The 72,089-nt window shown below is 46.7% G+C and overlaps 2 protein-coding genes and 1 pseudogene across 3 annotated transcripts; 2 read left to right on the top strand and 1 right to left on the bottom strand.

The window, feature by feature from the left end:
- The first annotated feature begins 4,881 nt into the window (after positions 1 to 4,881).
- LOC127344810 (WUSCHEL-related homeobox 8) lies at positions 4,882 to 8,901 on the top strand. 2 transcript variants are annotated; one of them, XM_051371144.2, is made up of 3 exons: positions 4,882 to 5,876; positions 7,896 to 8,482; positions 8,588 to 8,901. In XM_051371144.2, the coding sequence occupies exons 1-2, from the start codon at positions 5,663 to 5,665 to the stop codon at positions 8,447 to 8,449; spliced, it is 768 nt and encodes a 255-aa protein (XP_051227104.1). In that variant the 5' UTR covers positions 4,882 to 5,662; the 3' UTR covers positions 8,450 to 8,482; positions 8,588 to 8,901. The 2 variants fall into 2 exon arrangements, with proteins under 2 accessions (XP_051227104.1, XP_051227103.1); XM_051371143.2 differs by having other exon boundaries at positions 4,885 to 5,876; positions 7,896 to 8,414.
- Positions 8,902 to 15,713: 6,812 nt separating this feature from the next.
- Positions 15,714 to 49,021, bottom strand: LOC127344808 (probable LRR receptor-like serine/threonine-protein kinase At1g06840; annotated as a pseudogene).
- Positions 49,022 to 57,779: 8,758 nt separating this feature from the next.
- LOC139838147 (uncharacterized) lies at positions 57,780 to 58,250 on the top strand. The gene has a single exon (XM_071827509.1). The coding sequence runs from the start codon at positions 57,780 to 57,782 to the stop codon at positions 58,248 to 58,250; it is 471 nt and encodes a 156-aa protein (XP_071683610.1).
- Positions 58,251 to 72,089: the final 13,839 nt, after the last annotated feature.

Genomic DNA, 72,089 nt, shown 5'->3' with positions numbered 1-72,089 from the left:
GGGAGTCCACTTGGGACTCCTCCCCCACTAGGGTTGGCCGGCCATGGAGGTGGAGTCCCATGTGGACTCCACCTTCCTTGGTGGTTTCTTCCGGACTTTTCTAGAACCTTCTAGAACCTTCCATAGAACCTTCCGCGACATTTTAATTCACATAAAATGACATCCTATATATGAATCTTATTCTCCGGACCATTCCGGAACTCCTCGTGATGTCCGGGATCTTATCCGGGACTCCGAACAAATATTCGAACTCCATTCCATATTCAAGTTCTACCAGTTCAACATCCAACTTTAAGTGTGTCACCCTACGGTTCGTGAACTATGCGGACATGGTTGAGTACTCACTCCGACCAATAACCAATAGCGGGATCTGGATATCCATAATGGCTCCCACATATTCAACGATGACTTTTAGTGATCGAATGAACCATTCACATACAATACCAATTCCCTTTGTCACGCGATATTTTACTTGTCCGAGGTTTGATCTTCGGTATCACTCTATACCTTGTTCAACCTCGTCTCCTGACAAGTACTCTTTACTTGTACCGTGGTATGTGGTCTCTTATGAACTCATTCATATGCTTGCAAGACATTAGACGACATTCCACCGAGAGGGCCCAGAGTATATCTATCCGTCATCGGGATGGACAAATCCCACTGTTAATCCATATGCCTCAACTCATACTTTCCGGATACTTAATCCCACCTTTATAGCCACCCATTTACGCAGTGATGTTTGGTGTAATCAAAGTACCTTTCCGGTATAAGTGATTTACATGATCTCATGGTCATAAGGACTAGGTAACTATGTATCGAAAGCTTATAGCAAATAACTTAATGACGAGATCTTATGCTACGCTTAATTGGGTGTGTCCATTACATCATTCATATAATGATATAACCTTGTTATTAATAACATCCAATGTTCATGATTATGAAACTAATCATCCATTAATCAACAAGCTAGTTTAAGAGGCATACTAGGGACTTCTTGTTGTCTACATATCACACATGTACTAATGTTTCGGTTAATACAATTATAGCATGATATATAAACATTTATCATAAACATAAAGATATAAATAATAACCACTTTATTATTGCCTCTAGGGCATATCTCCTTCAGATTCATCATCTTTCTTGGTTGTTATTTGGATCTTATCCATGTGATGATTTAGAGCTTGTGCTTATTCTCATGACAAGCTCTAGTTCATCAAGAATGGTTTTTGCACGGGCAACTTGTTGCATTTTCGAGATTGGAGGTTTTACCGGTATGTCTTTTTTAGATAGGTCAAACCTTTCATCATTTGTTTCTATCCTCCCTTGTTGGACTATGATGGTTTCCTGCATGATCTTGTAGAGCTTGTTCCTAGCTTCAAAACAAGCCCAAGATCATCAAAATTGGAGTCCGGATGCTAAAGTTATGCCCGTTTTAGTTTTGGTGTTTCTGCAGTTTTGCCAGGCCGGATTTTTCAGAAATATCCGGGGCGGATTATCCGGGCCAGATATTTAGGAAATATCCGGCCCCCCCGAAATCGGCTAAGGACCAGAAGAAAAGCAGCTCTGGAAAGAGGCCGGATTTTTGGCCGGATTTTGTCCAGGTTTTGTCCCTGAGGCAGGATAATCCGGCCCCCGGATAATCCGGTCCTTACTTAGGCCGGATTATCCGGTCCTGGTTTTGCCCAACGGCTCGATTTTTTTGGGGGGTATAAATACCCCCCTTCTTCCTCCTTGGGCTGAGCTTCTCTCACTCTCTCTCTCTCTCCTCCATTGTTGAACTAGAGAAGCTTGCTCTATCTCTCAATCCCTCCATGATTCTTGCCCCCATTTGAGGGAAAAGAGAGAGGAGATCTAGATCTACATTTTTACCAATCAAATCCATCTCTTTGTGAGTGGAACTCTCTAGATCTTGATCTTGGTGTTCTTTGTGAATTCCTTTGTTCTTCCTCTATTATTCCCCCAATAGCTTTTGTAGCTTTGTTGGAATTTGAGAGAGAAGGACTTGAGCATCTTTGCGGTGTTCTTGCCATTGCATTTGGTGCATCGGTTTGAGTTCTCCACGGTGATTCGTGGTGGTGAAAGCAAGAAGGTTGTTACTCTTGGGTTCTTGGAACCCTAGATGGATTCTAGGCCTTTGTGGCGGTTTGTTGGGAGCCTCCAATTAAGTTGTGGATGTGTGCCCCAATCTTTGTGTAAGGCCCGGTTTCCGCCTCGAAGGAAATCCCTTAGTGGAACCGTGACCTAGGCCTTTGTGGCGAGGGTCACCGGAGATTTAGGTGAGGCGCCTTCGTGGCGTTCGGTGTGTGGTGTGAGTACCGCATCTTGGGGTGAGGCCTTTGTGGCGTTGGTGTGCATCGAGCAACCACACCTCAAGGTGAGCCTCTTGTGGCGTTCGGGAGCACTAAGCCACCGCACCTCTCCAACGGAGATTAACACTCGCAAGAGTGTGAACTTCGGGATAAATCTTCGTCTTCCGCGTGCCTCGGTTATCTCTATACCCGAGCTCTTTACTTATGCACTTTACCTTGTGATAGCCATCGTGCTTGAAGTTATATATATCTTGCTATCACATACTTGCTTGTATTGTTTAGCATAAGTTGTTGGTGCACTTAGGTGAACATTTGCTTAGAATAAGTTGATGGTGCACATAGGTGAACCATAGTATATAGGCTTTGAGCTTGACAAAGTAAACGCTAGTTTTATTCCGCATTTGTTAAGCCCATCTCGTAAAAGTTTAAACCGCCTATTCACCCCCCCCCTCTAGGCGACATCCGTATCCTTTCATTTGTAACTTTGTCAGATTTTGTCAACTTTGTGTAGCCTAGAATATGTACTAGTTTTTTATTGAGATTTTAGACTATTGTAGTAAATATTATTGGCTATCTCTAGAATTTTAATTTAAAATGTTTGAAACTTTAAAATATGAATTCTAAGTGTTTGCAAATAAAGAGCTACGTGTTGTCCGGCTTCTGGTTTAAGTTTTCCTGTCGACGAGTCATTTTTAGAAAACTTTTTTTACACATGCCCATGAAAAATGATAGTTCTTTACACACGTAGATCTAAAAATATGGCCAATTCTTTTTCCAAACCCGTTTTTGAGTGAATTGAGTATATGCACCTAGAATCAAAAGTGCATTTCCATCCCCAAAGCATATGTGCAAGTATGGCATCTGCAAGTTTTTTTTTTGTCAGGCAAGATTATTTTGTTTTCAGTTTTTTTTATAAAGATTATACCTCAAATCACAACCTTGATGGATGATCCGCTTTCACCATTTAGTTAGTTACAAATGAGATCGTCAAAACTATATCACTGTTTAAATTGTTTTTCCCTTTTCACTTATAATTGCCAGATTTTTTACCTTCACTTACCATATTATATGATATCCAACTACCGTATTGATATAGTTGTCATGCTCCTAAATACCATTCACCAATGCAAGACTTGCACGCATAGTAATTTACTAATTTCGTGGCATGCTACCATATCTTTGTTGTTGTAACGTTGAGTACCCACTCTTTAGCTGCTCATAACATTGAAATGTTGAATATATATATTAGTAGATCTATATTTACTATGCAATATTAACTTTGTTATTAATTTTCATAACGATTGTGTTGTCATCCAAAAACTAGTACGACAAGAAGAACGTTCATAGCAACTTGGGTCTAGTTTCAAAACCTAAATTAATAGTGTACACAGATCAAAATCAGATTAATGGTATGACGATTAATATAATGCTATTGCGGACATATCCTATTGAGGTGAGCATGTGGGTGGCGAGTATACATCGTCCCTGCTTGCTGGCACGGTGTGGCATTTCCCGTCTTCTAGCATGTCTTGCAAAATCCTTGTGAGAAGCAAAGAGACTACCTATCGGTCATCGTCGTCATGGTAGATGGAGATGATGGTGATGAAGGCCCTACAAGAAAATTCATCAATGGAGTTTGAACACGACTTTGACCATCTGGCTTCGCTCCACAAGGCGCACTGGTGTAGGTGGAGATGTGTGTCAGTTGCACCGGTGGCTGATGTGCGAGGAGGCGTGCAATGTGGCCGACACAACTCGAAGTGCCATGGTTCAAGTCTTGAGGGACACATATTTGGGTTCTTATTATTAAAAAAACACTATATGAACTTCTTCTACCGTATTCATTTACAAAAAGTGTCATTGATCCAATATTTCATGGTGTGCCCTGCATCAGGGTTCAACACCCATCATAAAAGTGTCTATGATGGTGGATTTGGCGATTTCAAGCCACCCGATGTGAAGGATTTAGCTCCTGACCCTTGCGTTGTTTACCTCGGGTTCGGTAGTGCGCGATGGGGGTGTATCTACATATGTGCATACAATGATGTTTTTTTTTTCTTCGTGAGTCGCTGGTCACTTTGTCGGGATATCTTTCCACTATTTAATAGTAATATGGTTGTGTGCAATAGGAATGTTTTAACTAGCTCTTGACATTGTATTGTTGCATAGGCCAGATATATGCTGGACTCACCTTAATATTAGTACATATTGGAAAATCCCAACTAAATAGACCCCTGGAAATCTGAGTTACCTTTTTCTTAAGACAAGAGAAATATCCACACCACTTTCCAGGTACGTACGAGGGTGGTCAATGCGTTCGGTGCCGGTGCACACGACTATATTCCTCCAGAGCGTTGACGAATACAGTGCGGTGGGCTCTGCATTTTAACTCGACACGTAGAGTTCTGCAGGCAATTCGGCCTAACCTACGCCCCTGCAGGCCGGCGCTATCAAATCAACAAATACCACTCGTATACTAATACCAGTATAGTATACATCTACGCATAGTATACTCGGTAGTGTTGATTTAATCCTGGCGATCGAAGTCGAGGCGAGCGAGACAAGCAACAGTACTCCTCACATCAGTGGAGTCGTCTTCAGCTTTCGTCCCCTCACATGCCCACGCCATCATCATTCTTCCCCTCCCTTTACGCACTCCACACTTCCCTTCTACTCCTCCCCTAGCTCCCTCCTTGTCGCAGATCAACACGCTCGATTCCGGCCATCATAGTTCATTTGAAATCAGTCGTCCTTCCCTCCCCCTGCATATTGCCTCGAGCCCTTGACCAAGAAACTGTCCAGAAGAAATTTGAGCCGCGCATGGCATTCTCCCAGTCAGAAGCAGCACGGCGAGCTCTCCGGGAGCTGAGTGAGTGAGCAGTGAGCACTTCCCAGACAGGCAACTAGCCAGGGAGAGAGCCAGGCGTTCGTTCCGAGCTTTCCGACCCAAAGCTGCTGCGTTCTTGGGCAGTGGCACGAGCTGTCAGCTTTTTGTTTTGTTTTGTTTCTTCTTTCACTTCCAGTCCCAGAGAAAAAGCACATCTTCTTTCTGCTCCCGCAGTCTCGCTTCTCTTCCACTCGTAGTTCTCGCGCGGCAATCTCGATCCTACTTACGCGCCGAAACGAGGGGAAAGAAATGAAATTTGGCAGCTGCCGTGATTTTCTCCTACTACTTCCCATCCAGGCCGCGTCCAGCCGATAATCCCCACTACCCCGCCTCCGCCGGGAATCACGATCCGCTCAACGGATTCCCTTCCGTCTTCACAGCGGCCCATCCAAATTCCATAAATTGGGGGCGCCTCCTTTCCAAGATTTCTGTGCGCTCCTGCAGTGGTGGTCAGCGGGGAGCCATGGAGTGGGACAAGGCCAGCTCCGCCGCGGCCGCTGGCGCCGCTGCGCCGGCGGACGAGACGGGCGGAGCGGGGGAGGCGCTGGGGTACGTCAAGGTGATGACGGACGAGCAGATGGAAGTCCTCCGGAAGCAGATCTCCATCTACGCCACCATCTGCGAGCAGCTCGTCGAGATGCACCGCGCACTCACCGCGCACCAGGACTCCATTGCAGGTCCGTCTGTACACATGCTTGCCGTTGTTGGGTTCGGTTTGCTCTTTCTTTCTGCATAAAGGGTGGAAAAGTCTCTCTTTCTTTAATCAAGGACGCGGCCTTGTTTCTTTGTGAACAATAAGTTCAGATGTTACGGGTTACTGTCGGATCTGTAAAAGCACTAGTAGCGCTATCTGTAGAGTTAGAGTTAATATAATTTTAACTATACTTTACGATTTCTCACAGATTTTAGTTTTTGTCACTTAATGCATGACCAAACCCCCACACATTTCATTACCGTTCTTGTCCACATTTCTATTGCTGTTCTTGTCCATGCTAATACAACGTTCAGTCTTTTGTTTTTGACTGGTGATGAACGGGTGAAAATACCATTTGACTAATTGCTCTGTTCATGCCAGTAGATGGTAGTATGCATCATCCTTTGGGATTAGCTTTTAAAGGTTGATGATTGCAATGATAATGCAGGGGACGGGCAGTAAGATTTTGCTTTATGGCATGTCATTTTCTGTCATTAATTATGCAGGGTCCTATTAATGTTTCTTCTTTGTTTAGCATGCTCATAACTCTTCGTAATAGTAACTGACAACCTCCTGATTAGTGTAACGGGACATTTCAGAGATTGTGTTGTTAGGCCAATGAAAGCACTGCATCACTAACCTGAGTTATAACTTGCAAGCAAACACTCAATTGGTTGGAGTTTGTGGCTACAGCCCTTTTTTTTCTCTCTCTCAAACAAGCGTCAGAACAAGCATTGTTGAATTGGGAGAAAAAACTGAAATGGCATTAACAAGAGCAAAAGCCTAACCATAAAACCCTGCAAACAAACAAAAAACTACCAATAAAGAAGACTAAAAACGGCTAAGAACAAAACTTCCAAATTTAGACTAGCAGTGGAAACTGGAGAGGGTAGGCATGGATATCAGGTTTCTCAGTTCCCTTGCTCCTCTTGCAGCTAACACATCACACAGTATTCTAGAAAAAATAGAATTAAATTCTCTTACTGTAATCACTGCAGGATTTACCACACAGATCGCCGCAAAACCTTACTACCTGCAACCATGTATTTGTTATTACCATGTTCCTTGTGAGGTGAACTGAATACTACCATAGAAAATACAGAAAGGGCCAGATCATCAATTTGATGACTTGTTAGGAAGTTGCCAATAGGTTGGCCCACACTATGCTTTGGAAGTATCTCACTTAATGTAGTCCATATTTTGGAATCTTCTAATTTGTTTGGTCCAGGTCATATTCATGGGTATGACCTTGTTATTTATCTTACGCTGTACAAACACTGTATGATCAATCACCATGGGGCGTGGGCAGTCTATGTGTTAAGTTTTAATAGTGGGGGCTCGAGATTGGTGCTTGAACGTTGCAAATAAATGAAATAGAGCCAATGATGCATATGTAGTGACACAAGATTGCCACGTGGGACCGATTGCTATGCTGTTGCCATGTTCCCATGTGCTCCCCTATTGCTCCACAATTTTCTGCTATTCTGTGGAATGTAAGCTTGACATGCAGGAACCTCATAGCATGGTACTTGTCTGATTATATTTCTACTGGGTCAAAACTCTTTCTTATTCTCCCATTCTAATAATTTTTTTTATCAATCACGTATAATTTGCACCCCTTGTCCATTTCGTAGCGGAACATTAGTTAATACTACTTCATATCAACTAACTTTCCTCTTCAAAACTTGAGCATGTTCTTTCAATTAGCAATTTGTGTGAACTTATTGATATAGAACAACATTGATTTCTCCTAATAACCTAATGGCCTTACCGATTTTTTTCATCTTCCTAGGATTTTCTTAAAAAAATATTCATCTAATACCGCTAAAAAAATTGTGCTTTTATGGTATGCTCCCAAAACACAGAGCTGCTAGTGTGGATAGGTTCTTAAAACATAGTTTGCTGAGCCTTCTCAAATTTTCTCTTGGTCTATTCTACTGTATCTTTTGTTGACAGAACAGTCAGCTCCTTTTGTAGTCAGCTGATATTTCTTTTTTGACAGGTATGAGGCTTGGTAATCTGTATTGTGATCCTCTAATGGTTCATGGAGGCCACAAGATCACAGCGAGGCAGCGATGGACACCAACCCAGATGCAGCTGCAGATCCTTGAGAGCATTTTTGACCAAGGAAATGGAACACCAAGCAAGCAAAAGATCAAAGATATTACAGCGGAGCTCTCACAGCACGGCCAGATCTCAGAGACTAATGTCTACAACTGGTTCCAGAACAGACGTGCAAGGTCGAAGCGGAAGCAGGCAGCTTCTCTACCAAATAACGGTGAATCTGAAGCGGAGGCAGACGAGGATTCCCCAACTGAGAAGAAGCCTAAATCAGATGAGCCACCTCAGCAGACCATGGCTGCGAGGTCTCACAATCCTGAAAGATTCTCAGAGATGCATCATCACTTCGACACAGGTCATGAGCATGGCACGATGTATGGATCTACCAATGACAATAGCTCGAGGTCGTCAGGCAGTTTGGGCCAGATGTCCTTCTACCAGACCATCATGTCGAACCCAAGTATGTTCAACAAATACCATCTCTTCACTGTATAGTACTACCTCCGTCCCAAAATATAAAATGTTTTGGTAAGCTATTTTACCCTACCAAAACGTCTTATATTTTAGAACAGAAGAAATACAACATAAAATTTCATAGAAGCCAGTGAATCTGATATTGGTTGATATGTGTAGGAATGGACCAGCTCTTGGGGAAGGCGGAGACCTCCGGGAGCTTCTCCCAGCTCCGGCAGGGTGGAAGCTTTGACATGTACGGATGACATGGCAAATCTGAATGACACGGCGTCCCTGTAAAAAAAAGTGAAAGTTTTCAACATGCGCTTGTTTTGCTCACATGAAGTGAGAAATTTGCGTCGGTAGTAGCATCTATGTGTTGGTTATCACGGTCTTGTTGACCTCCTCAGTTGAGTAATTAGCTTGAGTGAAATGTGTTTTCTCGTGGAAATAGTTTTGAGAAGCTAATATATAGTGTTTGTCCTTAGGCTACATATTCTTCAAGCGTTGGTGATCAGTCTCACGGTTTGAATTTGTACCCTAAAATGGTAGGCTGGTTTTATATTCGTTTCCATGTCACTTTAACCATCAGAAGTAACGCTGTTTTATTTACCCACAACCGTTAGAGCTAACGCTGTTTTATTCTTGAAGGCGTCGCTTTTGAAGAGTCTGATTTTCAGGTGTTGTTTTGGTGGTGGTTGTATTACTGTTGCTAAGGTTGTGATACTGTAGCGGGATTTTTATTTCTTAGTTTTTTTTGGCTGTGTGCATCCGTAATGTTTTAGGGCATTGCGTTGTTGCAGAGGCTGGGTGTAATTGGTATCCTTCGATATTAATATATTTCTTCGAAAAAAAGTGACACTCACTTGAGTTGAAACCAGAGATGAATCCACAGGGTTTCCAGCCAATCATGCTTATAAAGATTTAGTTAGCGTTCATCAATTTCACTTGTCAACAGTGTCTATTAAATTATTTTGAAGGGGCCATGGCATTACAACTTTGCTGCTTTTTCGGCAAGGTACCAGCATATAAAAGGAGATCATTGTGCATTGCCAATCAGCTTCACAGGAGCCCAGCCATGTGTTCTTCCAAACATTTCTTTTGCCACACAGTTCAACCTCTTAGACACCACTTGAAGAAGCTTTTGCACCACATCGTTCTGAAGAATTGAGAAATTTCTTCGTTTTTGAAGAAAGAATCAACACATTGAGAAAGCAACATTAGTAGTATCATTAGGAATATAGATGCAAGTGGTCCTTCGTTAGACCTCTACCCTCTTTAGTCCAAAAAATGAACTAACTTGATGATGTCATGGACAAAAGTTAATTCATTTTTTAGACACTAGTTAAATGCCCGTGCATTGCCACGGAGAATAATATATGACGTATAAAACAATTAGTTTTTTTGAAATGGAGGGTGAGACCCCCAGCCTCTACATCAAAAAGTTGCATACGGCCGTCTTTATTAAGTTTATTCAACAAAGCACGGACAAAGAGCATACATTAAAAACCCGAAGCATCCACACAACAGCTACAAACCCGACAATGAGTGAAGATCATGTCAACTGGGCCTATGCCCAAGAAAACAAAGAAAACCCCCATCAGCTAGGAGCGGGAACATCGCATACCCCGACACGCACTCTGGGCGGAACGAGAGCGTTCATCCGGTTTAGCAGACTTTTAACGAGTACCTGATGTACATGCTACTGTCATCTAACCACCAAGCAATCTTCATGGTTATCACCCGCATAAACTTTGTCGATCCTGCCGATGGCGCCACCATGGTGCCAGACAATGCCTCCTCCATGCGCGCACCTCTGCACGCGTCCTACGTCGAGACTCCGCGGCACCATGCCACCGAGACCCACCATCGTCGACACAGTAATAACCACACCACTCAACCTCAAAGCCCCTTCAGCCAGCATATGCGCAAAAAAAAACGATGCCTACATGAGGGTAAACGACGCAAATCGTCGCCATCGTCCGATCCGGGAGGCCCTGATCTAAGGTTCCCCCCGAAGCAGTCCAAGCGAGAAGACGATGGATCATGGCTGCGACGCCGATGCCTTCAACAAGTTAACGGCGTATGCCGCCATCGCCTACCATGACCGGAGTCGTAGCTCAGATTTCACCAGCAGCCACGCCTTCCCAACTCGGTGCCATCTTGATCCGTGCAGTGCCGCGCCACAAAGGCACACACAACCCCCGGATCTCCGATGAGGCTCCAACAACCCCTCATCGGCGCCTCCTCGCATAGTCGACCACCAAGGACAGGTCAACAACGGATCTGAGCGGGAGTCAGATCCGCGGCTGCCAGCACCAGCATCGCCGGACAACAGAACCGCCAGGCATGGGGAGGACCGCCACCGCACAGACGAGGTGTTCCGCCTCGACCGCTGCACACCACACCTCCACGTGATCTGCCCCAGCAGCCCCCGAGAGCCGCGGCCACACGCCTCCAGCCCAGGCATCTTTGAGGCCAGGCCACCGCCGTGGGGATTGAAGTTTGGTGGCGGCTAGGGTTTCTCCCCTAGCGCCGCCCTGGGGAGCAACGTGGGGAGCGTTTCCTTCCTGATATTTTGAGGACATCCGACCAAGCTTTTTTGGATGGTGATAAAACAATTAGTTATGTTGCTATTTTTTAATTCTCCCATGTAGATATCCTCTGTCCTTTTAGGTTATCTATCAACTTCTTTCTAGTTGCTTCAATGATGCTCAACTGCTTGCATTATCTCAATCAACCTAGCAAGATAATATATACATCACACATGTGAAACATGAGGTACATGCAGTTTGTGATTAGATTACACATGTTGGCATATTTTTCTTTATTTACGAACTTGCATCACGTCTCGTCCTCCACCCTTATCTGGCTAGGATACAAATTGTTTCTCATCCTTCCATCATTTTCATGAAACCTCCTCCAATCTTTACATTTGTTGCGCTCCATGATCATTCTGACTTCACTTGCAGTCGATTCATCAATATGTCACCGTTCATTCTCTCTCCCTACCACACAACCACACATAGTGGAAACCTCTCTAGCCTTAATCCATTCAATAAAATATCCTGTTTTTACAAACCAATCAAGCAACTATTACCTATTTCTCTAACTCAACCCACACGCTTCCTTCACCGGCCGACATCTATCCTTACATAAGCGCTACACCTTCTTGAATTTGGTTCCCCTCTTCAATAAGTGTTGTTCCATTATTCCATCTGGTTGACCCTAATTTATCCTGATATAAATATTTATTTTCAAAATACCAATCCTTCATAAAGCTTATAAGCTTGCTTGTTCAGTTTCAGAAGCCCTAGTATGCATAGAAAACAATGTATTTTGGTTTATATAATCTGGATAGTCAAAAGTCAATATCTCACGGAAGTTTCTGCACAGAAAGACACACTATCAATAACATAAGAACTAAGTATATCCTACAAGTTGTTCTCAAACCAAAATATTATGAACTAAGGGAAAATGCATCTTAAGAGACAACGAGAAGGAGGGCGACATATTTCATGAACATATTGTAATACTATATGTTAGCGAGAAATCAGAGAGCATAAATTGTCTCAAGTAGAATATCCACATACCTCTATGCTTCTGCAGTAATTAACGAATTTGTGTACCTAATTTTGAGTAAACCCTAATCTTAGGTACATTAGACCCTTGTGTGTGTGTGTGTGTGTGTCAATTCCCTTAAATGCCATCTAACAATATATTTTATTGTGAATCTATTGATATTGATTTGATATCATAAATGATCATATTTTGTCTGAAACAATGGTCAAACTTAGATGTCACTGAGTTTTACCTAAATTTGTAGGCCTTATTTATTAGAACAAAGTGAGTAATTAATTACCATCTCACTTGCAGATCCAGGTACCATCAGGAACAAGATGTGTGCACGTGTACCTAGAGGATCCAATATGATACTACTGTAAGAGATAAACTGATCTTATAAGAAAACTCAAACAAATACAATACAACGATGCAATGTAAACCTAGTTGCACAAATTTTATATGAGCATGACATAATAATACTCTTTGCATGCCTTATGAAGGTGTGACTATGGAGGGGCCTTATGTATCTTTACTACTATAGACGAGTCTAAATTAAATATAGTTTGTATAGATATAGCACATTACATGTTGTAAACATAATTGTGTTCATAGTGTATATTTTCTTCAGGATGATAAACTTTAATAGATGCATTTTCTATAAACAGAAAGCATTGCATTCTAAGAACATCTCTAACCACAAAACTGGAATAAAGTTAGCTGGCATGAAATTTAAGACGGGCAGATATAGAAAGACACTAAGAAGGATGCAATGTACCTTTGATACGTGTGTTGAGTTTCAGTGGAATTGGAATACTGTCAAGGAGTATTATCTATGTGAAATGAAACTAAAATCATTTGTGACAAAGATTTTTGTATTTGCATCGCTTACCAAATAATACACAAAACTTGCATTGCCGATTAATATTCATAGCTACTTGCATGTGTCAACGAAGACCATGGCGGTGGCGAGCTTGAGTAGAATCGGGATCCTTGTTTCTGCACTTGTTTAAAAAAAAACTTTCATTACACATTTTAACATCACGTTGATGGATAAACAGTTAATCACCCACCGCCTTGCATATATCAAAGAACTTGCTGAAGTTGGTAAGCACTTGGAACAAATAGCAGGCTTGCATACCTTACTACTTGGAGAAGCATATCCTTAACTGCGGGAAATGTCACTCGTGTTTGGAACACTCCAGGTTGTTAGTGCTGTGCGGAATTGAGGACCCAGACATCATGAAGCCAAAATTCTGAACAAGCACAACGCATACATATGATCAGATAACTAACCATCAGGAAGCGAGAACAAATTCTGAACAAGGAACAGGTCCTGCTGCACCTCGAGTGGCAGTACTCATCGTCCATCTTCTCCAGCACCGCCTGGATTGTTATAGCGTCATCCGCCAAAGCCAACGAGCCGTTCACCTTCCCTGCCTCGGCAAGCTGCATGGCCATGAAGATGAGGTATCCCTCTGGGAGTCCGGCTGCAGCCACTACCGCCTGTCCGTGGCGCAATACAACTTGGTAGGCCATGTTAAGATGAAAGCATAAAAATAATTAGCTGCCATGGTTCATTTCTACCGTTTCATTAAATAAAGTCTTGATGTCATAAAACTGCACTTATATAAGTCCGTCACAACATAAGGGAAGGGAAATTGTCCTGAAATAACTGTAAAAAAAAGTAACTGTAAGGCAGGCAAACATGTAACTTTTAGTCAGATCACGTCTAATTATCTACTTTTTAGCAAGAAAAGGAAATGAACACAATATACATGGAGAGAAAACAACACAAATTATGGAGTACCAAACTATTTCTTTAAAAAACAAAGCTTCTACAACTCAGAGGTAGTAGAGGCATCATCTCATCAGATATTGGGTCGTCAGGGTTTTTCTGAGGTTATGTGCTACGATGATCACTGAATCCTTCCATGAGGCTCCAATGACCTGACTTGCATCCATGGATGTGGATGGCTGAGCAGCGACCAGATCGAAGGGAACCTTGGTGTAGGAAAAGAGAAAAATACAGTGGCCAGTGTCGATGGTAGTGGTACCATGTCATATTAGTGGCGCTGGCGAATGTAACCGTAGTGCTAGAGCATAAAGCAGAGCTGGGCAGCAGCATAGGTAATTAGAATGGCGGCAACATCGCATACCTGTCCATCGCTGACAACGCATACAGTGCAGCCTCACGTCCATAGTCATCCCATAAAAGCTCCTTATTCCCTAAGAAGGAACAACTTTTGCAGCACTTCATCATGAGTAATCTTCATATGGTATGTGGAACATGAACTCAAGAATTAAAAGAGATCGGACATAGACATCTAAGAAGAGTTTTGACTCCAGCATTTCATCAAACATATGACTGACCAAATCTAGGAGCGTTTAGCAGCAATACACATGCACAGGTTCCCATAATGTCAACTTGTCAAGGAGCCGCCTGAGATCGTTGCTGGACGCGCTGGCATCGTCCAACACTCCAACTTGGCACCCACTGGAGACGATGTTCGCGTGAATTTCCCGTAGCCTGCACCGTCCGCCTCAAGGTATACTCCCCAGCCGCTCCCTCGGCCGGTGGCGTCGACGGCCCTCAGCTCGTCGGCATCAACAACGAAGCACTGGAATTTCCGGAGCTCCGATGGGGAGGCGACCTGCTCGACTCGGAGAATGAGAGAAGATCAGGAAAGGGCCGAATCAGGAGGCGTTGGGGGCTCGGCCGCAGGAAGAAAAATCGCTCGCCGGACATTGTTGGGTGGCGGCGTGATGGAAACGAAGCTCTGTTTCTCTTCGTTCGGTCGGGGATGCGGGCGAAATCCAGGGCGTGGACCGTGGAGGCACGCAAGGAGTTACCTGTTGAATATGCGATTTGCGGAGAGTCTAACAAACGGCAAAAAGAAAAACTACGGGCGAGCGACGAAGCGAAAGAACGGACCGCGACGAAGCGAAAGGACGGACCGTGGTATCGATTGACGACGGAACACTCTCCTCTTTTTTAAGTAGTAGAGAAAAGGGTAAAGGGTATCCTAATGATGGACCACTTGCATCACTAATTAGGAACAACTCCTTGAAAACATGCATTGCTCCTTGTTTTCCAACCAGACCACAGTTAGCCAGCTAAACCTAACATTATAACCACCTTATCTCTGCCAGAGTATTTGGGGATCCAGTTTTTGCATAAATTAAGCATCGATCCAGGCATTACATCCAGCTACATCCCACATATATTTGGCAAAAGAGCAGGAAAATAATAAATGATATAGATTCTCTTTGTCACCAGAAAACTCACAAAGCTCAGAACACTTCCACCCTTTCTTAAATCAGGTTCTCAATAGTAAGAACTCTGATTCTTCACTAGTAACCAAATAAAATCCTTGATTTTAAGAGGTAGGCACTACTCTCCAAATCATTTTATACGGGAGAGAAATCACCAGACTTAACCAGAATCCATCTAACCTTGTCAGCCTCTTCAGTCAAGATAATCTGACTACACATATCTAGGAGCTTATCTCACATTAATGAAGCTTCAGTCCTAAGACATCTACTACTGCAATTAAAATCTTGAGCAAAAACTCTAACCACCATAACATTTTGGCAGAATATCAAATCCTACAGAAGTGGGAATCTTTGACACATGGGCTTGTCACCTAGCGAAGTGTCCTCCCAAAATCTTGTTTTTGTTAGTGTCCCCAACTATACATTGGCAGAAGCATTTCCAAAACAGCAAACCTCACATTTCGAGAAATTAATTTTCAGCCCAGGTAGATGTTCAAAGATATAAAACAGTGTATATCAATGGTCTACTACACCCACCAGTAGTAGTTAACACCCGGATCTTCAACATAAAACATCAACACCCATTCCATGTTAAGAACTGCTGGCATGCCTACTATCTACACCCATTTACAACTCGAAAAACACTAGCCGTGATGCTAACGAGGAGACACTGTCCCAGAAAGGATGCCGCTATAGGCTTGCCCGCTACTGGAGGCCTGTAATGAGTTGAAGAGTTCCCTGGTGGTCGCTGCCTGGGAGTCCGGTGCAGAATTAGCCAATGTGACCGAGGAGCCTGTAATTGTGGAGTTCACGGAGAAAAGATCCTCTTCCGGCAACACACTCCGGATGCCATCGAGCTCCCTAACGATCTCGGCCATATAAGGCCTCGCATGGGTCTCGTCCTGGCAGCACTTCAAGGCCAGCAAGAGGAACCTCGTGGCGCATTCTGGAGGGCACGAGGACATTCGGCTGTCGAGGATTCCAGCAATGTCTCCGGAACTGTAAGCTGACTTTACCTACAGCAAGAAACACATTATGTAGGTCACTGGTAAAATCCTACTGAATTACTGATACTCTTACTGAATGGTCAAAGAAGTTTCAAAAGCTCAAAAATAATACTGCGTACGCTACTTGTTATCTGAAAACACTTAAGTAAACCGTACATTAGGTACAGTACAGGGATGGTAATCTCTGTACCTCTCTAACGATGTTTTTTCCGAACTGGATTGGTTTCATCCCGGTCAACAGTTCAAGAAGCACAACACCAAGGCTATAAACATCACTTTTTTGGGTTAATTTATGAGTTAGGATGTACTCTGGATCGAGATACCCCTGCCAAAAGGAAACAGGATAGATATTGTCAACAAAGCTTCCATGCAAGTTAAATATAAGTAAGGCTCAACTATTTTCTGCAAAAAGTGTTCGATTACTAGGTGTGATGAGACATACTGGAGTGCCCCTAACAATGGTAGAGATATGGGCTGACAATGTTCCTTCAACATCTGGGACCGGAGCAAGCTTTGAAAGACCAAAGTCAGCCACCTTCGCTACAAACTTGGAGTCCAGTAGAATGTTGGTGGTCTTAACATCACGGTGGAATATAGGAGGATCTGCCTCAGTGTGTAGATAGAGGATTCCCTTCGCAGCGCCCAGTGCAATATGTAGCCTCTGACCAAAGTTTAGAGGTCTTTTAGAAATTACTGAAAAAGGTGTTACATTAGATTAGGTGCTTGACATCCAACACAAGTTTAAGAATTGTCCATTAAGAATTTTCAGTTATCAAATAAAAGCACATAATATGCCAACATGCAATACTTCTAAACAGACTAAATAATTCTAGAAAAAAAAATACTAATGTGAAAGACATGGCTATATCAGGTGATAAGAAACTAGAAAAACTTAAACGTGTGAAGAACTTGCCGCTTACTCACCAGAAAGATGATCACGTAGGGTGCCATTTGGCATGAATTCATACACCAACATCTGCACAACACAATTCTGTATGAGCAGCAAATCCTGCAGTCTGCACATATTTTTCTGAGGTGACTGGAGAACTAACATAATTAAGCATCTTTAGTACGAAATTCCCAATATATTTTTCTGATTCTTACATAATGTGTAAAGGGTTGTGGAGTAATTTCAGCAATATATATGTATTTGATTCGAAAACTGAGATACACACCTGTTCACACTGTTCATCACAATAGCCAATCAAGGATACCAAATTACGATGATGCAATCTTGATAGCAGTTCTATTTCTGTGCAAAATTCCTTTGAACCTTGCAGAGAATCTTCATGTGCTCGTTTGATTGCAACGACTGTTCCATCAGCTAGTTTTCCTTTATATACTTTTCCATAACCTCCCTGACCAACTTCAGCTGAATCATCAAAAGCATTGCTTGCTCTAGCCATTTCTTCAAATGTGAAGCATCTCACACCATCAACCTTGACAGAAAACCTCGATAGTACTGCAAAATAATCTACTTCTTCAGACATTGTGGTTTGAATTTAATGTCTACTGCAATACTTTAAGTTTCTTCGCTATATTGTTGAAATATATTAGATGTTGTAGCTTCTATTAAAAGAAAGATGTTCCTAAATAACACTAGTTGCCAGATAACACAGCAAGGGATTTTTAATTAGTCAGACAGCAAGTTTTTGCATGTAGCACATGAAAAGCTATGTTAGTTTAACAAATATAATGACTTACATGACCGCCTCGAAACTGTTCGATGTATCGAGCGTTTTCTCATTATAAAAACTGTAGAAGCTACAGACACTGCAATAGCAGCAGTAACTGTTCCTACCAAAATCCCTGCTAGTGCACCCTTACTTAAACCTGATGATATCACAGTTGGAAATTCTGCAAAAGGAAAAGAGGCAAACCAGTAAGCTAGTGAATTATAAAATTATATGGAGTATTTTGTACAGCAGCATTTTCTATGGAGCACGTAGTGGTAAATTTTAAACAAAGATTTTTTTTATGAATTACTTGTTAAATTGGTATGCCTTTTGAAAAATTCTCGGTGTTTTTTTCATTCAGTGGATCCACATGAACCCTAAGAAATGGATCCCAAATTTAACGATCTCCCTTTCTTGCCATCCTGAGCCCATCATGAGGGAGCCCTCTTTGAGGTATTCTAGGGTTTGAATAAGAGACAATACTACCTCAGGGATGTCTAATTCTAATAGCACATGAAACCATTAAAAAAACTGTTAATATCTTATCGCTTGCTTTGGCAAAATAAATTTTATAATAGGTTCATTTGTGAATAGTATCCTTTGCTGCAAAGTAAATTTAACATACCGTCTGCATAGGTGAAATTGAGAAGCTCGTACGGACCAAAAACATCTGGTAGAGTTATCTCCCATCCAGCAAGTAATTGCCTGAGCCGCATAACCTCTGACATAGTGAATAAATTAGTATTATTTGGGAATAACTTCAGATTCATATTCAGCCTTGGACCAGCCTCCCATATGTAATCCTCAATGTATAGCTGGTAAATACTCAGGCCTAATTGAGAGGTTGAGTTGAACTCAAAACATTCTTTGTGGGGGCGGAATTCTGAGAACCCCGGACTCTTCAGTCGAAATCCAACTCCGACAGGCACAGCACAGATGCAAGGTATTGGGGACGATGGATTGTATTCATAATTTTTATCCGTCGAGCAAGCAACACAGTCTATACTAACTTGTGGCCCAGAAGGTACTTTGTTTACAGATGTGGGTTGACAAAGTCTGGCTGCTCGAGCTGCATTGGAAGCATCACATACAGGGTTTCCAAAAAGCCTGCAGAGTAATGATGGCAATGATTATCTGTCACACCAGAAAAAGAAATAATTTGCTTTGAAAGCTCCTGTGGTCATAATCATATGTGTGCGCATAGATCTGTATTGACCTTAACTTATATAGGTCTACAGTACAAGCTGTAACTTGACAACGGATGCTACTAATCACCAAACTATGCAGCTGAACCTGGGCTATGTATATGTGTGTGCAGAAAGTAGAAACTGATAATGAAGTACATACAGAAGAACAACAGCTTTTGGAGGCTCAAATTCATCTGGAATAGTGTCAAGGGAGTTGTTTTGAAAGTCACTGCATTATCAAGGAAAAATACATTACACATGCATATCTCAAACAGATTTTTTTTTTTCGAGAAAACGCAAAGGACTCTTTGCGTTTCATTTCATTGAAAAGGTAGGGGGAAACAAGTTTACAAGCCTCCTAGGAGGTGGGTTACAGATGATAGCCAAAAGAAAGCCTAGTGTACATCCCAGGTTGTTGGCAGAACGGCGCCAAGCCCGGTGGCGCCCGCCTGTGCCCAGAGTTTAGCCTCGCACTGGATGTCACGCACAAGGTCAGCGACCGAAGGCCGCCCTCGCTCGAACACGCAGTTGTTCCTGTGCTTCCAAACCATCCAAGGCACCAGCAGCGCAACAGATCCCAGGCCCTTACGCATCGGCTTCGGAGTTAAACGCTTAGTAGTGTCCAGCCACGCGAAGATTGATGTGTCCGCGTCCTCCGGAGGCCGGCATGGGATACGCAGCCAGGCCAAGGCCTCATGCCATATCTGCTTGGTGAATGAACACTCGATGAGCAGGTGGCGCATGGTCTCCGGTTCCTGGTCACATAGCAGGCATCTGGCATGGTGTTGCAGGCCTCTGTTCGCCAAACGATCCGCTGTCCAGCAGCGGTTTTGGTAGGCAAGCCAATGGAAAAATTTGACCCGGGGAGGCGCCCATGCTTTCCAAGTGTGTTTCCAGGCAGGGCATGGTATGGATCCCTGGAACGTGGCGAGGTAGGCGGAGCGGGCCGTGTAGGTGCCGCTAGGCGTCCACTTCCAGACGAGCTGGTCTTGGGCCTCTGAGAGCACAACGGCGTCAACCATGCGCCAGAGCGTGAGGTACTGGCCGATCTCATGGAGGCCGACGACTCCGTGTATGTCGCGTGCCCAGTTGTGTTCGAGCATGCCGTTTGCCACCGTCCTTCCTTTTCTTCTTCGCTTAGGGACACACGCATAGAGCTGTGGCGCGATCTCGCTAATGGAGTGACCGTCAAGCCATCTGTCCTCCCAGAACAGGGCATTGAGCCCGTTCCCCACAGTCATGGTGGTGGAGGCGAAGAACAGGGAGCGCTCGGCTGAAGTGAACTGCAGGTCGAGACCGTGCCATGCGCGCCGGTTGTCCGTGCGGCTGAGCCATAGCCAGCGCAAGCGTAGCGCCAGGCTCGTGCGTTCCAGGTCGTGCACGCCGAGGCCGCCAAGGCTGAGCGGCCGCGCCACGCGCTGCCAGTTTACATGGCAGTGTCCGCCGTTGGCCGCCGCACGTCCTGCCCATAAGAAGCCCCTCTGGATCTTCGTGATCAGCTTGATGGTTCGCTTGTCAGGCGCAATGACCAGAAGCTGGTGGATGGGGATCGCTCCAAGCACCGATTTGACCATGACGAGGCGTCCCGCTCGATCCATGAGCCCTGCTTTCCATGTTGGCAGCTTGGCCGCGACCCTGTCGACGACTGGCTGCAGCTGGGCTGCGGTGGGCTTTCTTACGGTAAGCGGTATTCCCAGGTAGGTGATGGGCAAGTCGACAAGCGGGCAGCCTAAGCCGGCAGTGGCGGCGATCACCTCCTCCGGCGCACATCGAATGAGGGTGGCCGTGCTCTTGGCGTAGTTAACGCAGAGGCCGGAAGCCCTCCCAAACAATTCGAGCATCTCTTTGACGGCCCTAACTTCCTCTGCATTGGCGTGGCAGAATAGGATGACATCGTCGGCGTAGAGAGAGATCGTCGGTATCACGCGGCAGGGGTGGAGTTCCCGCAGCACCCCGACCTGAATCGCGTGCCGGAATAGGCGTCCAAGCGTGTCAACGGCGAGGACGAACAGCTACGGCGAGAGGGGGTCGCCTTGGCGCAGTCCACGCCGGTGCCATATGGGTGGGCCAGGGTCGCCATTGATCAGCACACGCGTGCTTGCCGTGGATAGCAGGATGGAGAGCCAGTCGAGGAAACGGCTCCCAAAGCCATAGCGCCGTAGGGCTTCGAACAGGAACGGCCAGGCAATGGAATCGAACGCACGTGCGAGGTCGAGCTTGACGAGGATGCGTGGCGCGCCCAGCTGGTGTAGCAGTCTCGCGGATTGTCGGACCAGCACGAAATTGTCGTGTAGGCTCCGTCCGCCGATGAACGCATTCTGCGTCGGGCTGACCATGGCGTCAAGCTTCGGTGCGAGCCTCAAAGATAAGACCTTGGCGAAGAGTTTGGCCATGAGGTGGATCAGGCTGATTGGCCGGAACTCGCGTAGGCTGGCCGCCTCGGCATGTTTGGGTAACAGCGTGAGGAACGCCTGGTTGAGCTTGGCGAATCCGCGCCCCCGAAGCTGATGCAACTGCCGGAACATGTCGCCCACGTCGCCCTTGATTAGCGGCCAGCACGCGCGCAAGAACTCAGCAGTAAAGCCGTCGGGGCCGGGCGCTTTTCTCGCCGGAAGGCGTCGCACAGCCTGCCAGATCTCGTCATCGCTGAAGGGGGCGTCCAGGTCGTGCAGATCATGGTCCTGCCCCATCAGGTGCTCGAAATTGAGTGTGCGATCCCTGGGCACCTCCGTTCCGAGCAAGGCGTCGTAGTGGTGGAACGCGGCTTGAGCGATGTCTGCATGCTCGGTGAGGACGCGTCCATCGTCGGTGAGGCTCCTGATTCTATTCTTTTGGCGGCGGTAGGAGCATTGGCGGTGGAAGAAGGAGGTATTGGCATCGCCGTCTTTGAGGGATGCAATGCGTGCCCTTTGCCGTGCCATGGTTCGTTCAAGCGAGGCCAAACCAAGGTAGGTCCGTTTGATCTCTTTGCGCAGCCAATCCTCGTGTGTGGTCAAGAGCCTCCCTTCTTGCGCTTTATCGAAACGCAGCAGCAGCTCGCGAGAGATGGCGAGCTTATGTCGAATGTTGCCCACCGAGAGCGCGCTCCAGCTTGTCAACTTCCGCGCCGTTGCCTGCAACTTCAGAAATAGGCGCCGGAAGGGATCGGCCTGCTCAATGGAGTGCCAGGCTTCAGCGACCGTGTCCTGGAACCCCGGCATCCGCACCCAGAAGTCTTCGAAGTGGAAGCGCCTGTGGGCTAGGGGCAGGGGGGAGCAATCCAGAAGCAGCGGGCTATGATCCGAGACAACCGAAGCAATGCAGCGGAGGTGGCAGTGGCAGTGGTGCTCTTCCCAGTCAGCAGTGCAAAGGACGCGGTCGAGGAGGACGAGGGTGGGAGGGGACTGCTCGTTGGACCACGTATAGCGGCGTCCATTGAGGTACACCTCCTTAAGCGCGAGGTCGTTGATGACTCGTCGAAAGCGGCCCATCATGCGGCGGTCCAGGTTGGAATTGTTCTTATCTTCGTCCCGATAAATCAGGTTGAAGTCGCCACAGATCATCCATGGGCCGTCGCAGTTGGCGCGAATGTCGCGCAGCTGTTGCAAGAAGGCGATCTTGTCAGCGTCCTCTTGCGGGCCGTAAACGACCGTGATCCACCATGGGTTGGTACTCGCCGGGGTGGACACTTTGGCGGTGATCGTATTGACCGTAAATTCTGGCTCGGTGATGGTGACCTCCCTGCTCCGCCAAGCTAGGAGGATGCCACCTCGTGTGCCATCGGCCGGCAAGTACACATAGTCGTCAAAGTCAGAACCAAGGGTTTCGAGGACAATGGACGAGTAAACCAACTCAAGCTTTGTTTCCTGGAAGCAAACGATCGAAGCATCGGTGGTGGCAATGAGCGAGCGATTATTAGAAAGTACATTTGCAACGAGTATCGTACAGAACAAGGCTTCCGTTTCCCAAATAAGTGAGGTTACTCCAGATTGCCAATGGAACAGCGCCATCGATGTTGTTCGCTTCAATTGACCTCTAAAACGACATCTTCATATGCAAAAGGCTAGAGATGAAAGCCAACAAAAAACTATGGCAAGAAGAAAAGCAAATTAAGGTTCGGGCACAAGGATAGCTGATTTCCATATAGTCCTCTGACATGCCAATTCTATGTCGTAAAACAACATCTTCATATATAGTTCGAACAAAATAAATAGTGAAATACTGCTGGCCGACATAGTTGTATTTGTAAAGTAAGATCAGTTTTTTTTAGAGAATGTTCAACAGCTTTGCTCATCTTTTCACTTTTCATTAAGCAGAAAAGAAGTTAATTTACAAGAAAATCACGAACGGTTTTGTTCGCACGAAAAGGAAAGAAGACCGCACAAACCTAACAAAAAGCACACACTAGGATGAATTTTCACGAACCTCCATCTTCACCCACTAGTTGTTTTGCTTAATGAACTTCATAAGTTAGAGTTCAGCAGGGAAAGCATTGATTATGGAAACTGCCAGTAGTACCCAAGGTGCGTGTTTTTTGGTGGCGAGTTCTTCGAGGAATTCTTCCTGACTATAGGACTCTGTCACGGCGACATACAATGGATAACAGCACTTGTGCTCTGTGTAAGGCAGAATCTGAAAGTGTGATGCATGCCTTGATTGAATGCAGTCATGCAAAGTTGTTTTGGGAAGCAGCAAAGGAAATTCTGTTAGTTAAACTGCCGAAGCTACACCCATTGACATGGGCAAGAGATATCCTCTGTGAGTATTTTTTCAACCAACATGAGAGAGCTATTATAACTTCAGTCATGTACATCAAGAAATAATCTGACTCATGGTGAATCTGGTTTTAATCCAGCAAGAACTATGGAGATGGTGAAAGAGACCTTGCAGACCCTTGAGTTACCAAGGGAGAAGGGTACTCCTAAACCTGCTAGGCCGGACTGTAAGTGGCAGAGACCACCTGATGGAGTTGTTAAAATTAATTCTGATGGTGCAATTAATGTCAACGATGTTCTGGCAGCTACTGGTGCTGTTGCACGAGAAGGGGTGGTTTTCCGTGGTGCTACGGGTAAAACTTACCGAGGTTTGTCTGATCCATGTGGAGTCCCTGGCACTTAGAGATGCTGTTTTGTATGCTCGAGGAAGAGGGTCCAGCAGTGTCGTTTTTGAAGTTGACTCTGAAGATTTGGTTCGACTTTGGCAAAATAGAGCTAATGATCGTTCAGTGATCAAGCAGGTTTTAGATGAGATTAGTGAGCTGAGTTTGTTGTTTACAAATTTTAGCTTAAGTCATGCTCGTCGCGAGGCTAACCAGACGGCTCATTCTTGTGCGAAATATACAAGTTTACAAGATGGGTCGTTTTCCTGGGATGCTGAGCCACCTGCTTTTCTAGTTCACAGCCTTCAGGCTGATTGTAACTTGGTGTGACTCTGGTAGCTGCAAGTTTCTGACACACTCTTTTCCTTACCAGGGTACCTAAGGGGGCTGGAAGGTTTTTAATGAGGCGGCTTGCTAGCTTTTAATATATATTATCTTTCAAAAAAAAGGGAAAGCATTGATTTGATAATTTTCCACACTTTACTTTTCAATTTGATCATTTGTCACACTATATGTCACTCACATGTGGTCGGCAATGTGGCAAATGATCAAAAATCCCAAATCTTGAATGGCGTGATAGGTTAGCTAGCACTACAGAAAATCAGTTATCAGAGATTGGAGAAGTGCTTTGTAAGGTAACATTACTTACAAGAACTGAATATTAGGCAGCCCAGAGAAGTTTGCGGGAATGGTTCCATTAAGAAAGTTATGCGATAAATCACTGCAAGAATTTAGAAGTTAGTTCTCTTATTTATAGAAGTATATAAGGTTATCTAGAGCAACATACATTGTAGTGATATTTGATGCGAGCCTATTAGTTGGTATAGATCCTGTCAGTTGGTTCCAGCTAAGATCCCTGAAATTTCATGCCATAATTAGCAAAGAGATGCCCAATATTCTCCTGGGCATCGTTAACTGAATGGACGATCTTACTGAAAGAAAAGTATTTACAAAACATATTTGGGACAAAAAAATCGTTCCAAAAGTGCTGCTATGAACTAACAAAAAAGGAAAATATCTGAAGGATGCAAAAAATGTAAGAATGAAAAAAAAATTGCAGAATTTAATTTGATCTGGACTTACAAATATCCAAGTCCAGGTAAGCCACTTAGATCAGGAATACCTCCTTGCAAACTGCAATTCCTAAGACTCCTGGCAACATAAAAAACGATTATGAACTTGTACACATCTTGATTTTGAGTTTCTATTTTAAAACACATCTTGATTTGAGTTTGCGTATGATGGGGAGTGGACATTGAATGAACTGTCTCCACTGAGGGCCTTATTAATTAAGACAAATTGTATTGAGCTAATGTGAGAATTTTAGTCCCGCGGGGCGAACATATCAGGAGCCGTCGGATTTTATAACGTACAGTGGATGGAAATTGTCAAAACAAAAACTGTCAGGTGGCGAAGTTGATGGGCGGAAATGGCCTGAAAGTGCTATTCTGTGAAGATAGATGTGTCAATGGCCGGTCCGTCGGAGAAATTGCGCCACTCTAAATTGCATACCCAAGAGGCGTCGCAAGATCAGGACGATGGCTGACTGTCTGCAGGGCACCAGCTGGGCAAAAGACATTCAGGGAGTTCTAGGCATTCATGAAACTAGCCAATATTTGCAGCTATGGCACACAATCCAGGGCGCTACCCTCATCGACTCACCAGACAATATCCAATGGAAAGGCAGGCATCTACTCTGCAAGCTTATGCTTCCTAGAATCCTAGCCACCTTCCACGGATCGACGAGATTCGACACCTGGAAGCTGATCTGAAAGATATGGGCCCCGGCCAAGGGTCAAGTTCTTCCATTGGCTGGCCACCAAGACAGATGATGGACTACCGAGCGCCTGGCACGCCAAGTTCTCCCACATCACGCTCGATGCCTTCTCTGCAACCAAGAACCCGAGACAATGCGGTGCTACTGGAATGCCCCTTTGCCCAACAAACATGACATGAAATCCTGGCTTGGCTAAGGATGACAACTAGATCACCAAATCAGGAAAATTCGCTTATGGACTAGTGGCATAGGACAAAGCAGGACACGCCCAAGCAGCTATGCAAAGAGCTAGCCTCCTCCACCCTCCTCACCCCATGGATGATCTAGAAGCACCGAAATGAGTGCATTTTTAAGGCGCCCAACCATCGGTTCCTTCCCTGGTTGCAAAGATCAAGGAAGAGGTCGGACTACGGGCTAGAGCTGGCGCCCAGGGGTTTCGAGTAATGATACCATCCACTTGGGAGTTGGGGTGTGCACTGATTTGTATTCTCTCATTATGTAATCTGCCTCTTAGGAGGATGTAAACAGAACCCTATCTTTTCAATGAAATGAAACTCGAAAAAAAGATATTACAGTGTATGACACTATGATATGAGTATCTGCATCTTACTAAAATCCGAAATGAAGGAAAGGACAACAAGGAGGAAATGGGTTGTACTCACATCTTTATAAGCGTTTTTATGTTGTTGTATGCAGAAGGGATGGAACTTCCACTGAAGTTATTATTATCAGCCTGACTAGAGGTAAAAAGAAACAGATATAAGAAATGAATGTTGTTAGCTAAAGTCGTATCGAATTTATCAGAAATAAGAAAGAAACATTGTGTGAGAGAAAAATATTTTCTATCTATTAACAATAGAAAGGTGAAACCAATTCGGAAATACATTTGTACACCCAAGCATGGGTGTGGGTGTTGTCCCAGCCATCCGATTGTTGGAGATTCGGATAAGATGACAGGTGAGAGAAATCCTTTTAAACCTTTTCCTCCATTTTTACAAGTCGGGTGGGCCCAACAGTACAGGCGGAAAGCCACCCGACACGGAGCGATAGAGCCTACAGCCTAGCTCTTCCTCTCTCTCACCCGATACACACCCCGTCCCTCACCTCTGTTCATGTCCTGCATCCTCTCCTCCCCTCCCCTCCTTTTCCCCGGCGGTTGCGGTGGCGGATGCAGCGACGACTGCGGCGTGGGCGGATGCGGCGACGGCTGCGGCGGGATTCCCGGGGTACTGTCCTTCCTCCTGAAAATCACGTTTCGCCTCCGTCCCTCCCTAGCCTATCATCCCAATTCAGAGAGCTCCAAGGCTAAATCGAGAAAGCTCTGGCGTTCACTAAACGGCCAAGGCAGCAGCGGTCAAGTTGTGCATATGGAGGAAGCTCCCGTTCATGTCCATCGCTGCCCGCCCGCGACTCCCCAACACGCCAGCCTCGTGGCGACTTCTCCCACCGCCGGTACGAATCGGGCTCCTCCCACCGCCGCATGCTGCCCAAATAGCGGCGAGCTATAATCAATTTCTAACGGTGTTTCACTGTCGTCCTGCTCGAGGCCGGCGTCCAAGAAGTTAATCTACATTGACCTGGGCCTGATGCGCGCGTCGGCGGAGGCGCTGGGCAAGTGCTTGTTTAGGCTGTTGTACATGTCAAGATGTGGAGCAGCGTCCGAGTGCCAGAGAGCCGGAGTTCCGCCGCAATCGTCGCCTTGCAGCATGAGCTGGTGTCGCTCCCCCGTGTCTCCTACTACTACTCCGGCAAGGACCAGAAGCTCCTCGCTGCACGGCGGTTGTTGCAGTTGGCATCATTAATTCTAGCACTGCATATCATGTAGTAGTAGTTGTTCCGAACTTATCTTTGACCGTCGCTGCGTCGGCATCAGGATGAATACTGGGTGGTGCCTGCATCTGTTTTGTTCTTGTTTTTTACTACTCTGTTTGCCTTGCCACTAAAATGTGTTCATGTTTCGTCTCAACTAGTTGATGATTTCCTAGATAATATTTAGGTTCTTGGTTGCATACTTGTGTTATCGAATCTGTCGATACAGTTCTTGGAGGATAATTCAACCAAATTCAACTGAAAATAGCCAGGCCAGACCACACACACACACTCTTTCTCAACATGAACGGACTGAATTTTGTTTCGCCATTACAAATTATGGTTCTTTGGTTCATCACCACTTTATCCACAAATAACAAAAGATGATATTCTAAATGTTTCGAATATCCACGGTTTGCTGATATGTTATGTGCTTCTCTTTATGCATTGCAACTGTAAATAAAACAAAACAACAAGAATCTGGAACATATCAAAATAACCTTTGAGAGAACCATTGAGAGAGAGAGAGGATGGCGCTGCCTCCCTTGCCTACCTCCTTCTACTCCATCGCGAACCGCCGCCACCTACAGGAGTTCTCGCAGGTGTGTGTTGGGCCTGATGGTGTTTCTCCACAGCTGTAAGACGGCATCGTAGAGAGAGCTCTCAAGCGAGGCACCCAAGGCGGAGCAGCGGTGGCGACCTAAGGCGGAGCTTGGAGAAGAGGCAACGAACAGCCATCCGTGTCTGCAAAAGCAACAACGTCTGCCGATGGGAACTTGGTCGAGCTCGCCTGTCCGGAGCTGAGTTGCTTAGAGCTCCTCGCCCTTGACGTCATGTCATCGATAGACAGCAAAAACACCGCAACAACAAGAAGTTGGGCTGCACAGCCATGTCACGCATGTGCACGGTGCTGGCCGCAGCGACCTCCGGCCGCGACAAGCTGGACCATCACGCCGAGGGACACCATGTGACGTCCATGCGACGTCCACCTCGCCGTAGGTGTAGGACAGCTGCACAGGCCACCGGGCGTAGCCGCAAGGGCCACTTTGTCGGCGTAGGCCTAGGCTCCCGCCAGCACGAACTCCGGCAACCAGGGCAGCACTCTGTTTTGGATAGGGGCAAGCAACACTAGCTCCGGCAGGTCGAGCAGCATGAGCGCGTCGCCTGTGTCCACCGCCAATGCGGGCAGCCCGTGCTCCCTCGCCGCCTTCGCCTTGGACGGCGGCATTTTTCTAACGCCCTGCTCCTTCCTGCCTGCCGCGCCAGAGGCGGAGTGCTTGAGAAACTCCCGCGGCAGCAGCAGCGCGATGAGGCCGAGCTCCTGCACGAGCTGCCAGGGCTTGTAGGAGGCGGACGCGACAAGGAGCAGCGTGAAGGCCACGGGCCACTTCGAGCTGGAGCACGCAGTCAGGTCTTGTTCGCCGTCGCTTTCATCGGCCGCGACAAGATGGAACGCACAGCGGGAGACAGAGCAGCCGCGTCGGCCAGAAGTAGGCGGCGCGAAGCACAGAGTGCGCGAGACGGAGCAGGCGAGCCGGCGGAGCAGGCCGTCAGCAAGAAGTAGGTGGAATCGCGTCGGAAGAAGTCAAGCCAGCCATTGCCTGCACGCAGCACAGATCACAGGCAGTACATAAACAAACACAAGGTCGGGCAGAGACAACATATTTGGATTCCAGCGACGGCGTATTCTACCTTCAAGTCAGCGGCACGGTGTAGATGACTCTAGCAAGGCCTCCCGGCGGCGCGTTGGAGATGACTGGTGGTACTTCGGCAAAGCAGCACGATGGAGCAATCACCATGCCCGTGAAAGATGGCCGGCGGGGGGAATCTAGAATCTCTGCCGGCGGAGAGAGGCAGAAATGGGGAGCCAGAGGACCCATACTTGTTTTTCTGGATAGAGTCAGCGTCATAGAACAGGGCCTAGGCTAGCTCATGCCCCGCGTCGGGCGGACAAAAGCCACACCAAAAGGAGCAGTGATGTGACGGCAAAAATGTGGGAGGTGGAGAGAAAATGTCACAGTGACTTGTTAATGCACGAATCTCCATGTTGCAATGAGTGGTACATGATACACCCACACCCATGCGTGGGTGTACAAAATCCACACTCGAAACCAATTAGATTAAAGTGACATTTAATACATCAGTAAAGTTATATCATGGAGTATACTTCTGAAATCTGCAGGTGCAGCATTACTTAATCCTCTTAGATCAAAACCAAAGTAATCATCACACAAGCAGCATCAGATAACCCATTCTGATATAAAGTAGCTTTTATGTCAAATAACTAATTGCGTGCACAAAATGTACTTACAGTATTTTCAAACTACGCGTCTCCGCTAATTTTGGAGGAAGAGGCCCAGATAAATCATTGTTATCCAAAAGACTGCAAAATTTACGGTATGCGATGATTTTAATCACAATCCATGATGCAGAATGCATAACAGGAAAAAAAACTCGTAACTCAGAATAAAAGCAAAGGTTCACTTACAGATGAAGGAGCCCAGGCATTTTGGACAACTCAGATGGAATTTTCCCACTTAATGAATTGTTGTTCATGTGACTGAAGATAAACACAGAGTCAAGAACATGACGAAGCTTAAATAAGAAGAAGCATAGGATGGAATCGAGAAGATGATGATCTTGATACTTACAGATGTTCCATGCTCATTAAGTTAGTAAACGATTTGGGTATGGGTCCAGATAATTTTGTTTTGGTCGATTTGTAATCTCTTTAAGTTTTCGAGGTAGCCAATCTCATCTGGTATGGAACCAGATAAATGATTACCATTCAAATTTCTGCAAAATATGAGGTGTTAACGGTGAATATTATTATGAATGTTTACTTGTATTCAGAGAAACTGTACTCATGTTCTATGAAAAGTTGAAGAAAAATACTACACAGTAACACGTAAAAATGTTTGCACAAAAAAATGACAATCAAGGTGAAGCTAGTTCATGAAAAATTTAGGTGAAGCTCACAGGAATGCAATGAAATGGATTTTCATGTATCTTAAAAACTTTTTGACCATGTTTATTCTTTGGAAGCAGTGATCTTGTACTCTAGTCTCTAGGGCTATACAGATGTATACTATTCTGGTGATGTTGATTCCATGAAATACACTTCTGGATACCTTGTTACTTAAGCAGGGGGAAGAAGGGGGGGGGGGGGGGGGGTATCATGACAATCAACCTTGCACAAATATGTTTCGCTGCCAGCACATAATTTGAGTACATAGCTGCAGTTGATGCTTGCAAGTGTTGTGGATGAAGAACTGCTTCCAAGAGCTAGGCGTGAAGCAATAAAAAAAACTTTTTTTTTGTGATAGTGAAAGTGCTATTCACCTTTCCAAGAATCTAAGAGTTCACTCTCGAACCAAGCACATTGATGCGTGGTAGCATGGATTCAGAAAGTTGTGAATTCCAGGTTGCTATAACTTGAGAAGATTCATAACGACAGAACTATTCATATAAGATGACCAAGATATTATCAAGTGAGAAGCTACAAACATGTTGCAAGGTAGTGGGGCATGGTGGTGCCCCCCTCATGAGTCGGATCAGGATGTTTGTTAGGATATCCTCCTCATGTGGTATGTCAGGAGATGACCAAATGAAGCCTTTTTGGCAGCCCAAGTAGCTGCAAGATCCCACCGTTCACTATGGTTATTGTTAGAAATAAGCAACTTGTATTCCATGGGTGCCAAAGGCCACAATATATAGTACATGCACACGTGTGAAATATGCATGAGACCCCCTAACTACTAAGAAAAATACAATATACAAATATCTCTCCAACACCCTCCAATCCGCCAACTGCAACTCTGAAGGCACATACTGGAGCGAGAAGCACTCGCACGAACAAAAGAAGCATCAACACCAATATGCTTGGTAAAATCATGCTTCATAGTGTCATGTGAGTGAGTGTCGTAACGGGGACACCAAAATTTGCAAGTAACCACCGTAAATAAGTCACCTCAGCAGTTAAAAGAGCCATAGCCATGAACTCAGCTTTTGCACTCAAACGAGAAACCGAGTTTGCTTCATCATCTCCCAGGCAATAAGAGAACCACCAAGAAAAACACAATAGGTAGAAAGGGACCGGCGATCCGAAGGATCACTCGCCCACATAGCATCGGAGTAGAACTGGAGTTGTAACGAGATGGAACGAGGAAAGAAGAGACTAAGAGAGATTGTTCCACGAAAATAGCGTAGAACACGAAGGTGACTATAGTGGACTGAAGTGGGAGCAGAAACAATCTGACTCAGAATATGGACAAGATAAGAAATATATGGGCGAGTAACAGCTAGATAGATGAGACTCTCGACAAGATGTCAGTAACGAATCGAATCAGAAGGAGGATCACCATTCGAGGAACGTAGTGAAATATTGAGCTCCATGGGAGTCTCAATGGTACGTTCATCAGTAAGAGCGGCACGATCAAGAAGATCCTGAATATACCATTCTTGGGATATAAAGAAACCATCAGAGGTCGACGAAACCTCAATCTTAAGAAGTAGCGAAGCAGACCAAGATCCGACATAAAAAACTGCTCACTGAGGCGTGTCTTGACAAAGGCAATATACTCAGGGTCGTCACTAGTGATGATCATGCCATCAACATAAAGAAAAAGAAGAGTGCGACCACGAGGAGAACAATGAACAAACAACACAGGATCATGTGCACTGGTAGAGAAACCAGCAGCCGTGACCACAAAAGCAAAGTGCTCAAACCATCCACGCGCGCTTGCTTAAGGCCATAGAGAGAGCGATGAAGACGACAAACCATGCCATCGGTGATAGAATATCCAGGTGGTGGTTTCATATATACATCCTCACGCAACTCACCATTAAGAAAGGCATTCTTAACATCAAGCTGAGATACAGACCAATGGCGAACAGATGCCACCGCAAGAAGAGTCCGAACAGTGGTCATGTGAGCTACAGGAGCAAAATTCTCATCATAGTCACGACCATGCTCCTGCTAAAAACCTCGAGCAACGAGTCGAGCTTTATAACACTCAAGAGTACCATCAGAGCGGGTCTTAATCTTATAGACCGACTTACAGGTGATAGGACGAACACAGGGAGGAGGAGAAACAAGCTCCCACGTACCAATGCGCTCAAGCGCAACAATCTCCTTGGCCTTAGCAAACTGTCATTTAGGATGAGCAACAGCCTCACAATAAGTAGTCGGCTCCGGGACAGCCGATACACCATGGCTAGCAGGATTATAGAAATCAGGAGAAGGACGGGGTCGAGTACGACGAGAATAAGTCGGTGGAGATGGTGCATCAGAAGTAGAGGGTGCGTTAGATGAATCGGTCACAACACATGGACGATGAGTATAGTGAAAAGGAAAAGTAGGATGAGAAGGAGCAACAGGAGGAGATCCTAGTGAGGAGGGTGAAGACGAAGGAGGTGTCGGAGGAGACAGGGGAGAAGAAGGCATCGAAGACACCGCAGGTGACGACACAAGGGAATGAGAAGATACATGAGGGACCAGGGGAGGAGAACCAGGTAAAACAAGAAAAGAGAGATCCTCCACAATAGAGGACGAGGAGGTCGAACGCGGATAGAAAGGAAGAGACTCATCAATAGCCACATCCCGAGAAATGCGCATCCAGCAAGCCACCGGGTCCCAACAGCGATAGCCCTTATGCTCATCACTATATCCAAGAAAACACACTCAACAAACTGAGCTGATAGTTTGGTGCGTTCACGAGGAGCAAGGAGAACGTAGCAAACGCAACCAAACAAACGAAGCACTGAATAGTCAGGAGAGCGATCATAGAGTCGCTCGAGAGGAATGCCACCCTGAAGGGGGCGGCAGAAGGCTAGATGTTAATGAGATAGGCCGAGGTAGAGATAGCCTAAGCCCAGAAATGAGGCGAAGAGAGGAAGCGATCATCGTCGCACGAGCAGCCTCAAGAAGATGATGTCATTGCTGAAAAGAGCTAGTGGATGCGGCAACAGGGGCCGAGAGACTGGAGGTGGTGGCAGTGGAAGGAAGACGAAGTCAGTCAAGCTCCCAGAGGCCATCATGGCGTCGGGGGCTAGCACCTAGTAGAGTGCTCGTGGAACGATCCTGCACAGAACAGGAATCAAAGCCGAGAGTGACCCTACAACGAGAATCGACAATTTGACTACTATTGAAGAGCAAGGAATATGGGCAACAAAAGGAACATGAATCACGGAACTGCTAATAGTGCCTCGACTAGTAACGGGGATGGTAGAACCATCAAAAGTAACAACGAAGATAGGAGACTCGATATGTCGAACAAAGCTCAAAATGGAAGAATCATAAGTCATATGAAAAGATGCTCCAGTATCAAGAATCCAAGAGGATGTACCTGAATGAGAAGAAGGTGTTCTATCAGTGCCAGTCAGTCGCAAAACCTACAGAACATGTCGGTGAATAATCTCAAGCATCAAGTACACATTGGAGTTGCGCCATCTCATGCACAGTCAGAGATGCAACTGAAGAGGTCATAGCAGAAGCATCGGCCAATGAAGACGGATCGCCAACACTCGAGGAAGCCAGATGGAGAGTCGACGTAGAGCGGTCACAAGCGCGGGCCCAAGCCACACGAGGAGTCGATGAAGAACGACTACAACAACGTGCAAAAGCCGCGAGAGTCGACGTAGAGCGGCGAGTCGATAGAGACATGGCCAACGTAGAGCGGCCAAAACAACATGCAAAAGTCGCGAGAGTCTACGTAGAGCAGCGAATCGACATAGACGAAGTCGTCATACAATGGTCACAGCCACGCAAGGGAACTGTGAGAGATGTCGATGTAGAGCAGTCACCTCCGTGCGCGAAAACCGACAAAGAAACCGGACGAGCACCAAGTACCGGATGGGAAACTGGACTGGTCAACAGCGACCAGATCGGAGAACAAGAAGAGATGTGCATCGTCGGCTTTCAGGGATTGCAACCAGGAGACGGTGGACAGGGACGGGAGCAAGGGACCCGGGCGTACGACCGGGACATCGGCGGCCGAGATGGGCGGCCGGGAAGGTTGGACGGGACGGTGGTGGCGAACGGTCGGAACGACGACGGACGGCCGGGACGGGAAGCGGCCGAAGTTGGTGTAGCAAGACCCCGGTGATGGGAGAGAGAGACAACGTCCAACAGATGGTCAGCGTGAGTTGCGCACGCGGATTTTTTTTGGACCTATACTAATCGACCCTGATACCATGTTAGAAATAGAAAACTTGTATTCCACGGAGGCCAAATGACACAATATATAGTACATGCACATGTGTGAAATATCCAGGAAAACCCCCTAACTACTAGGAAAAATACAATATACAAATATCTCTCTAATAGTTATCAGCCAAGGGAATTTTGGACTTTGCACAGGAGGGGAGGGGGGTTAGCCATCCAGTTACCACTAGATGGAGTGACAATAATCACAAGTTAGAGCATCTCCAGTCGGAAGCCCCAAAGCATCCCCCAAAGGGCTTTGGGACGCTTGGCCCAATACAATGTCCAGCGCCCGAGCCCATCCCCACTACACAAGGGTCGTTGCGGGGGTGCCAGACACAACGCGCAGAGGCATGGTGAGTGGTGGGCATGTCGCATCAATGAAGCAGAGGTACGGACACGTGGGTTTAAATTTGGCACCTACCTCTGGTCAAGCATCGTTAATGGACGCACAACTTTCATAGTTTCCGCGGGCGGCGCAAGGATGCGTCTCATCGCGCATGGCCGCATGGCCATGCGCTCCCCCAAATGCATGTTCGCCTGCCTCCTCCTTATAAATGGCATCCTCATCCTCTCGCGGCTCTCTCCCTTGTTGTGCCCTCAAATCCCTCGCCCACCTCCAGATCCAGCATGTCTAGAAGTTGCCGCAACGTCCTCACCATGAATGACTTCGGCGTGGTAGCCTCACCGTCGCTGAGGCGAGGGCGCTATACAAGGCCGTCAACGGAGTCGGTATCCCTCTGGTGTCCACGCCTGGGACCGAGCGGTGGTTCCACAAAATCCGGTACCAACGTCGCCGCCTTCAGCCAGAGGAGCGGGATGATCCCACCTGGGCAGCAACCGATAACGACGCCTCGTGGGTTGATTTCTTCAAGGCACGCCGGAACAAAGATTTGCACTAGCTCGATGGCCTCATCGGGCCGCATACGCTATGGAACAAGGATGGCTGCCATCTTTTCTGGGGCGTGCCAGGCCGCACTCTCCCCGCCGTCATCGATGGGATCAATCGCGGTGCGCCCAAACTAGATATGTCTCCATCACGCCATCGTCGCCACGACATCCAACGTGGTGGCTTTCAGGGGGGATTATGTGGTGACCCTGCATACCACTGCATGTTGTAGTATGCCAGTCGTTGATATAACATTCGCGAAGTACCATTCCGCAAATATTACATCCCTCAGAGTAGTACAACAGAACATAGCAAGGTCCATAACTCATTCACATATTATTACAATCATCATACACAAGTCGTCTCGGAGCTCCTCTTGGGTCCTAAGAGGATAACTCCTGGGTTCGAGGCGAACCCAACTTAACTTACAATACCATTGTCTCATTAAACTAAACATTTATTTAATCGAGCAGCTCTGTAGTAAGAGTTTGTGCTGCTCGGCTACTACTACTCCTCAGAGATCTCTAGGCTTGTTCTCCTCCGGAAGCCTCCCCGGATCCGTAGACGATGATGTAGTCTACGCCTTCCACTCCTCCTGAGAGGTCTGGTTCCTCGTAGCCGATGATCTCGGCTCCATCATTGCTGTCGTAGTCTTCCTCCAGACGGTTCAGACAATCTAAGCATGGGGTTTAAGAGTGGTATGAGTACGGGCGTACTCAACAAGTTCATTATAGATAAGAGGTGTTTTATGCACTAGCTACGATACTAGACCAGAAAGTCTAATACCAATGCAAGTTTTGATAAACATTTCTTCAAGAGATTGCTTTTATTTCAAAGAGCTATGTCCGTCAGCCTTCACCGGTTTACTAGAACTTCATGGAGCTCCTTTCCGGCCGCGTTCGCAGTTCCTCAATCCCGGAACAGGGAGTGACAGGTCACAGTTCTTTACACTCTGCAGAGGTGTGTTGCTTTACCCATAAGAGATCTTAACCTTGGTGCCAACCGGGCAGCTTTCCCGTCCACACTTCCTTTGGTGTGAGGCCCGGTATAAGGTCTAGCCAATCATGTTCCTCCGCTACCTCGAACACCCACCCTTTGTTGCATGCGCCGACCACGGGTCCACGTCGGTCCCATTATTCCCGTAATTTCAGGGTGGACCCCGACCACGACAACAGTGCTGGGCTCTACCATACACTCCTACGCCGGTGGCTGCAACCCATCATAGACCGCATTACCGTGGGGAATTAGAATGGGATCCCCACCCTCCGGTTGTTCCGCAAGACACAACTGCTACGGCAAGCAATGCTTTACCGTGGGGAATTAGAATGGGCTCCCCACCCTCCGGTTGTTCCGCCAGACACAAGCGCTACGGTAGCGCATCCGTTGATGAACGAGAGGTGGAAACACTTTTGACTATTCCGTCCCACTCCAGATCTTATGGTTAACACGGGTATTACGGCACAAGAATCACTGGCGACATTTGTTGTTTAATCCTAGATGGATATAAACCCTTGCAATGGAACCTCCACCATATCAACACAATCCATGGTTCCATTGCCCACCACATAGTCATATTCATAGTTATGAAAATAGTGTTTTTGTTTTTCATGCAATAGTGATAAATATAGTACTTTGCAAGTAATTTGGTAAAAATACTCAAATGACATGAGCAAGCGATGAACTTGCCTGAACACTGCAAAGTTCTGCAGTTGGAAGGTATGGACTGACCCTTGTCCTCTTGTTCTGAAAAATAGCATCATTGTCCGATAAGGGCAATGGTTAAAGAAGCAATTATGCATGATTCCATTTTTAGGGTTTGTTCCCCCCTTCCGATATCGTTATTATTTCATGTAAGAGGTTAATACTAAGAATAATTTGGGGATACATGATTTAAAGTAAAATCCAACCTTGAAATGTTGTCAAGGTGTTTTTGAAGTCCTAAGTCATTAATGGACTTATTTTTATTATTGAAAATTTGATGTGTGATTTAGATGATTATTTAAATCCTCAAATGAAGACTTATTTTTAATTGTCTTCAAAAACTCTCTTTTGTATTTTATTATGATAGATAATTTTATGCTGATCTGTTTTCATATTTTTAATTATTTGTTTAGAGCTTTTATCAATTTTCTATTGAATTTCCAATTTCCTGGTTTTTAATGGAATTTGGAAAAGTCTGTTTTGCCCCTGGGCCCACCTGTCAGTGGAGCCCAGTGGTTTGGCTAGACCAGCTCGGGTCCAACCGACCCGAGCGGTCGGTCGCTCACTCCCTCGCCACGCGCCGCTCGTCCTAACCCTAATCCCCTCCGCTCTCACTGGCGACCTGCGTCGCCCGCACCGTCGCCGGTCGATTCCGGCGGACTCCGGCCGCCATGGCCTACGCCATGGGGCGCAATCGACGCGCCTCTCGATGGCGGTCATCTTCATCCGCGTCGATCTGGAGCGGGCGCTGCTCCAGCTCGTCTTCGTTCTCCCTCGCGGCGGCTAGGGTTACGGGATCCGCTCGATCCCGTCGTTCCTGGCGCTCCTGGTGCTTGGACTCCGCCCTGGCTTCGCCGCCGTGGTGCGGTTGGTGCCGTGGTGTCGCCATGGCCCGGCTTGGCCTGGCGCCGCCGTGCTCCGGCGCGTGCCGCCGTAGCCGCCATGGCCGTGTTCCTCCGTTACTCGTAAGTGTACACCGCCTCCCTTCTGCTCTACTGCTTGATCTTTCTCTCTCCCCTTCCTTCTAGACTAGCTCTGGCCATTCTTGTTGTTCCTTGTGCCCGTGCTGCTCTGCCTACCTGCGCCATGGCTCCTAGCTGGCTCTACAACTATGCATATGCTACTTACTGTGCTGTGATTACCATGCTTCTGTGTTTCCTAGCTGTTTCTGTTCATTTTCATCTCTGGCTGTGGCCCTCCTGTGATTGCTCATGAGCATCCAGTGATGCTCATGGCCTACTGGCATGCTCCTATTCTTTTTACTGTCACTAGGGCATACTGTGTGTGCTTAATCCTGTCCCTGGCTTGATTGTGGTGGTTAATTCTTGCATATTAGCAAGTGCCAGTGCCTCTGGGCTAGTTCATTGAGTTCAGATTCATGATTATGCTCCATTGAGCTGTACTGTTTGCTTAGCAGTGTGATTCAGTGATGAATTGTCATGTGCTTTTCTTGTATATTGTGATCCTTTGGTTCATCAAGCCTTTGATGTGCTTCTGGATACAATTATAAAGCCTGATGCCCTTATCTGTGATGCAATTGTTCAGTTATTTAATTATCTGTTCATGTGTTAATTGCTTAGAAAGAGTTCTAGCATGCAGTAGCATGCTCTATCAAGCTTCTGGTGTTCATATGATCACCAGTTGCTTGTAACAGCTGCCCTTTGGTGTCTGTGCCTCACTGTTGCTCTCTTGTGTATCACACAGGCCTGGCCTAATGTGTGCTGTTGCTTGCTTAAGCGTCAATTGCTTGTCTGTTTCATTTATCTGTTTATCCTTGCTTGATTAGATGGATAAATGATGTGAACTGAGATTTAGTGATGATCATCTCACTGGATTTGGTAGGGTTAGATGGATGCCAACACCTGCTTGTGTACCCTAACCCTCCTTTTGAACCCTCTTTGGGTGATGATATCTCGTGCATGGTTTCTTTGTTGGAATTGGTTAAGGGTTGAGGTGATCCCGGCGGTATACATGTGCTGCCCTGGGATGGCTCCCCTATCTCGTTGGCTTGTTGTTACTTACCAAATGTTGTCTGGTGATCCATTTATTGGATGGCCAGTAACTCTTGATGTTGAAAACAAACAGAGACGATTCTGTCTATGTCTGATGGTTTTAGCTAGGTCAATAGGTGCTTTGTGATCCTGATTGGCTGCAAGGAATAATTCCATGCTGGATTTCTCTGGTTTTGACACTGTGTTGTCATAACCAGTGTTCCCTGGTTTATTTTCCTGTTAGCCTTAGTTGTACTTGCTGGCACCAATTGGTTTAGTAACCAAATGATGATACACCTAGGGTTTTCTACCCATTCGTGCTCCTGTGATGCAATCATGCTTAAGTATGAGCAAGATATGATCTTGCTCAGGCTCTTGTGTGGTATACCTCACTCCAGCTCCTAGAATTAAGTGTTGTTGTAGAGGATTGCTTCTGTGATGCTTGGTTTGCTTGCCCTTCTCCTCCTTACAAGCTTGTGGTACTTTACTCCATTTGGTACTTGCTTACAGCTGACAGTTTTTTGGTGAAACTGTCCCTGGATGGTTTCTGGTGGCTTGTGGTTTTTCCTGTTCTAAGTGTTCTTGGTGTTCTTGATGAACTTACCACTGCTGCTGTCGATGGATGAACAAATGGCTAGGGTTTGGGCTCTGGAAAGGTTAAATATGGTGCTTCTGTGCTCTCCCTGGTCGACAGCTTGGCCTGGTCACTTTGGTGACTCACTGATGATGTGTGAGTGAGCTGTGCCACATGCACAACCGGTGCACAGGTGTTGAGCATGCACACCGATGTGTGTGCTGCTTGTGTGTCTGTGTGAACCAGATCCTGTGAATCTGGCTTGGAAAGGATCAGCTCGGCAGAGCTGTGATATTATCCACCATTTTAACTTCTTTTCTACCCTGCCAAGTGGCTTTGCCACTTGGCATAATTTGTTCTTCTTTGTGATTTTGTGCAGGGATCATCCATTGAGCAAAATGGACAAGGAATTCATCAAATACAAGATCAAATGAGGATGACCTTGTAGAATTTAGACTAGGATTATTAACTTGTAATTTTTCTTTATTTTCCTTTCTTCTATTCTGCCCATTTATGTAATGTGTTGTATTATTCTTTTATTTCACTTATGAATATTGTAATGACATTGTAATGTGTGTGATGATCAATAAAGCTCAAAGTTTTCTCTAATGAGCTTTACTTTAATATAATTGTTCATCTTGTTTATTATTGATTATATACTTAATGAATTTCCTCAATTGAATTATTTAAGGTAATTATTTAATGTTTGAATTTGAAATTCAAATTCAACCTTGGTTTGAATTCAACCATGTCATATTATTTAGAATTCAATCAAGCAAACTCTCCCCTCTCTTCTCAAAACCCTAAACTAGTGAAGTGAGATGCAAGTTTGTCGCACTCTCGAAACCCTAACCCTGTAAGGTGTCGAGAGAGAAACTTGTCCCCCTTCGATGCAGTTTTTGTTTAAAAGCGCGAAATTTCCCCAGAATTTACTATGCAATGCACATCCCTTTCTAAAATCTACCCCTCGATCGTCTCTAAACCTGGGACATTACAGATTAGTTCGCGCTCGTCCTCCTCCCGCTCGTCTTCTTCAGGGCCAGCGCGCTCCGTGCCTTCGTCCTGCCGCGTCTTCCCCTACGACGTGCCCAAGCTCGAGGTGAATGAGGAGTACACGACACCTGGGCCGAGGCGCAACCGCGACATCACGATCTGCGAGCCAATGCGACAGGCAGCGTCCGGCGGCAACAGCGGCCTTCGCCACCTGAAGCCAGAGGTGAAGTTGGAGGTCAAGGCGGAGGAAGAGGATGCCGCCGCCACCGCGAAGGTAGCGGCATTTCTCCGCCAGGGACACCTCATCCCATTAGCGTGATCCCGAAGACATGCTAGGATTCAACGCCGCCTGGATGGACTCGCTCAACGACCACATCGCATGGGAGGGGAACATCGAGGACATCATCGCCATGTCCATCCGCGACTCCGGCAGGGCGATTGTCGACCTCACGCGCAACAATGGCAAAGCAGGTCCTAGCGGCGCGGTGAAGGACGAGCTCGCCGACGAGCTCGATGACCCGCGTAGCAAGCAGAATGTCCTCGACTAAGAGGACTACAACTTCTTACAGTACTAGGACCAATGCGGCCGCCACATGCGACACTAGTTTCACTTCAGGTTTATGTTTGAATTAGTTTCATTTAAATCATTGTAATATATAAGAAAATTGTATGAAAACTTGTATTTCCGTTCGAATTTAATTATTTTAATTTCTTTTTGGGAGTCTCAACCGGGAACAGACGCACCCTAAAAGCAGCACCACGTGGCTGCAGCCCCCAAACGCTTAATCCAGCACTTCTACGCCGTCTGGGGGCGCCAACTGGAGATCCTCTTAGCCTCTATTGGAGAAGAAAATGAAGAAAACCAAAACAGATTTTTTTCAAAATGGGATCATAGCCCCAGCCTCTGCATCCAAAGGATGCACACAGCTTTTCTTTATTAGATTATTCACAAAGCCTTACAAGGAAGATACAAAGATCAATTCAAAGCCACTTTTCTAGCGACAACTCGCTATACCTACAAAAGTGATGAAGGGGGTGACCATGAAAAAGGTCATTACCCTGACAATACACCAACACACATCATCTAAAACTGAGTGCCTTCCCAAGCCGCCCATTGGCGGGTGAGAAGCACAACCGGTCAAGCAGATCCTCAGCACACGCCATTGCACACGCCGCAGAAATCGCTACCGCCGTCTTCCTCGAACCCATCTCCAAGAGGGATCATCACATTGACCTTGCCAGGCCTGCCATCAATGCCGCACGGCTCCAGATGGCACCACCATCCCGTGCGCGTCCACCACACTGCGTCCGTCTCCGAGACACCATTGCACCATGCTGCCGAGACTCGACGACGCCGACACAGCAGAAACACACCGCTCCACCTCAGCACCACCACCATCCGTTGTCTGCTCCAAAAACGATGTCCCCAACAGGTAAAACGATGTTGCGCGCCACCATCGTCCGATCCGGGAGACCCGGGTCTGGGGTTTCCCCCGGAGCAACCCAGGCGAGAAGAAAACGTAGACAGACAATGCCTTTAACAAGGTAGCGACGAACCGGCGCGCCATCGTCCGCCATGACCGAAATCAGGGCTGGCTTTCACCGGCAGCCACGCCACGCCGTTGGGGACTATTTGCCGGATCGTGAGACTCGCCAAAATAGCCACAAACTGGCCGATCCCCTCCGGTGAAAGAGGAGACCACCACCGCCATGGATTCCTCATGCTGCAGGACCACCCCAGGAGCACCGTCGGCTGCCCCACGCCGCACCTGTCTGAAAGATCGAGATGTCGCCTAGAGGGGGGGTGAATAGGCAATTATAAACTCTTGCGGATTTGTCTTGTATGAATGCGGAATTAAACTATCGTTTAGTTTACAAGCACAAACCCTAGATATGCTAAGCTCAACTAAGTGTAACAATGGCAACTAGAGCTAAGCAAGATAGGCACAAGATATATGTAGCACAAGTGATAGCAAGATATATATACTTCAAGCACGATGGCTATCACAAGGAAAGAGAGCTCGGGTATAGAAATAACCGAGGCACGCGGAGACGAGGATGTATTCCCGTGTTCCCTTCCTTTGCAAGAAGGTACGTCACGTTTGGAGGAGTGGAGGTCCACGAAGGATTCCCTGCGCCACGAAGGCTCACCCTATTCTCTGAACCACACCCACGAAGGATAATGGCCCTTTCCTTATGGTTAGTTTTTCCTCCGCTCCGGAGATGGCAAGCTCCACAACCACTTCACAAGCTCCACGAAGGAGAAGCTCGGGCCTCTTCACAATCTTCTTGAAGAGATCACCAGAGCACCAATCACCAAGCCAACTAGGAGGTCACCCTCCAAGAGTAACAAGCTCACGGTCTCTCACTCGAACTAATCGTGGTGGAGAGCTCAACACTATGCAATGATGCAAAGCAAGAACACTAGAGGTGTTCAAGTCCTTCACTCTCAAATCCCACCCAAACAACAAATGCTAGGATGAGATTGGAGAGGAAGAACAATGGGGAAAGTCAACAAAAGACTCCAAGATCTAGATCCCAAGAGTTCCCCTCACTTAGAGAAGAAATGGTTTGGTGGAAGTGTAGATCTAGATCTCCTCTCTTAGATCCCTCAAGAATGAGCAAAAATCCTGGGGGGGGGGGGACAAGAGAGAGAGCAACTTCTTCAAATGCAACAATGGAGGTGAGAGAAAGGGAAGAAGTAGTATGCTCAAGGTGGAAGAAAGGTCTATTTATAGCTAGGAAGCAAATATACCCGTTGGGGGAAAAGACAGAGAAAAAGGCAAGGAAATCGGGCAGAAAACAGACCCAGGCCGGCCTGGCGACCGGCTGACCGGAGCCTGGGCTGGGGAGGCCGGTCAGGCGTCCGGTTGGGCCGGCCCACCGACCGGACGGGGCGACACACACGCACAGGCGGCAGACAGCCACAGGCGCGCGGGGCGAGAGGGGGCGCAGGCCGCGTGGGCCGAGCGGGGCGGAGGCGGCCCGGGGAGGCGTCCGGCCAGGCCGGGGGCAGCGCCGGGCAGGCCGGTCGTGGACCTGGCCCGAGGCCGGTCACGGGCCAAAAGCCGGTCCGGTTGGCGCCCGGTTGCGGACCGGGTGGGCCGGTGGCTGGCCCGGTCGGCCGGCTGGCCCCTCCCCTTTTCTTTTCTTTTTCTTCTTTTACTTTTTCTTTAATAACAAATGCTCCCGAACTCCGATTCGAATGAAACCAATTTTGTTTGAGAGATAAGAACAAATGCTATCCTATGGAAAGTGAAAACACAAGAATCTGTAGGAGGGGATTTTATCATAAATATAAAAGGTAGAACCTTATATCATGAATAACCGATAAAATCACCCAACCTCGAAAACGCAATAGAAGATGCATGCGAGCTCCGTTTTCGATGAACTTGGGCTTGTTGTAAAGCTAGCAACAAGCTCAAGAACCTTACACATAGAAACACCAAGAAGCAATAAGGATATGCAAAGTATGCAAAGTGTTGAGCTCCCTAAGACGATGTGATCAAGTTACCCAACCGAAAGCCCCTCTTGATAGTGCGGCTATCTATCCTATAATCCGGTCTCCCAACAACCACCTTGAGACTGGTAAAAGGAAAACCTAGCAAGGCCATACCTTTGCCTTGCGCATCCCGCTTGATCTTGATGATAACTCTTCGAGCTCTACTCAAACCGGAATGCCTCACTTGATCAATGTTGCTTAGTGAAGACTCACAAATGCTCCCCCATACACTATGATGGGAAAGCTCCATTGAAGCACATCTTCACATGTCCATTATCACCAAATGGACGGCAAGCTTCAAGCATGTGATCCACTCAAGATGCTCATCTTGAACTTGCCCAACTCAACCTTGTATCTTCTCATACTCACTTAAGATAGAGCATGGCTAACATTGTGTTCCACATAAGAACTCCATCTTCATTTCTTCTTCTTGATCATATCACATATGTATCTTCAAATCGATGATCTTGATGCCAATACACAAGGTATATCTTTATCTTCATGGCATCCATACTTGAATCCAACACATGGAATACAAGTAGTACCTATGGAATATTCCTTCATATAAACTCAATGAAAAACATTAGTCCATAGGGGTTGTCATTAATTACCAAAACCACACATAGGGGGCAATATACCCTTACACTGTCACCGGAAGACCCCCGGGATCCCAGGCCGCCTCCGTAGCCTGCAGATGATCGCAGATGGCCGGAGCGGGCGCCGCCGCTGCGCCTCCATGGGGACCGAGGATCTACGCCGCCACCACCACGCCACACGGGCTTTTCCCGGTGACGCCTCCGGTAGCAGCGGCGGGAGGAGAGGCACCGAAGAGGAGAGGAGGAGGAGGAGCGGGGGCACCCCGGTGCGGCGCGGGGCGCCGCCGCACGGGGGTGGGAGATGGGTTACCAAAACAGATGGAAAAAAGAGGAAGTTCAAGAATGAGTTAATCTCAATCAAGGGTGTTCCCCACAAGGTTGTGAAATCCAAATTCAGCAACCCACCTTCTCTTGTTTACATTGTAATTTTATCATCATCTTTGGTGAGATTGTTCCAATCTCTAGCTTTTGTGCCCCAAATCTTATTGGTGCATCCAAGATATATGATATGTTAGATGTATGAGAGCCTCTAGTGCTCACTAGAGAAACACTTGTTATATCCCAGGTTGACTTCTTTTCTAAAACAAATATCCCACACAGATAATACTAGAAGAAAATTCATATGGCTTCAGCCCGTGGTGTTTTCTCCTAAGTTGAGGGTTTTTTCACGTAAAAGATTGGTGTCTCTGTGTTGATGTGTAGGCTGCACTTTTAGGCTGAGAGCATGTATGACAAGTCCTACCTGGTTGATGAAATCATCTACCCCTCCAATTCATATTAGTTTCCACTAATATAGATGTATTTAGACATATTTTAGTTCTAGATACATCCATACTGGTGGTAAGTAATATGAATCAGAGGGAGTAGCAGTTGTCCTAACTGTGTGATCGTTTGCACCCCATGATTTGTCCTAGATTCAGGCTGTGTTAGCAGTATACGCGATTAGATCATTGCAGAAGTAGTAGACGGGAGACAATATTTGTTAGCGAAGTTCGCCAATCAACGCCTACACCTCGAGGCATGATGCTCCTCCCCAAGTACTAACTAACATAGTACAGCCGGTGACAAGCCCTTCGAGACCAACAGACACATAACGATCACCATTCACCACTCCACGCCACGCCGGCTCAGTCACCCCTGGCACGGCACCGGGCCGTCCTCCTTGTAATATCGTGTCTAACCTACCAGCTAGCGTCTAGTATATTTTGGCTACCGATATGGTGCCTTTATATAGTAGCCCTAGGTTACAAGTGCTTGACTCCAACATCTCATCTACATCCAAGTCTAACTATAGCCTATACACACTGAGTTTTTCCGACATAAGCAAACATCCGTGAGTTAGTACAGAATGGTGCGGAAGTTATATGCAATGATTCCGTTGTGTATTTTTGGATCTGTTAAGTGTGTTAATTCCTAACACTAGTGTGCATATTTGAGAGAGAAAATATACAATTGGACAGTTTGTACGCGTGCAAAGCACCATTGTTTTATCCCATGTACTGCAATTTTAATTTTTTGATTTAGATAGAAGATTGGACCACAATGCCGGTCTGAAACTATTTAGATGGGACCAAAACACTAACGCTAACCCCAAATGCTGAATCAGATACACGAGCCTTTACTTTGTTTTGGTGAACAAAATGGAGAGAAGGATGATATAAATGTTGTGCCATTTTTGAAACGCAGGGTTAGGTGCTTAAAGTTGTGTGTCTTAGCAAGATAAACAGGACGGTGAGTTCATGACTTCATGTCCACTCTCGGTTCAAAAAATAATTCTTGTCCACACTAAAAAAGGAGGACACAGGTTAGTTTTGATATGAGGAACTTACAAAAGTTTGAGCGTAGAAATATTGCCTATCTCTTTTGGGATGTTACCAGTCAAATTGTTCCACATAAAATTCCTTCCAAAACAATAAAATATATTAGTTAGCTCGCATATGTAATATATTGGGTACCTAACGGCACAGCCGGAAAAGCATACATCAGAATAAAGAACAAGCCATGAGAGAAACAGTTCAAATGGAACAAGATCTACTCCCTCTGTCCCATAAAGGATGTCTTAGATTTACATCATTTGGAGTACTACCCCTGTCCATAAAAGAATGTCAAATGTTTGTCTAAATTCGGATGTATTTAGAATGGACAGAGGGAGTACTATTTTTTTCTGTCTGGTTACGTCATTGCGTAAGTTTGTTTTGCTAGAAAATCTGGGCCTTGCTCAAAAGTCACTTAGCTTCTAAAACATGAAGTGGTTCCCTTCCAGCAAAGAAAAAAAAAGTGGAACCCATGAGGCCCAGTGTTGAAGGAACACTTTTTTGCAAGTAATATTAGAACACTTGAAAGTGCTAAGTTCAGCTAAGAACTTTAACTGTTCATAAAATTATACTTACAAATTTTTCAGCTCAGATAGAAGACCAACCTCTGGTGCCAAAGTTCCAGAAAGATTCATCTTAAACACCTCCCTACGTGGGCCAAAACAAATGCATGATTAAGCAGAACAGGCCATGATATCTCACAAGTATATTATGCATTATACAAAAATGGTAAATAATAAATAACAACCATATTCTAAGATGCAACATAGAGTTAAGAAACAAAAGCAGCGGCGACCCACTCTTATTTATACCATGAATTGCAAATTAAGTCTGAAACAGTAAATAAGAGGACCTACAGTGTAGTGATAATGCTGAAAACAATGTTTGACTGCAATGGTCTTTGGTCTATAAAAGTATGGGACAAATTTATGATAAACCCATGGATATGGATATATCCTTCAAACAAAAAAATGGAGATGTGGAAGATTTCTAGCTAACAAAGTGAACTTTAGCCTGGGAGCTCATTTTATGGCTGTTGCTATTATCTGTGAGTGGTATGTTGCAACTTGCAAGATTAAATGCTTCAGCAGAGGGCCTGATGTACAAGTACATGCATATAAAAGGATGCGTTGAAGCTAACTGTCCAAATGATGAAAAATATGAAAGTGTCATATAAATAAGGATGGCTTGTTAATCATACAATTTTGTTACGTGAAGGTATGTATCACTGGGTATCTTGCTGCAGATGACTCCTGCCCAATTTGATGTGCATGGATCTCCTCTATTCCAATTCTTAAGGTTATTCATAGGATCAATTAATCTGCCTTTGATAGCATTGAGAGCATTTGCTGCATGTAAGAGGGACAATTTCAATCTACAATAGGATAACCCTGATATATTACCACAATGAAAACCACCATCTAGTTGTACTTATATCCAGTAGGCTACTAACTAACATAATATCATGTGTATTGCCGAGGGATTATGTTAGAAAATCCGTGGTGCATGTCGATCATACAAAGAAAAGCAATCACATCATGGCACTGAGATCTATTGACGAGGTTCGGCTATCTCGCCCACTCTCCGGGGCACCACCTACTAAATCGACATAGTGCACCGATGAAGCCTGTCGAGGCCATCAGACAATACTCAAGCACAATGCCAGGCTGGTTCGGTCACCCCTGCCACGGGTGTTAGACCGTGCCCTCAGGATCTCGTGTCTAAGTTACGAGCTTTTGTGTAGTCTATTTTGGCTACCCGGGTGCCTTTATATCTTAGGTCTGGGTCACACGTGATCGACTCAAACACTTAACCCTCCGGCACACATATAAGAGGGGCTACGTGTTACCTTCAGTAGGGTGAGTACTTTGTCCCCTTACGACATCCACATGGAAAATGCACAAAAGAAGCAGGATTGCTGCATACAGGAACCCTCCAAAGCTGGCCATGTCTGTACAGGATAATTAGCGGCAACTTGGCTCCCTGACTAATCTGAGATCATAAACAAGCAAAGAAACAAGTGTTTAGGACCATTCCAACGATTGATGCATCCAAAACGGAGGTGCTTTTCTGGCATCTAAGGGGTGAAAGCATTTCAATTGATTCAGATTCTTAACAACGTGCTTGGCAGTAAGACCATCATAATCAAGAAATATCAAAATCAACTCTCTTTTGTCATTGACTCGAGATTTTAAAAAAGATCAAAATCAACTCTTTATTGTCATTGACTAGAGATTAAAAAAAACAGCTTGCCTAGTAGTAGTACTTAAACACCACATGAGATAATAATACATTAAAACTGACATTAAGACCATCCTAATCAACAATCGGGGACCTGGCAGCTGAATTACCACATGCTACACTAGACGTGCTAACTTGTAAGGCATACGCGTAATGTGCACAAGGTAAATGGGAGTAGTTAGCAAGACAGCTTTTTTACACGGCAACAGCATACACGTTTCAGCAAAGTATTGGTACTATTTTTTTTTTTTTTTGCGATAAAGCAAAGTATTGGTACTAGCACAAGCATCTCTCCCGGTTACTTTTTCAGTTATCAGTTTTCACACAAAAAAGGTTTGGAAATTGGAAGGTGCAAATGGAAAGGTACTTTTTTTTCGAAAAAGAAATGGAAAGGTACTCGAACCCAAAAAGGATCGCGAGACCAAGAAAGCTACAGTCAGTATATGATGAACAGAAGAAGGGGGAACTGTAACGTGGAGCAGCAGCGGCAGATTTTTTCTTCTTCTGCCAAATAATCAGAAGAAGCAGGAGGAGGAGATGAATCGAACACCTGGGTGGCCGGAGGCGAGTGAAGAACCCGGGCGCCGGCGGCGGGAAAATGCGGAAGCGGAGCAGGCACTCCCTTCCAGACGGCGACTACTACCCGCCATGGAAAGGGAGGCCTCCGCCTTTTGTATCCGCCTCCTTTGGGGTTGCGGCACGTACGGGAAGCGGGGAACGCGGAGGAGGAAGAGTAGCAGCACTAGATTATTGGCGTGGCTTATTCTATGTTGCGTCGGGGTTTGGCGATGCTGTGAGGAAGAAGTGGTCCGCCCCGTCGCGGTTCATCTCCAATCGCGTTCCCTAAGGGCATCTCCATCCACGCGATTGCGCCGGACACTGACCAGAAATACGTGGTCTCCAGCGGGAAGATGCAAAGTGATTGGGCCGTCCGTGGCGACGCAACCTGGTCCAAATATGCATCAGGTTTCCGTCTCTGCGGTCGGGCACGCGTTCGGGCCCGATCGGCAGTGACTAGGTAAGCAAAATATTTTTTCATTACTATTGATTGGCTAAAAGGACCATCTTTACAGAGATGTTTGTCGAGTTAACCTAAAACTACAACGACCGTACCTACTCGCCGTCGCGCGGCCTACACCGGCCTCGGTTACTCGCAGTCGCGCGGCCTACTACTGGCCGCCGGAGGGGCCGGCGCCGTCGTTGAAGCGCGAGCGCTTCGCGCACTCCGCATGCCGGGCACGCCGCAGATTGGCCAGCCCCCCTCCCCCCGCCTGTCCGGAGTTTCCTAGCCATAGAGTTGGCCTCCTCCTCCGCCGCCGCCTGGGCCACCGTCGCCTGGGCTGCCGCCTCCTTGTTCACCTGGGCCGCCGCCTGCAACCCCGCCAGCTAGACGACGAAGCGGGCCCTGTCCCTAGCCGTCTCCGCCACCGCTTCGTCACTGGCGGCGATGGCGCCCGCCAGCTCCCGGTTCTCCTGCTCGACCCGCGCGGGAGAAAGGCCCCTCCGCTGGAGCGAGTCCAGGTCGGAGCACAATAAGCCCCCAGCCATGGCGATCGCATAGCTGTTGGCTTCCTCCTCCGCCAACCAAGCATGGCGGCGCTAGGCGTCCCCGGCTAGGGTCTCAAAGGACGCGACCAGAACGAACTGGTCGCCGGCGCACTCGAAGCGGCCGGGCACGGGGGCGTCGTCGTCCGCGATGTCGTGGATGACGGCGTCCGCTGGTGGGGCCGCCGGAGGGGCCGCCATCGCCGCTCGCGTCTCCGCGAGCTCCGCCCTGGCGTTGGCGAGCTCGGCCATGGCGTTGGCGATCTCCACCCTGGTCGCCGCGAGGCGCCCTTCCGCGCGCTGTGCCGCCTCCGCCTCCGCAACCTCCGCTGCCGCCACCTCCAGGTCCAGTTGCTCGGCTTTGATGCGTGCAGTTAACACACGTCCGTTGGGAACCCCAAGAGGAAGGTGTGATGCGTACAGTAGCAAGTTTTCCCTCAGTAAGAAACCAAGGTTATCGAACCAGTAGGAGTCAAGGAACACGTGAAGGTTGTTGGTGACGGAGTGTAGTGCGGCGCAACACCAGGGATTCCGGCGCCCACGTGGAACCTGCACAACACAATCAAAGTACTTTGCCCCAACGTAACAGTGAGGTTGTCAATCTCACCGGCTTGCTGTAAACAAAGGATTAACCGTATAGTGTGGAAGATGATGTTTATTTGCGAAGAACAGTAAAGAACAAGTATTGCAGTAGATTGTATTTCAGATGTAAAGAATGGACCGGGGTCCACAGTTCACTAGTGGTGTCTCTCCCATAAGATAAATAGCATGTTGGGTGAACAAATTACAGTTGGGCAATTGACAAATAGAGAGGGCATAACAATGCACATACATGTCACGATGAATACTATGAGATTTAATCAGGGTATTATGACAGAGTACATAGACCGCTATCCAGCATGCATCTATGCCTAAAAAGTCCACCTTCGGGTTAGCATCCGCACCCCTTCCAGTATTAAGTTGCAAACAACAGACAATTGCATTAAGTATGGTGCGTAATGTAATCAACACAAATATCCTTAGACAAAGCATCGATGTTTTATCCCTAGTGGCAACAGCACATCCACAATCTTAGAACTTTCTATCACCGTCCCAGATTCAATGGAGGCATGAACCCACTATCGAGCATAAATACTCCCTCTTGGAGTTACAAGTATCAACTTGCCAGAGCCTCTACTAGCAACGGAGAGCATTGATACGTCTCCGACGTATCGATAATTTCTTATGTTCCATGCCACATTATTGATGTTATCTACATGTTTTATGCACACTTTATGTCATATTCGTGCATTTTCTGGAACTAACCTATTAACAAGATGCCGAAGTGCCAGTTCCTGTTTTCTGCTGTTTTTGGTTTCAGAAATCCTAGTAACGAAATATTCTCGGAATTGGACGAAATCAACGCCCAGGTTCCTATTTTGCCCGGAAGCATCCAGAACACCCGAGAGCCACCAGGGAGGGGGCACAGGCCCACCAAACCCTAGGCCGGCGCGGCCAGGGGGGCCCGCGCCACCCTATGGTGTGGGCACCCCTTCGACCCTCCGAGGCTGCCCTTCCGCCTATTTAAAGCATCCGTCGCGAAAACCCTGATACGATTGACGAAACCCACAGAAACCTTCCAGAGCCGCGGCCATCGCGAGGCCAAGATCTGGGGGACAGGAGTCTCTGTTCCGGCACGCCGCCGGAACGGGGAAGTGCCCCCGGAAGGCTTCTCCATCGACACCGCTGCCATCTCCACCGCCATCTTCATCACCGCTGCTGCTCCCATGAGGAGGGAGTAGTTCTCCATCGAGGCTCGGGGCTGTACCGGTAGCTATGTGGTTCATCTCTCTCCTATGTACTTCAATACAATAATCTCATGAGCTGCCTTACATGATTGAGATTCATATGATGATGCTTGTAATCTAGATGTCGTTATGCTAGTCAAGTGAATTTTACTTATGTGATCTCCGGAGACTCCTTGTCCCACGTGTGTAAAGGTGACAGTGTGTGCACCGTGTGGGTCTCTTAGGCTATATTTCACAGAATACTTATTCACTGATGAATGGCATAGTGAGGTGCTTATTTATATCTCTTTATGATTGCAATGTATTTTGTATCACAATTTATCTATGTGCTACTCTAGCAATGTTATTAAAGTAGTTTTATTCCTCCTACACGGTGTAATGGTGACAGTGTGTGCATCCGTGTTAGTACTTGGTTTATGCTATGATCATGATCTCTTGTAGATTGCGAAGTTAACTATTGCTATGATAGTATCGATGTGTTCTATGCCCCCTTTCTTAGCATGAAGGTGACAGTGTGCATGCTACGTTAGTACTTGGTTTAGTCGAATTGATCTATCTTACACTCTAAGGTTACTTAAATATGAACATTGAATTGTGGAGCTTGTTAACTCCGGCATTGAGGGTTCGTGTAATCCTACGCAATGTGTTCATCATCCAATAAGAGTGTAGAGTATGCATTTATCTATTCTGTTATGTGATCAATGTTGAGAGTGTCCACTAGTGAAAGTCTAATCCCTAGGCATTGTTCCTAATTACTGCTGCGTTACTACTGCTTGTTTACTGTTTCACTGTGTTACTACTGCTGCAATACTACCACCATCAACTACACGCCAGCAAGCTATTTTCTGGCACCGTTGCTACTGCTCATACTTATTCATACCACCTGTATTTCACTATCTCTTCGCCGAACTAGTGCACCTATTGGGTGTGTTGGGGACACAAGAGACTTCTTGCTTTGTGGTTGCAGGGTTGCATGAGAGGGATATCTTTGACCTCTTCCTCCCTGAGTTCGATAAACCTTGGGTGATCCACTTAAGGGAAAACTTGCTGCTGTTCTACAAACCTCTGCTCTTGGAGGCCCAACACTGTCTACAGGAAAAGGAGGGGGCGTAGACATCAAGCATGCAAGAACATAAACAACATATATGATAGATTGATAATCAACTTGACATAGTATTCCATATTCATCGGATCCCAACAAACACAACATGTAGCATTACAAATAGATGATCTTGATCATGATAGGCAGATCACAAGATCTAACATGATAGCACAATGAGAAGAAGACAACCATCTAGCTACTGCTATGGACTCATAGTCCAGGGGTGAACTACTCACACATCAATCCGGAGGCGATCATGGCGATGAAGAGCCCTCCGGGAGATGATTCCCCTCTCCGGCAGGGTGCCGGAGACGATCTCCTGAATCCCCCGAGATGGGATTGGTGGCGGCTGCGTCTCTGGAAGGTTTTCCGTATCGTGGCTCTCGGTACAGGGGTTTCGCGACGAAGGCTTTAAGTAGGCGGAAGGGTAGGGTTGGAGGCGGCGTCAGGGGCCCACACCATAGGACGGCGCGGGCCCCTCCCTGGCCGCGCCGGCCTATGGTCTGGCCACCTCGTGGCCCCACTTCGTATCCCCTTCGGTCTTCTGGAAGCTTCGTGGAAAAATAAGACACTGGGCGTTGATTTCGTCCAATTCCGAGAATATTTCCTTTGTAGGATTTCTGAAACCAAAAACAGCAGAAAACAGCAACTGGCTCTTCAGCATCTCGTCAATAGGTTAGTGCCGGAAAATGCATAATAATGACATAAAGTGTGCATAAAACATGTGAGTATCATCATAAAAGTAGCATGGAACATAAGAAATTTTTGATACGTTTGAGACGTATCAGGCCTCAACGTCGGCGGCGACTACCTCCTCGTCCTCCTCCGGGTGGAGGTGGCGGCATATCTGAACAACGTGCATCCAACTAAGGTTGTGGTCGGCCATAGATGGATGCTAGGGTTTAGCTTGAGGTGTGCCCGTCACCCCCGCCGGTGTCCACCATATATAGCCACGGCGGGGCGGGAAACGGCGTTGGCACGCAGGTCGTTTCCCGTGCGCGCGAAACACCGGCGAAACTTGCCAATGTATTGAGCACGCGCGGGAACGACCGTCGTCGCGGAAACAGTTAATCGCCGGCGGCAATCCTCGACGGGACGTAAAACTGCATTAACGAGCTTGACGTTGTCCCCGTTAAAAAAATACGTCCGCACCGCTGGAGGTACCCCGACGCAAACGATCGCCCTGGGCCGCATGTCGTCCGCAGCCCGACGGAAACGGACACAATCGGACATTTTAGACGTCTGAAATGCCTCGGCCCGTTGGAGATGCCATAAATCTTTTTTTACGCCGTCGGACATTTAACCACTCTATTCGCACGTTCTGAAAGCCTTTTCGCCCGGAGTGGTTCAATATGCTGTCTGACGCCCCGAGGCCGTCCCCCGTACACATGGGATGCTTTGGGCGCGTTAGACAGAGCGAGAAGCGAGGCGGGGAGTAGCGGACCCGACACGCCATTGACACACGAACGAAGCGCAACCGTTGCCTACCTCGCGACATAAGTTTTATTGGCGCGCAGCGACGGTGCAGTTTCCACATAGACGCAGCGACATGTATCGTCCCGCCTAGCTTTCCGTGTCAGCGTTAATGCGCGCCCCTGCTCCCTCGCCTCCCTCCGGCGTATAAAAGGGGTGCTCGCGCATCGTTCCTCACACAAACCCTAACGCCTCTCATTCCCCAACCCTAGCCGTCACCATCTCCCATTCCATGGTTGGTAGAGGTTGACGTCGAGGTCACGGCCATGCTGGAGCAGCAACACCATCGCCAAGGTCGCCGTCGCCTGCGACGTTGTCGTCTTCCGACTGAGAGTGGGAGTTTGAGTTCATCGTCATCCTCAATGATGACCCACTCGGCCTCCACAGGCTGCCGAACAAGTTCGCCGAGTTCGTCGCTGACAACGAGCCGGTCGTGCTGTCGCTGTGGGAGGCTAGCTGCGGCTTTTGCCGGTGGCCGGTGGACGTGCTCTTCGACGGGCGCGGCAAGATGTACCTTCACACTGGCTGGGACAAGTTCACGCGCTCGCACGACCTCCAAGCCGGCTACGTGCTCGCATTCTGCTACCAAGGCGGCGAGGAGATGATCGCGAAGCTGTTTGATGACACGTCCTGCCGCCGACACTACCACAACGACGATGAAGAGGACGATAATTGAAAATGGCGAGTGTTCTTTCTTTGCAGCGAAGATGGTCGTCGGCCAATTGAATCCACTAGTGTAGGTTTCTGGATGTTCTTTCTACGCTTCGAAGAACAACAACTGGGCACTCTCAGCTAGATTTTCCAGTTTGGGTGACTAAGAGTGCCTGAAAGTGTTCTTTCTTAGCAGCGAACACACGAAATATGCGAGGCCAACACTAGTTGAGTTTTCTCATTTTGTAATGTTTTAACCATGTTCCAAGCTACATATTAGTTTGTGTAATGTTCCTTCTCTCTATTGAAATGAAAATGCAAAAAGAAGAGTTATTTTAATGTAAAACAAGTTTGGGGGCCGCGTTTGGGGAGCGATGCGCCCCAAACGCGGCACGAAGCGGAGGCGTCCCTCAAACGCTCAATCCGGTGCCGTTTGAAGGACACGACTGGAGATGCTCTTACTGCGCTACCCCATCTTCACTTGCGCGCTCCATAACGACTTCAATAACGATTTAAAGGTCTAGCGTTTCTTTTACCATATCGGTGCGTCCCAAAAGAAGCTGGCTAGTTTTTAAGCCTAATACAATCGCCGGTAACCCCATATCGGCCCCTTCGCGTCGGGTGCCAAACGGGCGCGCCGACACTCCCGTCCCACCCCGCGAGACCCTCTTGGCAGCCAAACCCACTCACTCTTCATCCGCTTTGCCCCCTCCCGGTCCGCCTCCCACCGCTCCGAATCACCATCGATGTTGTCGCCGCGTCCCCCACCCTGAAACCGCCACCGTATCCAACGTCGACACCTCCGCCATCCCATACTGTCGGGTTGCCGAACCTACCGTCTCCCCCGGATCCTACCCTGATGATCACTGCCCACAAGGTGTTCGGCGGATTGTCGCAATTGACATCGACGACGAGATGATGGCGCATCTGTTAATGGAGGAGGAAGCCAATGCCACCGCCGGGCGGCAACAACAACTGCTGATGTTGGCAAACCTTCTCCGCCTTTGCCAGCATATGCTCGATGTTAGCGCGCCTCGGCGTGGCGGTTCGAGGGTTGGGAAGGCGCCAAACAAAGACCGACATCGGCAAGCCGGTGCATTGTGCATGACTCCGACTTCTTCGCTGGCAACGTAACACATACGCCAAAGGATTTCCGGCGCCAATTTAGGATGAACAAGGATCTGTTCATGAGAATTGTGTTCGGTATCAGGGAGTATGACACATATTTCATGTGCAAGCAAGACTGCACCGGATTATGAGGGTTCTCATCAATTCATAAGTGCACGGCTGCTATGCGCTGTCTTGCATCATGCACCGCCCCAGAGAACCGGGCCATCATCACGCTCCCATCACACGTATGCCTACGAATAAGCAGTATCTTGTAACAGGCGGGATGGGACGTGCCCAACGAATTTTACACCCGAATCGTGAGTCTAGATGGCTTCTCTTGCAAGGCTCCGCCAACTTCTAGAGCCGGGCCGGGGAATGATGAAGCCGGCCAAGCGACAGGCACAACAGTCCAGGCGATGCCGACGCCGGCCAAGACCATCCGAAGCCTACCAAGGCCATGGTGCAGTCGGCCATGCATGGCCAAGCCGGCCAAGACGAGGATACAGCCGGCCACGGTCAAGCCAGCTGCAGCCGGCTCTATCGCGACGCAGCCGGATCCAAGCCAACTGGTTCACAGTCCTTTGGCATACATGGGTCATCCCGCCGACAGTTGCAGTGTTTGGACCTCTTTATTTGAAGGAACCAACTGAAGAAGATACATCTCAGATCTTGACACAAAATGCAGCGAGAGATTTTCCTGGGATGCTGGGGGTTGGAAGAATTGCCCTTTTGCTTGGCAAGGGCTATACAAGGGGCACACCGGAGAGTTCAATGTCATACTTGAGTAGTGACTGACTATGACCTCTGGATTTGGCACGTTTTTTTCGGCATGGCAGGAACTCACAACTACATCAATGTGCTCCAACGCTCTCCGGTGTTTGTTGCAAGGCTAGCTGAGGGACATGCTCTGCCGGTCAACTTCGAGATCAACTGCCATGCATACAACAAGAGGTACTATCTAGCCGACGGTATCTATCTAGAGTATGCTACATTTGTGAAGACAATTTTCAGATCCTGTTCGGATAATGAGCCTTATTTTGCAGCATGCCAAGAAACATGTCGCAAGGATGTAGAGAGGGCATTTGACATGCTCAAGCAGCATTTTGCCATTGTTCGTTACCATTTTTTCACCTGGTCGGAGTCTCAGATATGGGAGGTGATGAACGCTCGTGTGATCATGCACAATATAATCATTGAGAGTGAGCGCAACGTACCTACAGATCGTGACCAATCATTTGATTTTCAGGGACCTCTTACTCATGTTGAGCATGTACCGGCCGAGTTTGCCGCTGTCCTCTAGAATTAGGAAGAAATTCGAGATGGTGTTCATTCTCAACTATAGAATAACCTAGTTAAGTATTTGTGAGTGCGAAGAAGAAACAGTCTATGATTCATGAACTTGTTGGATTGCAAATTTATTTGATGCTCCTATAAATAATTTAATTTATATTTCTAAACTATGTGTGTGAAATAATTTGTATGTTTAAACATTGTAAATAATTGTTTCAAGTGGTTGCGAAATGTTAAAATTTGGCGAGAGGGAAAAAAATTAAATTTAGAGGATGGCAGTATAGGACACGCCGGTGCGCAATGACCTTCCCAAACTAAGGAACTCATGCCGACGCGTCCCATAGTACGCTGGCGGCGTACCTGCTGACGCTTATTTTGGGCGTGCATGCTCTGAGACCTCCTAGATTGAGGAGTGAAGTGATAGAAAATTGTGTTGCTTTTGCAACGCGTGTCAGCATTTCCAGTATTTTCAATGGAATTTTGTTCCGATTGTATTGATAAAAACTGCAGTATAATGGATTTCTCATTTTGTGCCGTGGACAGTTTCATTAGTTAGATTTAAGCGCAGTGATTCAATTGTTTCTTTTGTACGCTATTGAGGTAACCTTCTGAACTAAAGAATTATAATACAGAGTATATATTAAGAGCTTTCAAAAAATACAATATATATTACGAAACACAAATTTTGGATTATATTTGATGGAATTTTGTATCATACTTGCTCCGTTGCATTAATTGGGTTCATTCGAAAATAGTTTGCATTAAATGAAGCACACAATGGTATGTCTATGGATCAAGTATCAAGAGCTAGGCAAAGATGAGCCTAGGGGTATGTCTCGGCCAGCGTCGTGCCATGGGAGATGAGAGTGCTTTCAACCCAAAGCCTTTAGCTGATGTATGTTTGGTCGAATGGCGACACCTCGAGGTCTAGGGATGGTGTTACGGATCTGGGTGAAAGTATAGCATGGCCTCTGCCGGTGCCTCCACGACGTCCTTCGATGCTGTTTCCTTCCTAGAAGGTGTCGAGTGAAGACCCCTCCTTTAGACTTTTGCAACTTATTAAGTACATGTTCTTGCTTTGATACCACGGTGGCTTCAGTTACGGTGCGAGTGAGGGTTGTTGGTTGTGGATAATCTCGGTGCTGCTCACGGGCAACATATGACTTGGCTTTCTCGACGGATGCAAGTGAATTTCGTAGTGTAGTTTTGCTTGTTTCTCTTTCTTTGGTGGCATTGTGTTGCTATATGTGCGATCATACGTAGCTGGTAACCCAACAAGTAGTTGTATTGTACTTCTTCTAGCCAGTTGTGGCTTCATTAATTCAATGTCGGGCTTATTTCGAGTCTTCCGTCTAAAAATTAGGCAAATATGATTAAGTTATGTATATGTAGTACCTTGGCCACTGCAATAATTCGAGAAAACTTTAACCACTAATTTCATTAACAAAATAAAAAAATATATGCTACAACATTTATATCATCGAAAACTAGTTTTAAATATGAATTCAATAGTTTGTGAAATATATCTCATATTTTATCCACTAAATGAGTGGTCAAAGTATTATTAAGTACCTACTAATCTAATAAACTAACGGGGCCTAGGCGGAAGTCTAGCACGGCCTCTGCCCGTGCCTCCGCGGCGTCCTTCGGTGTAGGTTTCCCTGCTTGAAGGTGTCGAGTGAAGGGCCCTCCTTCAACTTTTGCGATTTATCAAGTACACGTTCTTGCTTTGAGACCACAGTGTGGATTCAGTTGCGGCGCGAGTGAGGGTTGTTGGTTTTGGATAGTCTTGGTGCCGCTCCCGGGCAACATAAGACGTGGCTTTCTCGACGGATGCAAGTGAACTTCGTAGTGTAGTTTTGCTTGTTTCTCCTCCTTTTGTTGTATTTTGTTGCTATATATGCAAGCTGGTAACCCCAACAAGTGGTTGTATTGTAATTCTTCTAGCCGGTTGTTGGCTTCATTAATTCAAAGCCGGGGTTATTTCGAATTTTTCATCTAAAAATGAGGCAAAGATGATTAAGTTATATATACGTCCTTGGCCACTGCATACTTCGAGAAAACTTTAACCATTAATTTGATCAATAAAATATAAGATATATGCTACAAAATTTTTATCACCGAAAACTAGTTTTAAATATGAATTCAATAATTTGTGAAATATATCTCATATTTTATCAACTAAATGAGTGGGCAAAGTATTTTGAAGTACCCACTAAACTAGAATTTTAAGCTCCTTAATTGGTCCTGTGGAGAGCGTCGTGGTTTCATTCTTTTAGCACACAGTGGGAGTATTTAAGACTTCCATTTTGACCTAAACAACATATTTGATCATTCCTAAGCCAGTTGTTTATAGTCTAAAATGGTTGAATATTGGATAATCAGAAGGATTAGGTGGTACGGACCTCCAAAATAACTGGCTAATAAAGTCAGCGGGTCAGGCTGTTAATTTTTTTTTGAGTTTAGCGAGACAGGCTGTTGTTTTCACCATCAGTTCGAGCATCTCCAAGGGGAGATCCTAATTTCTGTCCCGTTTTATCAACCGCGCATAGGATCTGGGATCCAATTTAAAACATTATACATACTAGTAAAAAACCCGTGCGTTGCCGTCAGAAACTGCTTTTGTTAACGGTGTACAATGGGTCGTTGTAGCCAGGAAGATTGAAACTCCCGAGGCAGCCACCAAGAAAGCTAGGTAGAAGACGATGTGGCTCCGCACCAGGGACATGGCAAGCAACCTGATGCCAGACGCGTGGATAAACGTCGCGCGTGTCTTAAGTGGCTCCAGCTGTGGTCGGCGTCCAGCAAATGTCGGCCCTCGGTAGCATTGATCATGGCATCTATTAGCAAAGGTGCTTACGTAATTTGATGCCAGCTAATTCTATAGAAGGAAATTTGAGACTGAATGTGATTAGACAATAACCCAAACCAGGAGCCATATGGATATGCATGCACAGCAAGATATGTAATTTTATCTGAAGAAAATATGCGGTCTGCAATTCACCATGTCTCTTAGTCCTTCCGTATGGAGATTTGTATTCTTTTGCCTATCAGGATTTAGAAATAATATACTCTTTCAGAATTACAAGCCAGAGCACGTGCTGCATTTTAATTATCTGATCACCATCCAAAAATAATATTTCTGATCCTTGGCATGAATTAGTGACATTTAAGGAAAGGCTATAGCAGATCAGCTCGGTGGTAGGATCTGATCATCTGGGATGCCGACGCGCTGCAGCTTCTTCCTTGCCGCCAACACGCTCATCCATCAAGCCAGGGGCAGCCAGATGCACGACAAACGCCTGAACTGATTGCGGAGTATTCTTGGCGTGGTTACGCCAGGGTGCGTGAGCATCAGCATCCATGGATGGTGATCAATTAGACTGATCACTGGTGGAAAAAGGGCCTTTGGTCGCGGTTCGCAACTGCCATTAGTCGCGGTTGCGCAACCGCGACCAAAGTATCGCGACTAAAGGCCCCCCCCCCCCCCCCTTTAGTCGCGGAAGGCCCGTCCACGTGGGCGCCAGGCGGCCGTCCGGGCGGAGGACATTTAGTTGCGGTTCTTCTGGCCAACCGCGACTAAAGGCCGCCGCAGGTTTTGGGTTTCCGGCCCCCCCTAAACCTGCCCCCCCCCCCCCCCCCAAACATATTTTGTGTTTAATTTGTATATTGTTTTATTTCTTTTGTGCTTTATTGTAATTTTGAAGGAGTTTCACATATTCTACGGTACTACATATATACATGCATATGAATGTACAATTTCAAACAAATTTGAAATTATAACCAAAAAGAATTCAAGAGGAATATACAATATATATTCAATATCATCGGATGACCATATACAAGTTTGAACAAGTTTCCATACATAATTTAATGCATGTATAGTTCTACGTCGTCGCAATGATGTTCTCCTTTAGGATGGAGGACTTCCCTCCTGAACCATCCAGCTAGTTCCTCTTGAAGTGGTCGGAAGCGAGCTTCTGGACTAAGCATCGACCGGAGGTGATTCCTCTGAGCATTGAGATCACTCGGAACGCGCTCAGAGGTGTATCTCCGGATCATCTCACAGACATAGTATCCACACAGATTGGTTCCCGGTGGCTGCATATCGCTACCATTCTTAGCCTTTGACCGCATGAAATTTAGCTCTTTCTTGAATTCACCGACCTTTGTATCTGAGAACCGTCTCCAAACCCTACGAGGCAAAGAAAATTAAATGAACAAGAGAGTTATTAGTTAATTACTTGAAGCTTAATTAGGAAATGAACGAAATAGGCCGATCGATATAGAGCGCAAATGAATGAAAACAATTACTTTTGAATCATTTGTCTCATGTCGGCCCACTCCGCCTTATCCATATCCAGAGAGTCGTGGATGAGACATTCTGATTTGTCAATTTTAATTACTAGCAGAATCCAGTGGAACCTGCGGACATGATACATGCACAGTACGTCATGCATAACTCATCGATTAGCCGGCCACATACCATGCATGGAGTAAACAAAAGAGAATGTGCTCAATACATAAACACTCACCCAAAATGGTAAGGAAATAGAATATCACTTTTGAGTTCCTGCTTATCAAGAAACCGCCACAGGTCTTTCTCCACGTCGGCGGGGTGATGCTTTAACGTATATCCATTAACGATGTGTGGGTCAATGAACCCAACATCATGGATGCTCCTTACTCTGCATTCCTTAATCTTCAATCTGCATGTATAATAGCGGACACAACAATATAGTTAGGACATATATATATATAGTGCAGGCAATATGAACGAGATGGGGTAGAAATAAATCACTTACAGAACGTAGCAACTGATGATAGATTTGTCGAGCTCGCGCAGATTGAAAAGCTGGAACAATTCACTCAGATGAATTTGTACACAGTATTGTTTGAAGTGATGCTCATATCCAACTTCCGCATAAATATAATCTTTGGCGTTTTTATGTTTTATGTAACCCTTGTACCAGTTCAGCAGACCTTTCATTTGTGGAGGTAGATCCTCTTCCTGCGCAGGCTCGACGAGAGGCCCATTCTTCACATATGTAAGTACTACCTCCTTCACTGGCGCCTCATCAAGGCCTAACAGTTCACGAAGAGTAATACCTAAGTTGGCCGCTTGTTCTCTGGCACTCGTTACAGTCAATCCCTGTGCTGCCGCAGCTTCTATGATTTCGGGGGCATCCGGACCGGCGGCTGTCATTATAAGCGGGGCAATCGATTGTTTACTTTGTTCCCCGAGCTGGGCAACAACTCGTTTCCCGCTTTGTGCACTTTGTAATTCCGCTTTATCGGCCTCCTCATTCTTCTCCTTGAATATGCGTGCCTGATTCTTTAGTTCACGTGCATAGTCGTCAGGCAGATTCTTCGCGGCTTGGGATGGTGTGTTCAAAAATGACTTAGCCCACTTCTTTTGCTCATCAGAAAATACTGGCTTGGGCTCGGGCTCTCTTTTCTTCTTGCAGGCCGCCTTCCATTTCTCTAAATCAGCAGCCACGTGTGCGTCGACTTCCTCGGCACTACGTTCCCAAGGCCTCGTGGGGAGAGGCTTCAGTGATGGCTCTGGTATCTTTGTGGTTCTAGGTACATAAGGGTCCGGGTTAATAACCCAGGACTGCTTCTGCTTCTTCGCCGGAGGTGGATTGGGGGGCGGTACCGGTGTCTGATCACCCGCTGGACGAGGACTGGGGGGCGGCGTCGGCTGACGTGAAGGAGGTGTATTAGGTGAAGCACCACCACCACCACCGCCACCGCCACCGTCACTGCCACCGCCACCGCCACCGCCACCACCACCACCGTAGGGGGGTGGACTTGTTGGCGCCTCGCCTGGAAACTTGATAAATTTCTTCTGCCATAGAATGAACTGGCGCTTGACATCTCCAAGTCTTTTCACCCCTTCAGGTGTAGCAATGTCAATGTCTAGGTCCTCAAACCCTTGGACTATCTCCTCCACCGTGACACGAGCATAGCCATCTTGAATGGGGTTGTTGTGGTGGAGTGCTCCAGGTGGTAAAGCACTGCCGATGGCTACCTTCATGGACATGTTCCCGATAGGATAATACAGATGAAATGCTTTCATCTCCTTTATATCGTCCACGGGGTAGCGAGGAGGCTCCGGTGCAGTAATTTCGACCACCAGAGGCTCCGGTGCAGTAATTTCGATCGTCGGTGCACCAGCCGGTGAGGCCTCCGTGGAAGCCACGCTGCTTCTTCTCCGCTGCTGGCTTCCGAGATCCATTGGATGATCTTCATGCTGCGCCCGAGCTGCATCTCTTTCGGCTACTAGTACACTCACGGTTTTCTTCATCACATCCATTTCCGTTACCAACTTCGCCACAACATCTGCATCCCGATCCATCTTTCTCTTACGGCTTCTGTAACCGTACGGGTCATCGTTCTGGGGGAACCCTACTTTCCACGGAATGGGCCCCATGCCTCGTACACGTCCTCCGTGTTCAGGATTCCCGAGGGCTTTTGTCAGGGCGTCGTTCTCTCTGTTGAACTTGATCCTCCCCTCTTGAGCATCCCTCATTGCCTCAATAAGCTTTTGGGTGGGTGTAATTATTTTGCCCTGATAAACACACTCCCCTGTCTCCGGGTTCAGCGATCCCCCATGCCCGTACCACCAGCTTTTGGCCCTTGGGTCCCATCCCTCCGTACCTGGACGGATTCCTCGCGCCCTCAGCTCGTTCTCCATCTTCTCCCACTTAGGCTGCCAAAAGCGATACCCTCCTGGCCCCATAATATGATTGTACTCCTTCTTGGCCGCATTCTCCTTATTTTTTTCGATATTTCAAGGAACTGCTCCGATTTCTTTTGCTTCACAAATTCTGGCCAATCATGTTGCAGTTTCTCATATTGTCCTGTGAAATCCGGAGTCTTGCCCTGCTTGACAAAGTCATGGGCTAGATTTTGCTTGTATTTCCGGAATGCGTTGGCCATCTTAGAAAGAGCGAACTGTTTGACTAGCTTGCACCTCTCCTTGTTTTCCTGAATCTTGTTACCCGCCTCATCGTATTTGCGGTATTCCGGAGGTAGAACGAAATGTTCCATAAGCTTCTTGAAGCAATCTTTTTTTGTTCTCTTATCGACAAAAGTGAAACCAAGACGTGCCTTCTTTGGCTCATTCCACTCCTGGACGGTGATCGAGACGTTATCTCTAACAACGGCTCCGCATTGGCTGATAAACTTGGTGGCGTTCTTGCTGGGCTCCAGCGGCCTGCCAGTTTCTTCATCGACAACCTCGATGGTGCATGTTTCGTTTGGTTTCATCGTCTTGGTTGCGCCACGCTTTGACGACGTACTCGATTTTTTCGACGATCCGGCCGAGGGCTAAAATAAGAAAGAGAGTCGCGCGCGTTAGTACACACACACATTTATTCAAATCAGTTAGTTTGTATCACCAGACGCTCAATATGTATATATATATACCTCGGCGCCGGAGGTGGTTGCTACTTCCAATTGAAGATCGTCGTTTATCGACGTTTCTTCGGCATCATCTTGCTGACGGCGCCCTTCATCTTCACCCTCAAGGTTCAGATAAGAAGAGATATCATCTTCTTCTTCTCCGGTCGGCACATATAGAATATCGCCTTTTATGATGCCGAACATATGGTCTTCAGCATCCGGATCATAGTTGTCCAGAATCGGGTCAGCTCTATCGTCCGCCATATGTCAGTCCTGAAAACATGTAGTCAAAACAAATTAATTGTGTATATGGCAGCATTATCACATCTCTTCTACATATAAAGAGAGAGGGCGACGAGGGAGGCGAGAGGGGGGATGCAGTGATCACGTGACCGAGAGAACGGTGGTGGTGGCGAAAGGGGGGACGCAGTGACCGCGTGACCGAGAGACCGGTGGCGGTGGCGAAAGGGGGACGCAGTGACCGCGTGACCGAGAGACCGGTGTGGCGGTGACCGAGAGACCGGTGGCGGTGACCGAGAGACCGGTGTGGCGGTGACCGAGAGGGCGGTGGCGGTGCCGAGGACACATAACCCTCGCCGCCTGTTGTGGGTATACTTTATGGGTATATCAACGGCATGGCCTAGATCCGGCAAGCCCGGGTGGCCCATAGTTGGTGGTGAGGCATGTGGCCCATCGGGCGGCCCAGTTGCTGTAAGATCATGAAGGATGAAGTCCAGCCCAGGAACGAGGAGCCGGATCCTAACCGACCTACGAAGGAGGCCGGATCCGTGAAGGCCCATGAAGTATCCGGATCCAGCGTGACCTAGAAGGAAGGCGGATCCTTGACGTACACGGCAAGACTTTGTACCGTAGTTAGGCAACTTGTATTCCGGCTAGGACTCTCCGTGTAAACCCTAGATCCGAGCGCCTATATAAGCCGGATCCCGGGAGCCCTAGAGGCACAACCACAACTCATTGTAACAACGCGAAAGCGCCCAGATAATTCCAGACAAGCAGCAGTAGGCCCTGTCATCGTGCAGGTGTTCCGAAGCTGGGTAACTCGCGTACCACCGTCCCGTGTGCACTCCGCCCTATGGCCCCTACTTCTTCTCCCCCTCGTGAGGATCCCTCCTCCGAGGTACCGTCGATTAGGCAACGACAGTTGGCGCCCACCGTGGGGCCTGTGGCGTCTGGAGGCCGGAACCGGGAGGGTTCCGCCATAGGAAGCTACGACGACACCATCGCTGTGGGGCGCGTCCTCTACACCGGAAATCTGCCGATCGTCCCTCCGGATGAGTGCTGGATTCCGGCTAGGACAAACCCCGTCAAGCTCTCCATCGTCCCAATTGGCGGCATTCACATCTTCATCGGGGAAACCGTCGATTCCGACGGAAACCCACTGGTAAGTAACGCAGACGCGACCGCCGCAGAGCTGGACGCTGTCGCGAAGATCCGATCTGAGATGCTGGAGCTTCCCAAGGAAGATTCCGCCTTAGATCTGGAAATTTCAAAGCCCACCCAATCCGCCCCTGAGCAGGAAACAACGGTGGAAGACCAATGCAGATCCGCCTGGGTCTCCCAGGTGTTAGAAAAGCAAAGGTGCCACTTCGTACACTTCTTGGCCCATACCGCCGGAACCGCCCCTGAAGAAGCCGGAGCTGGTCCTGAGCAGGAAGAGGCACCGGAAAACGGCGCAGATCCGGATCAGGCTCAGCCTGTCGGAGAAAGCGAAGCTCCGGTTGAAGAGTCGATTTTGGGCAATCTGAGCCCAATTTCCGGAGATACCCCCTCCATGGAATCTGATGACTTCGTCCGCAAGCTAGGGGAGTACGGTTTCGGCGATCAGCCTGAAGTCGACTCCGCCCAGCCTAAGCAGGTTCTCGCAACGGTAGCAGCGCTGGGACAAACTGGATCTGAAGAGCCAACCAGCCAATCCGACCCCCAACCATCCCAACAAGGATCTCCAATGTCTCGGGTGCGACCCCACAGGGATTCTTCCTCGGAGGAAATCCTGTCAGCAGAGGAGATGGCCGCGCGAGCAGTTCTTAACACACCTATAACCCCGGGCGACGCCGCAGATCTGGAGGCCCTAGAGGCCACTAGAAAGGAAATGCTGGCCATAGCCAAGAAGCTCGCCGATACCGAAGCCGCGTTAAGGGAAGAGAGGGTAGAAGCTGCAGGATTGGCGGAAAACTTCAACAGACAGGACCGCGAGATTACTGCCACACTCGAGCAGGTCAAGAGCATGAGGGCTGAGTGGGAAGTAAAGATGATCTATGCGCAGGCGGAGGCCGATCGAATTGTTAGAGAAGCAATTCCGCCTCGCAGGATACCCTTCAACACGCCCGCAGAGCACCAACCGCTGGAAACCCCAAAGGACAACATGCAAAAAGCTGCGGAATTGCTGAAGAAGAAGGACGAAGAGGTTGACATCAACTATCTCCGCACACTTGTCGCTTCAGCAATGCAGCAGCAAAGCAAGGCGGATACTTCGCGCAGGCTGGAATCCAATCCGGATAACTGTGTATCTACCGCGCAGAAGGACGCCCACGCTGACCGGCATCCCGACGATGAATCACACACCGGATCCTCGGAGCGCAGAAGAAGGACCAGGGAACACCCAAATCCGATCCCCGTTCCGTCAAAGACGCCTTCGTCAGATCCAAGAAAGGGAAAGGATGCGATGTACTCTGGACGAGACAAATACCGCAACCCCTCTCCTCCGCCCAACGGTTACCCGCGACCCCCTCGCCGCCGTAGTCCAGCTGGAAACTCCAGGCCCCCAGGGCATGGTGGAATTGTTATCCGCGATAACGTGCTGCCAAGAAACAGAAACAGGGAGCGCTCGCCGGAACCTCGCCGGAACCAGAACAATGTTCATGAGCCTGATACGTCTCCGACGTATCGATAATTTCTTATGTTCCATGCCACATTATTGATGTTATCTACATGTTTTATGCACACTTTATGTCATATTCGTGCATTTTCTGGAACTAACCTATTAACAAGATGCCGAAGTGCCAGTTCCTGTTTTCTGCTGTTTTTGGTTTCAGAAATCCTAGTAACGAAATATTCTCGGAATCGGACGAAATCAACGCCAAAGATCTTAGAATCCCCGGAAGCATCCAGAACACACGAGAGGGACCAGAGTGGGGGCACAGGCCCACCAAACCACATGGTGGCACGGCCTAGGGGGGGCCCGCGCCCCCCTATGGTTTGGCCAGCCCTTCGACCCTCCTGCGCCGCCTCTTCGCCTATATAAAGCCCCTGGATCGAAAACCCTGATGCGTTCGACGAAACCCACAGAAACCTTCCAGAGCCGCCGCCATCGCGAGGCCAAGATCTGGGGGACAGGAGTCTCTGTTCCGGCACGCTGCCGGAGCGGGGAAGTGCCCCCGGAAGGCTTCTCCATCGACACCGCTGCCATCTCCACCGCCATCTTCATCACCGCTGCTGCTCCCATGAGGAGGGAGTAGTTCTCCATCGAGGCTCGGGGCTGTACCGATAGCTATGTGGTTCATCTCTCTCCCATGTACCTCAATACAATAATCTCATGAGCTGCTTTACATGATTGAGATTCATATGAGTTTTGTATCACTACTATCTATGTGCTACTCTAGCAATGTTATTAAAGTAGTTCTATTCCTCCTGCACGATGTAATGGTGACAGTGTGTGCATCCGTGTTAGTACTTGGTTTATGCTATGATCATGATCTCTTGTAGATTGCGAAGTTAACTATTGCTATGATATTATTGATGTGATCTATTCCTCCTACATATGCATGAAGGTGACAGTGTGCATGCTATGTTAGTACTTGGTTTAGTCTTTTGATCTATCTTACACTATAAGGTTACTAAAATATGAACATTAATTGTGGAGCTTGTTAACTCCGGCATTGAGGGTTCGTGTAATCCTACGCAATGTGTTCATCATCCAACAAAAGTGTAGAGTATGCATTTATCTATTCTGTTATGTGATCAATGTTGAGAGTGTCAACTAGTGAAAGTGTAATCCCTAGGCCTTGTTCCTAAATACTGCTATCGCTGCTTGTTTACTGTTTTACTGCGTTACTACTGCTGCAATACTATCACCATCAACTACACGCCAGCAAGCTATTTTCTGGCACCGTTGCTACTGCTCATATATATTCATACCACCTGTATTTCACTATCTCTTCGCCGAACTAGTGCACCTATTAGGTGTGTTGGGGACACAAGAGACTTCTTGCTTTGTGGTTGCAGGGTTGCATGAGAGGGATATCTTTGACCTCTTCCTCCCTGAGTTCGATAAACCTTGGGTGATCCACTTAAGGGAAAACTTGCTGCTGTTCTACAAACCTCTGCTCTTGGAGGCCCAACACTGTCTACAGGAAAAGGAGGGGGAAGTAGACATCAAGCTATTTTCTGGCACCGTTGCCGGGGAGGAAAGGTAAAAGGTACTCACACTCCGGATCTCGGCTACTAAGCTATTTCCCGGCGCCGTAAGTACTCAAAGCTATTTCCTTTAGATCCTGCAATTGCATCTTTTTGTTTCTTGTTTATACTAGTTTGGCATAATGGACAAAAATGAGCTTCTATTGCTATTTCCTGATTTAAAACATGGATTGTTTGATGCGAAAATTAAAAAACCTATGGAATCTTATTTGCATGCTGGTAGTAATATTAGTATGAACGCTTTGAACACCATTGTTGATAATGATATAGAAAGTTCTAAGCTTGGGGAAGCTGGTTTTCATGATCTTTTTAGTCCCCCAAGCATTGAGGAGAAAATTTACTTTGATGATACTTTGCCTCCTATTTATGATGATTATAATGATACTAGTCTTTTGGTACCACCTGTTATGGAGGATAAATTTGATTATGATTACAATATGCCTCCTATATTTGATGATAGCTACTTTGTTGAATTTGCTCCCACTATTACTAATAAAATTGATTATGCTTATGAGGAGAGTAATTATTTTATGCATGAGACTCATGATAAGAATGCTTTATGTGATAGTTATATTGTTGAGTTTGCTCATGTTGCTACTGAAAGTTATTATGAGAGAGGAAAATATGGTTGTAGAAATTTTCATGTTACTAAAACACCTCTCTATGTGCTGAAATTTTTCAAGCTATACTTGTTTTATCTTCCTATGCTTGTTACTTTACTCTTCTTGAACTTGTTTATTTACAAGATTCCTATGCATAGGAAGCATGTTAGACTTAAATGTGTTTTGAATTTGCCTCTTGATGCTCTCTTTTGCTTCAACTACTATTTCTTGCGAGTGCATCATTAAAACTGCTGAGCCCATCTTAATGGCTATAAAGAAAGAACTTCTTGGGAGATAACCCATGTGTTATTTTGCTACAGTAATTTGTTTTTATTTTGTGTCTTGGAAGTTGTTTACTACTGTAGCAACCTCTCCTTATCTTAGTTTTGTGTTTTGTTGTGCCAAGTAAAGCCTCTAATCGAAGGTTGATACTAGATTTGGATTTCTGCGCAGAAACAGATTTCTATCTGTCACGAATCTGGGCTGTTTTCCCTGTAGGTAGCTCAGAAAATTAAGCCAATTTACGTGCGTGTTCCTCAGATATGTACGCAACTTTCATTAGTTTTGAGTTTTCTGATCTGAGCAACGGAAGTATTTATTAAAAATTCGTCTTTACGGACTGTTCTGTTTTGACAGATTCTGCCTTTTATTTCGCATTGTTTCTTTCGCTGTGTTGGGTGGATTTCTTTGTTCCATTACCTTCCAGTAGCTTTGAGCAATGTCCAGAAGTGTTAAGAATGATTGTGTCACCTCTGAACATGTGAGTTTTTGATTATGTACTAACCCCTCTAATGAAGTTTATGAGAAGTTTGGTGTGAAGGAAGTTTTCAAGGGTCAAGAGAGGAGGATGATATACTATGATCAAGAAGAGTGAAAGCTCTAAGCTTGGGGATGCCCCGGTGGTTCACCCCTGCATATATCAAGAAGACTCAAGCGTCTAAGCTTGGGGATGCCCAAGGCATCCCCTTCTTCATCGACAAATTATCAGGTTCCTTCTCTTGAAACTATATTTTTATTCCATCACATCTTATGTGCTTTGCTTGGAGCGTCTGTATGTTTCTTATTTTTGTTTGTGTTTGAATTACATCATGCTTGTGTGGGAGAGAGATACGCTCCGCTGTTGCATATGAACACATGTGTTCTTAGCTTTTAATATTCATGGCGAAGTTTCTTCTTCGTTAAATTGTTATATGGTTGGAATTGGAAAATGATGCATGTAGTAATTGCTATAAATGTCTTGGGTAATGTGATACTTGGCAATTGTTGTGCTCATGATTAAGCTCTTGCATCATATGCTTTGCACCTATTAATGAAGAAATACATAGAGCATGCTAAAATTTGGTTTGCATATTTGGTTTCTCTAAGGTCTAGATAATTTCTAGTATTGAGTTTGAACAACAAGG

Source organism: Lolium perenne, chromosome 3 (assembly GCF_019359855.2).
Source record: "Lolium perenne isolate Kyuss_39 chromosome 3, Kyuss_2.0, whole genome shotgun sequence".
NCBI classification, from domain to species: Eukaryota; Viridiplantae; Streptophyta; class Magnoliopsida; order Poales; family Poaceae; genus Lolium; species Lolium perenne.
The sequence above is the reverse complement of the archived record's forward strand: the minus strand, read 5'-3'. Positions and strand labels throughout refer to the sequence as shown.

What these genes read in the sequence shown, in the direction of transcription:
- LOC127344810 (XM_051371143.2), top strand. Translation starts at nt 5,663, where the DNA reads ATGGAGTGGGACAAGGCCAGCTCCGCCGCGGCCGCTGGCGCCGCTGCG. An exon ending in GCACCAGGACTCCATTGCAG is followed by an intron (nt 5,877 to 7,895) that starts GTCCGTCTGTAC and finishes CTTTTTTGACAG; the next exon opens with GTATGAGGCTTGGTAATCTG. An exon ending in GACCATCATGTCGAACCCAA is followed by an intron (nt 8,415 to 8,587) that starts GTATGTTCAACA and finishes TGATATGTGTAG; the next exon opens with GAATGGACCAGCTCTTGGGG.
- LOC139838147 (XM_071827509.1), top strand. Translation starts at nt 57,780, where the DNA reads ATGGCAGGAACTCACAACTACATCAATGTGCTCCAACGCTCTCCGGTG.